We start from the raw sequence: 65,015 nt of genomic DNA on the forward strand, positions 1-65,015 counted from the left end.
GCAGTAAGATTTGTGACCTGTTGCCACAAGAAAAGGGCAACCAGTGAAGAACAAACACCATTGTAAATACAACCCATATTTATGCTAATTTATTTTATCCTTTAACCATTTACACATACATACATACATACACACACACACACACACACATGACATTTGTAATGTCTTTATTGTTTTAAAACTTCTGTATGTGTAATGTTTACTGTTAATTTGTATTGTTTATTTCACTTTTGTATATTATCTAGCTCACTTGCTTTGGCAATGTTAACATGTTTCCCATGCCAATAAAGCCCCTTGAACTGATTATTATGTTTATTTATGTTCCCTTTTGTATTTGAACTACTTGCACATCGTTACAACACTGTGTATATACACACATATGACATGTCTTTATTCTTTGGGAACTTCTGTGAGTGTAATAATTACAGTTCATTGTTTTTGTTTATTATCTACTTCACCTGCTTTGGCAATGTTAACATATGTTAATAAAGCCCTTCGAATGAAATTGAAGAGAGACACCTATTGTACTAAAGGTTTACTTGTTCAATGAAAATAAATAATATATGCTGTGTGACTCCAACCTAAGTGTACGTAAACTTCCGACTTCAACTGTGTGTAAATTATATATATATATATATACACACAAACACAAGTCGGAAGTTTACGTACACTTAGGTTGGAGTCATTAAAACTCGTTTTTCAACCACTCCACATATTTCTTGTTAAAAGACAATAGTTCTGGTAAGAGCATCTACTTTGTGCATGACACAAGTGAGTTTTCCAACAATTGTTTGGACTAGTAACCGGAAGGTTGAGAGTTCAAACCCCCGAGCTGACATGGTACAAATCTGTCTGAGTTTAGAGCGATGAAAAGTAGCTAACTGCTAACTGATCTCATGTCTCCTCATTGAGCAGCCCAAGTGGAGCCGTTGCTATGGTTACTCAGACTCCAAACCCCCATGAGCAGAAACCATGCAGCGCGATCTGCCTGCGCAGAGATCAAGTGACGGAGATTTACTAACGGTGCCTTAAATTTGACAAAAGCAAATCGGGGTAGGGCCTGAACGTCGCAGGCATGAGGTAGGGCTTAAAATGAATGCCTGTGCAGGGCTTTACTTTTGACCAGGGCCCATAGGGGAACAGGATGCCTTTTCGGAGAGGGCCCTGGTTGGTTGGTATCTGGTATAGAGGCTACAGGTTGACCCCAACACCGGGCTGGTTGGTGTCGAGGCTACAGGTTGACCCCAACACCGGGCTGGTTGGTGTCGAGTCTACAGGTTGACCCCAACACCGGGCTGGTTGGTATCTGGTATAGAGGCTACAGGTTGACCCCAACACCGGGCTGGTTGGTATCTGGTATAGAAACTACAGGTTGACCACAACACCGGGCTGGTTGGTGTCGAGGCTACAGGTTGACCCCAACACCGGGCTGGTTGGTATCTGGTATAGAAACTACAGGTTGACCCCAACACCGGGCTGGTTGGTATCTGGTATAGAAACTACAGGTTGACCCCAACACCGGGCTGGTTGGTGTCGAGGCTACAGGTTGACCCCAACACCGGGCTGGTTGGTGTCGAGTCTACAGGTTGACCCCAACACCGGGCTGGTTGGTATCTGGTATAGAGGCTACAGGTTGACCCCAACACCGGGCTGGTTGGTATCTGGTATAGAAACTACAGGTTGACCACAACACCGGGCTGGTTGGTGTCGAGGCTACAGGTTGACCCCAACACCGGGCTGGTTGGTATCTGGTATAGAAACTACAGGTTGACCACAACACCGGGCTGGTTGGTGTCGAGGCTACAGGTTGACCCCAACACCGGGCTGGTTGGTATCTGGTATAGAGGCTGCAGGTTGACCCCAACACCGGGCTGGTTGGTATCTGGTATAGAGGCTACAGGTTGACCCCAAAACCGGGCTGGTTGGTATCTGGTAGAGGCTACAGGTTGACACCAACACCGGGCTGGTTGGTATCTGGTATAGAGGCTACAGGTTGACCCCAACACCGGGCTGGTTGGTATCTGGTATAGAGGCTACAGGTTGACCCCAACACCGGGCTGGTTGGTATCTGGTATAGAGGCTACAGGTTGACCCCAACACCGGGCTGGTTGGTATCTGGTATAGAGGCTACAGGTTGACCCCAACACCGGGCTGGTTGGTATCCGGGATGCATCCAGACGGTGACTGAGGCAGAGAGAGTATGTGTGTACAATGTATTGTGGTTAGACCTTCATAGCGGAGGATGGATGACCCAGCTAAAATCTAGCTAGACCCTCATAGCATTCAATTCAGAGAGCTGAGAGGCAGACACTACATTTTAAAGCATGGACGCACGTTCACAAACACACACACACACACACACACACACACACACACACACACACAGAGAGAGAGATTAAAGGCATGCTGCTTCCTTTGTTGCAGTTGGCTTATCAAGCAGACTGGTCATGGCTCCAGATTGACAGCCTGTCAAAACCACACTGGAACTGACAACCATTAAACACTATTATCATAGATCCCTGCTATGCACTTAACACACTGATCTAGATTGTTGTCCTTCTATTTCACCATCTGACCACCAACACGTCTCTCTGAATAATATAATACAGGCCATTTAGCTTTTCATCCAAAGAGAAGTATCGATGTTAGCCCACTGTGACCAGCAGGAATACACACTGTAAACAGAGAGCCCACTGTGACCAGCAGGAATACACACTGTAAACAGAGAGCCCACTGTGACCAGCAGGAATACACACTGTAAAACTCAAAGATACTGCTTAAAACTTCTTCGGGATAGGGTCCTCCTTTCTCCACTTCCTGTCTGAATGATGTGCCCAAAGTAAACTGCCTTTTACTCAGGCCCAGAAGCCAGGAAATGCATATAATTGGTAGCATTGGACACACTATTGGAAATTCATGTTTGGGTGTGCGAGGAAGACAATACGCACCTGCTAATATCACTTTCCCATTGAACACACTTCTTTCCGTATGAAATATTATAGTTTGATTACATTTCAGGGTATCTGTGCAGTTCGACTAACAATAATTTAAGCTTTCAACCGGTACTAGACACTTGTATGTACCTCAATGTTTAATATCCATCATTTTATGATTATTTATTTGAATTGTGCGCCCTCCAGTTCCACAGAAAGTTGCCCCGCTGGCGGGACGCCTAGACTGAAGACACGTTCTATTGCCTTATAACAACGTTTATCAAACCAAATCACATTTTATTGGCCGCATAAGATGTTATTGCGGGAGTAGTGAAATTGTGTTTTTAGCTCTAGCAGTGCAGTAATATATAACAATACACAACCATTTAAAAAGTTAAATTATGGAATTAAGAAATATACAAATATTAGGATGAGCAATATTTTATTCCGTGGTATAAATATATACAGCACCAGTCAAAGGTTTGAACACATCTACTCCTTCGAGGTTCTCTTTATTTTTACTATTTCCTACTTTGTAGAATAATATTGAAGACATCCAAATTATGAAATAACACATATGGAATCACGTACAGTCTTGAAGTAGTTCCCACATATGCTGAGCACTTGTTGGCTGCTTTTCCTACACTCTGCGGTCTGACTCATTCCAAACCATCTCAATTGGGTTGAGGTCGGGGGATTGTGGTGGCCAGGTCATCTGATGAAGCACTACATCACTCTCCTTCTTGATCAAATAGCCCTTACACAACCTGGAGGTGTGTTGTCATTGTCCTGTTGAAAAACAAATGATAGTCCCACTAAGCCCAAACCAGATGGGATGGCGTATCGCTGCAGAATGCTGTGGTAGCCATGCTGGTTAAGTGTGTGTGATTTATTTAGAATTCAAGGCCGTGTCAACAGGAAAGCACCCCCACACCTCCTCCTCTATGCTTCACGGTGGGAACCACACATGGGGAGATCCATTCAACTACTCTGCGTCTCACAAAGATACCGCGGTTGGAACCAAAAATCTCAAATTTGGACTCATCAGAACAAAGGACAGATTTCCACCGGTCTAATGTCCATTGCTCATGTTTCTTGACCAAGCAAGTCTCTTCTTATTGGTGTCCTTTAGTAGTGGTTTCTTTGCAGCAATTCGACCACACAGTCTCCTCTGAACAGTTGATGTTGAAATGCGTCTGTTACAGCAGAGGTAACTCTGGATCTTTCCTTCCTGTGACGCCTCATGAGACAGTTTCATCAGAACGCTTGATGGTTTTTGTGATTACACTTAAAGAAACTTTCAAAGTTCTTAACATTTTATGGATTGACGGACCTTCATGTGTTAAAGTAATGAAGGACTGTCATTTCTCTTTGCTTATTTGAGCTGTTCTTGCCATAATATGGACTTGGTCTTTTACCAATTAGGGCTATCTTCTGTATACCAGCCCTACCTTGTCACAACACAACTGATTGGCTCAAACGCATTAGCAAGGAAAGAAATTCCACAAATTAACTTAACAAGGCACACCTGATAATTGAAATGCATTCCAGGTGACTACCTCATGAAGCTGGTTGAGAGAATGCCAAGAGTGTGCAATGCAGTCATCAAGGCAAAGGGTGGCTAATTTGAAGAATCTCAAATATAAATTATATTTGGATTTGTTCACCTCATGATTCCATATGTGTTATTTCAAAGTTTTGATGTCTTCACTATTATTCTACAATGTAGAAAATAGTAAAAATAAAGAAAACCCCTGGAATGAGTAGGTGTGTCCAAACTTTTGACTGGTACAATAAGTATTCCTCGTCTAGACGGGATAGGGCAGTGTGATGGTGATTCCGTGGATCTATTGAGGCAGTGTGCAAACTGCAGTGGAAGTAGGATGTGGGGTAAGGTGGAGGCGTTATGATCTTCTCTCAAAGCACTTCATGATAACAGAAGTGAGTGCTACGGGGTGATAGTTACCTTTGCTTTCTTGGGTAAAGGATGGTAAACGACATCTTGAAGCAAGTGGCGACAAAAGACTCCCTTTCCCAGAGAGTCTGTTTTGGAGAAACAACAGCTCAGCCACAAAGTGGTAGGCCACACAAGCTCACAGAACGGGACCGGCGAGTGCTGAAGAGCGCAGAGCGTAAGAAGCCTCTGTCCTTGGTAAAACTCACCACCGAGTTCCAAACTGCCTCTGGAAGCAAAATCAGCACAATAACTGTTTGTTGGTAGATTAATTAAATGGGTTTCCATGGCCGAGCAGCCGCACACAAGCCTAAGATCACCAGGCTCAATGCCAAACGTCAGCTGGAGTGATGTAAAGCTCACCACCATTGGACTCTGGAGCAGTGGAAATGCGTTCTCTGGAGTGATGAACCACGCTTCACCTTCTGGCAGTCTGACGGACTACCTGCCCGAATACATAGTACCAACTGTAAAGTTTGGTGGAGAAGGAATTATGGTCTAGGACGGTTTTTCATGGTTCGGGCCCCTTAGTTCCAGTGAAGGGAAATCTTAACGCTAGAGCTTGACGATTCTGTCCGTCCAACTGAGGCAAAGGTTTGGGGAAAGGCCCTTTCCTGTTTCAGCATGATAATGTCCCCGTGCATAAAGCAAGGTCCATTTATTTTATGAGGCAAGTCAGTTAAGAACAAATTATTATTTTCAGTGACGGCCTAGGAACAGTGGGTTAACTGCCTGTTCAGGGGCAGAACGACAGATTTGTACCTTGTCAGCTCGGGGGTTTGAACTTGCAACCTTCCGGTTACTAGTCCACCGCTCTAACCACTAGGCTACCCTGCCGCCCCGTCCATACAGAACGGGCCTACACAGCATGTCTCTCCCGTAGGTTACATGTAGATGTATAAAAAGGATCCTCATTCATCCTTCAACACTCAGTTGCTAACTCCTTTAAAACCCAAGGAGAGTGGAGACGCACACACACACACACACACATACACACACACACACACCGCGATATGTGTAGAGGAGAAGTCCTTCACCAGAAGGATCTCTACGGTTTCAAGGTATCGTGGATAGAGTAGCCGACAGATCTGGGCCTGCCTTCAAAAATCATGCTGCTGATCTAGGATGCCTAAGGCAGGGACCCTGGGTATCTTTCTTTTAGTGTTTTTCCAGAGTCAGTAGAAAGGCCTCTTTAGTGTCCTCAGTTTTCATAACTGTGACCTTAATTGCCTACCGTCTGTAAGCTGTTAGTGTCTTAACGACCGTTCCACAGGTGCATGTTCATTAATTGTTTATGGTTCATTGAACAAGCATGGGGAACAGTGTTTAAACCCTTTACAATGAAGATCTGTGAAGTTATTTGGATTTTTACGAATTACCTTAGGGGAAGGGGATACTGGAGTGATGGAGGTAGATATGTCTTACTTACCCGTCAGTGCGCCTGGGGCCCCGTCAGTGCGCCTGGGGCCCCGTCAGTGCGCATACAGATAAAATGAAAAGGACAATGAGGATACAAGGTTAGTCAGACAGTCAGTATCTATTTTGTCAGCCATTCATTTGTCTTATGGCTTGGGGATAGAAGCTGTTCAGGAGCCTGTTGGTGCCAGACTTCATCCACCGGCACTGCTTGCCATGCAGAAGCAGAGAGAACAGTCTATGACTTGGGTGGTTGGAGTGGAACAATTTTCCGGGCCTTTCATTTCACACCCTCTGATATAGAGGTCCTGGATGCAGGGAGCTGGGCCCCAGTGATGTCCTGGGCTGTCCTCACCACCCTCTGATATAGAGGTCCTGTATGGCAGGGAGCTGGGCCCCAGTGATGTACTGGGCTGTCCTCACTACCCTCTGATATAGAGGTCCTGGATGGTAGGGAGCTGGGCCCCAGTGATGTACTGGGCTGTCATCACCACCCTCTGATATAGAGGTCCTGGATGGCAGGGAGCTGGGCCCCAGTGATGTACTGGGCTGTCCTCACTACCCTCTGATATAGAGGTCCTGGATGGCAGGGAGCTGGGCCCCAGTGATGTACTGGGCTGTCCTCACCACCCTCTGATATAGAGGTCCTGGATGGCAGGGAGCTGGGCCCCAGTGATGTACTGGGCTGTCCTCACTACCCTCTGATATAGAGGTCCTGGATGGCAGGGAGCTGGGCCCCAGTGATGTCCTGGCCTGTCCTCACCACCCTCTGATATAGAGGTCCTGGATGGCAGGGAGCTGGGCCCCAGTGATGTACTGGGCTGTCCTCACCACCCTCTGATATAGAGGTCCTGGATGGCAGGGAGCTGGGCCCCAGTGATGTACTGGGCTGTCATCACCACCCTCTGATATAGAGGTCCTGGATGGCAGGGAGCTGGGCCCCAGTGATGTACTGGGCTGTCCTCACCACCCTCTGATATAGAGGTCCTGGATGGCAGGGAGCTGGGCCCCAGTGATGTACTGGGCTGTCCTCACCACCCTCTGATATAGAGGTCCTGGATGGCAGGGAGCTGGGCCCCAGTGATGTACTGGGCTGTCCTCACCACCCTCTGATATAGAGGTCCTGGATGGCAGGGAGCTGGGCCCCAGTGATGTACTGGGCTGTCCTCACTACCCTCTGATATAGAGGTCATGGATGGCAGGGAGCTGGGCCCCAGTGATGTACTGGGCTGTCATCACCACCCTCTGATATAGAGGTCATGGGTGGCAGGGAGCTGGGCCCCAGTGATGTACTGGGCTGTCCTCTCCACCTTCTGTCGCACCATGTGATCGAGGGCGGCCCTGTTGTCATACCAAGCAGTGATACAGCCAATCAAGACCGTCTCAGAGGAGTAGCTGGAGAAATTTGAGGATTTGAGGGCCGATGCCAAACTCTTCAGCCTCCTGAGGGGGAAGAGACGCTTTTGTTTTTTTAAGTTAAACTTTCTACCTCGATAACTTATCTTGTTTTGTTGGTATCTGTATAGTGGAGCATTTAGAAACTGCAGCGCCTGGTGAAACTAATCAGCTGGTGATGAATGTGGAAAAACCGGTTCGAACGCACCATTATGGGAAGGCAGAGTCGACAGAACGCACCATTATGGGAAGGCAGAGTCGACAGAACGCACCATTATGGGAAGGCAGAGTCGACAGAACGCACCATTATGGGAAGGCAGAGTCGACAGAACGCACCATTATGGGAAGGCACTGTCACCTCAGAAAACTGTCTGAAACCCTAGAGACATGCAAACTAAATATAGAGCACTACCCTGGCCCACGGCAGAGCACTACCCTGGCCCACGGCAGAGCACAACCCTGGCCCACGGCAGAGCACTACCCTGGCCCACGGCAGAGCACTACCCTGGCCCACGGCAGAGCACTACCCTGGCCCACGGCAGAGCACTACCCTGGCCCACGGCAGAGCACTACCCTGGCCCACGGCAGAGCACTACCCTGGCCTCCTCAACCGTCCAAAACACACACAGGCTGATGTTTGGTTAATAGAGGCCTTTACAAGAGAACAGTTTACAAACGAGTGGAATACAACAAGCTAAATGACAGTGTGTGTGTGAGCATGTGCCTGTGCCTGTGTGTGAGCATATGCCTGTGTGTGTGTGTGTGTGTGTGTGTAGGCCTATATAGGGAAACACATTGAAACAGATGCCGCTGTCTTTGAGACAGCTGTGTAACACAGGCACCAATTACACTGCCACACCCCTCTCTCTCTCTGGCACCCATTATTACACCCCTTAAAACACCTCTCTCTCTCAGTCTCACACAGCCTATAATCTTCACAGACACACACTGGGAGAGAGAGACAGAGAGGGACGAGGGAGGGGAGGAACAGAGGAAGGAAGGAAAGGAAAGTTAAGGAGGAAGGAAGTAAGGGGGAGCAGTGACAACACCAGCCAAAGCAAGGGGGGGTTAGCAAAAGAGAGAAAAGGGGGAGAGAGAGAAAGTGAATCGAACACCCTTTACAGACAGAATACCCCTGCAATAACAACTTCCAGACAATTTAAAAAAGGTGTCGCATCAACAAACAAAAAAACCCTGCCTTTTCAGATAGTAGAATGTTGGGTATGGTTTCCCTGACGAGAACAAACGGTGCTGATTGGTCTGCTGCTGTGTTGTTTCTGGTAGGGTAGCTACAATGCAGTCGGTAGGTATTAGGACCCCTTGACTTGTTCAACATTTTTATAAGTTAGGTGCATCCTGTTTCCATTGATCATCCTTGAGATGTTTTGACAACTTGATTGGAGTCCACCTGTGGTAAATTGAATAGATTGGACATGATTTGGAAAGGCACACACCTGTCTATATAAAAAGGTCCCACAGTTGACAGAGCAAAAACCAAGCCATGAAGTCGAAGGAATTGTCCATAGAGCTCCGAAACACAATTTGGTCGAGGCACAGATCTGGGGAAGTGTATCAAATAATGTCATTGCAGGTATCGAAGAACACAGTGACCTCCATAATTCTTAAATGGAAGAAGTTTGGAACCACCAAGACTCTTCCTAGAGCTGGCCGAACGGCCAAACTGAGCAATCGGGGGAGAAGGGCCTTGGTCAGGGAGATGACCAAGAACCGGATGGTCACTCTGACAGAGCTCCAGAATTCCTCTGTGGAGATGGGAGAACCTTCCACAAGGACAACCATCTTTGCAGCACTCCACCAAAAATCAGGCATTTAATCACAAAACAAAGACCATCACCGAAACAAAGACTTGTTCTTAGCAGAGAGAAAGAAGAAAGCACCACGCCACTCTTTAGTTCCCTAGCGAGCCATTTTCAGATCTTATGTTGCTCTTTTTGTAGCTTTGACAACCACGTGTGTGTGTTTTATATACCGGTTCTCTCCCTGTAGACTTTAGAGATTACACTGCGTGTGTAATTCCTGGTCTCTGGCAGGGTTTGGAACTGCCCGAATTGCAGTCCAGGATCAAAGAGTTCACATCTCAAACTATTCTGCCCTTCGGTCTCTTGACGTTTTGGCCCTGACTGAGATACGGATCACCCCAGAGAACACTGCTACTCTCTCTTCATCTGACTACGTTTCCTCTCATAGTCCGACAGCATCTGGTAGCACAGGTCATCTCATTTCTCCTAAGTGGAGTTTGTCTAGAGAACAAAGACATTCTTCTTGCCAAAACTCCTAATCCATCAAATTGGAGAATTAAACAATATTTCTATTTTTGAGAATGAGAGAATGGTCCGTGGACACTTAAGGGACAGTCATATCGATATTTTTTTCATGTGATCTCATGAAGGACAGGACACACACATTACTGTGGTTTTGGTTGTGTACACTTCTCAATTATGGAGTTTTTCATCTGATGGTTGTATAAAATATTAATGAATATTAACCTACTTGTGAGAAGATGTAATGTGATGGCGGCCTTCGAAACGAGATACTTGTTTAGATATAAAGTTTAACTAGTCAGTAGCCACGCCCCTGTGAGCACAGACATTACATCAGGCATCATGGAACTTCCACAGAGTATAAAACCACTCGTGACAATTTACATTTTATACCAAAGAGACCCACGGTAAGCTGGACGTCAAGAACGATTAATTAAGAAATCTACAAACTAGAGTCCAGATAATGCCGGGCTGCTACTCTAGACCAAAACATGCCGGGTGACGTACGTCGCGTGTGAAGTGGTTCAAACTACTCTAGAGACCAGAAAACACGGAAGCTGTCCTGACATGTTGAAATGGTTGGCAACTCTACCAACGGAAGAGACCAGAGAACGTGGAGATCATTCCCACGTTGAAATGGCTAAGAAATCTACAAACTAAAAAAAAAAACATTTATTCAGGCTGCAACTGTTTAACTACTTTATTCTGGTAAAACGCATGATACTGAAGTATCCATTATAACAACCTACAACTCCGACAGGCTTTGATCTCCGGTGGACAAACCAGAGGCTTTCTGTTGACTGACTATGCAGCAGACAGGCCGGCGATCGGAGAGGGACAACAAAGACACTCGTAAATATGTCAATTGCTATTTATTTTTCAAAATAGTGGCTGTTCGTGTTAAAAGTGTCGGCATTTCATGAGTGTAGTTATCGACTGTATTACAGTGAATCATCGGCCCCACCCCTTTCCTTTGTCTACCAAGCCGTCATACCGGCTTAGTCCACTAGGGACTTTTCAGTGTATCATGTCAGTAACCAATATATGACCTAATTGGGTGTGTTTATGTAATTCTGTGATTAAGTTAAAAGAGGGTGAGCAAAGAGAGAAACGAGATGTGGTTCAGAAGAGGGTGAGCAAAGAGAGAAACGTGACGGGAGGTGGTTCAGAAGAGGGTGACCAAAGAGAGAAACGTGACGGGAGGTGGTTCAGAAGAGCAAAGAGAAACGAGACGGGAGGTGGTTCAGAAGAGGGCGAGCAATTTTTGGGGGGTGTAAAATAAATTTTTAAAAATGTCCAGAACGTGATCTGGATCAGTAGCTTTGAGAAAGAAAATCCATATTTGGTCGGGCGGGGTCGGAAACTCTGTATTCACAGCCACAGCCAAAAATGAAAGTGTCCTCCCTAGACAGACAGAGCGAGATGGAGACAGACAGAGGGAGATGGAGACAGACAGAGGGAGATGAGCCCTGCAGAGCTAGCTCCTGAGGGGGAACTGTGCATCATACATTAAAAAGACCCCATACATATTTAATGACACCTTGAGCGCATCAACACTGGAGCTCCCCCCCCCATCTTTATGTGTGGGACAGGGTAGGGTGAATCTGACAAGTGATGGAGAGGGGGGGGGGCTCAGCAGTTGGCATGATCAAGGGCTCTCTCTCTCTCTCTCTCTCTCTCTCTCTCTCTCTCTCTCTCTCTCTCTCTCTCTCTCACACACACACACACACACACACACACACACACAGCGTCAGCACAATTTACACAGCCAGAAACAGACAATGATGTTTTGATGTAATGTTAGCACAACAAAGGAAAAGCATATAGCCTATATTACCGTGTACTGGAATTTTGGGCTGAGAGAAATGAGGGATGCACTGCAACCTGCCACAGACCCAAAACAACACTACACTTGCTACTGGTAGAGATCATACCACGCTCAGTCACTAAGGTCACTCGTTTTGCCCATTCTAACGTTAGGGTTAACTAACAGGACCGCCAGGGTTAACTAACAGGACCGCCAGGGTTAACTAACAGGACCACCAGGGTTAACTAACAGGACCACCAGGGTTAACTAACAGGACCACCAGGGTTAACTAACAGGACCACCAGGGTTAACTAACAGGACCACCAGGGATAGCTAACAGGACCACCAGGGTAAACTAACAGGACCACCAGGGTTAACTAACAGGACCACCAGGGTTAACTAACAGAACCACCAGGGATAGCTAACAGGACCACCAGGGTTAACTAACAGGACCACCAGGGTTAACTAACAGGACCACCAGGGTTAACTAACAGGACCACCAGGGTTAACTAACAGGACCACCAGGGATAGCTAACAGGACCACCAGAGAAAGCTAACAGGACCACCAGGGTTAACTAACAGAACCACCAGGGTTAGCTAACAGGACCACCAGGGTTAGCTAACAGGACCACCAGGGATAGGGTTAGCTAACAGGACCACCAGGGATAGGGTTAGCTAACAGGACCACCAGGGATAGGGTTAGCTAACAGGACCACCAGGGATAGGGTTAGCTAACAGGACCACCAGGGATAGGGTTGGGTAACAGGACCACCAGGGTTGGCTAACAGGGCCGCCAGGGTTGGCTAACAGGGCCGCCAGGGTTAGCCAACAGGGCCGCCAGGGTTAGCCAACAGGGCCGCCAGGGTTAGCCAACAGGGCCGCCAGGGTTAGCCAACAGGGCCGCCAGGGTTAGCTAACAGGACCACCAGGGTTGGCTAACAGGACCACCAGGGTTGGCTAACAGGACCACCAGGGTTGGCTAACAGGACCACCAGGGTTAACTAACAGAACCACCAGGGATAGCTAACAGGACCACCAGGGTTAACTAACAGGACCACCAGGGTTAACTAACAGGACCACCAGGGTTAACTAACAGGACCACCAGGGTTAACTAACAGGACCACCAGGGATAGCTAACAGGACCACCAGGGATAGCTAACAGGACCACCAGGGATAGCTAACAGGACCACCAGGGATAGCTAACAGGACCACCAGAGAAAGCTAACAGAATCACCAGGGTTAGCTAACAGAACCACCAGGGTTAACTAACAGAACCACCAGGGTTAGCTAACAGGACCACCAGGGTTAGCTAACAGGACCACCAGGGATAGGGTTAGCTAACAGGACCACCAGGGATAGGGTTAGCTAACAGGACCACCAGGGATAGGGTTAGCTAACAGGACCACCAGGGATAGGGTTGGGTAACAGGACCACCAGGGTTGGCTAACAGGGCCGCCAGGGTTGGCTAACAGGGCCGCCAGGGTTAGCCAACAGGGCCGTCAGGGTTAGCCAACAGGGCCGCCAGGGTTAGCCAACAGGGCCGCCAGGGTTAGCCAACAGGGCCGCCAGGGTTAGCCAACAGGGCCACCAGGGATAGGGTTAGCTAACAGGACCACCAGGGTTGGGTAACAGGACCACCAGGGTTGGCTAACAGGACCACCAGGGTTGGCTAACAGGACCACCAGGGTTGGCTAACAGGACCACCAGGGTTGGCTAACAGGGCCACCAGGGTTAGCTAACAGGATGCCCAGGGTTAGCCAACAGGGCCGCCAGGGTTAGCCAACAGGGCCGCCAGGGTTAGCCAACAGGGCCGCCAGGGTTAGCCAACAGGGCCGCCAGGGTTAGCCAACAGGGCCGCCAGGGTTAGCCAACAGGGCCGCCAGGGTTAGCCAACAGGGCCGCCAGGGTTAGCCAACAGGGCCGCCAGGGTTAGCCAACAGGGCCGCCAGGGTTAGCCAACAGGGCCGCCAGGGTTAGCCAACAGGGCCGCCAGGGTTAGCCAACAGGGCCGCCAGGGTTAGCCAACAGGGCCGCCAGGGTTAGCCAACAGGGCCGCCAGGGTTAGCCAACAGGGCCGCCAGGGTTAGCCAACAGGACCACCCGGGTTAGCCAACAGGACCACCCGGGTTAGATAAGAGGACCACCCGGGTTAGATAAGAGGACCACCCGGGTTAACTAACAGAACCACCAGGGTTAACTAACAGAACCACCAGGGTTAGCTAACAGGACCACCAGGGTTAGCTAACAGGACCACCAGGGTTAGCTAACAGGACCACCAGGGTTAGGGTTAGCTAACAGGACCACCAGGGTTAGGGTTAGCTAACAGGACCACCAGGGTTAGGGTTAGCTAACAGGGCCAGCAGGGTTAACTAACAGGGCCACCAGGGTTAGGGTTAGCTAACAGGACCACCAGGGATAGGGTTAACTAACAGGACCACCAGGGTTAAGACCACCAGGGTTAGCTAACAGGACCAGCAGGGTTGGGTAACAGGACCACCAGGGTTAGCTAACAGGGCCACCAGGGTTAGCTAACAGGGCCACCAGGGTAAGCTAACAGGACCAACAGAGTTAGCTAACAGGACCAACAGAGTTAGCTAACAGGACCACTAGAGTTGGCTAACAGGACCACCAGGGTTGGCTAACAGGACCACCAGGGTTGGCTAACAGGACCACCAGGGTTAGGGTTAGCTAACAGGACCACCAGGGTTAGGGTTAGCTAACAGGACCACCAGGGTTAGGGTTAGCTAACAGGACCACAAGGGTTAGGGTTAGCTAACAGGACCACCAGGGTTAGCTAACAGGACCACCAGGGTTAGCTATCAGGACCACCAGGGTTAGGGTTAGCTAACAGGACCACCAGGGTTAGGGTTAACTAACAGGACCACCAGGGTTAAGACCACCAGGGTTAGCTAACAGGACCAGCAGGGTTGGGTAACAGGACCACCAGGGTTAGCTAACAGGGCCACCAGGGTTAGCTAACAGGGCCACCAGGGTAAGCTAACAGGACCAACAGAGTTAGCTAACAGGACCAACAGGGTTAGCTAACAGGACCACTAGAGTTGGCTAACAGGACCACCAGGGTTGGCTAACAGGACCACCAGGGTTGGCTAACAGGACCACCAGGGTTAGGGTTAGCTAACAGGACCACCAGGGTTAGGGTTAGCTAACAGGACCACCAGGGTTAGGGTTAGCTAACAGGACCACCAGGGTTAGGGTTAGCTAACAGGACCACCAGGGTTAGGGTTAGCTAACAGGACCACCAGGGTTAGCTAACAGGACCACCAGGGTTAGCTATCAGGACCACCAGGGTTAGGGTTAGCTAACAGGACCACCAGGGTTAGGGTTAACTAACAGGACCACCAGGGTTAAGACCACCAGGGTTAGCTAACAGGACCACCAGGGTTGGGTAACAGGACCACCAGGGTTGGGTAACAGGGCCAACAGGGTTAACTAACAGGGCCACCAGGGTTAACTAACAGGGCCACCAGGGTTAGGGTTAGCTTACAGGACCACCAGGGTTAGGGTTAGCTTACAGGACCACCAGGGTTAGCTAACAGGGCCACCAGGGTTAACTAACAGGGCCACCAGGGTTAACTAACAGGGCCACCAGGGTTAGCTAACAGGGTTAGCTAACAGGACCAACAGGGTTAGCTAACAGGACCAACAGGGTTAGCTAACAGGACCACTAGAGTTGGCTAACAGGACCACCAGGGTTGGCTAACAGGACCACCAGGGTTGGGTAACAGGACCACCAGGATTAGCTAACAGGGCCACCAGGGTTAGCTAACAGGGCCACTAGGGTTAACTAACAGGGCCACCAGGGTTAACTAACAGGGCCACCAGGGTTAACTAACAGGGCCACCAGGGTTAACTAACAGGGCCACCAGGGTTAGGGTTAGCTTACAGGACCACCAGGGTTAGGGTTAGCTTACAGGACCACCAGGGTTAGCTAACAGGACAACCAGGGTTAACTAACAGGGCCACCAGGGTTAGCTAACAGGACCACCATGGTTAGGGTTAGCTAACAGGACCACCATGGTTAGGGTTAGCTAACAGGACCACCAGGGTTAACTAACAGGGCCAGCAGGGTTAACTAACAGGGCCAGCAGGGTTAACTAACAGGGCCGGTTAGGGTTAGCTTACAGGACCACCAGGGTTAGCTAACAGGACAACCAGGGTTAACTAACAGGGCCACCAGGGTTAGCTAACAGGACCACCATGGTTAGGGTTAGCTAACAGGACCACCAGGGATAGGGTTAACTAACAGGACCACCAGGGTTAAGACCACCAGGGTTAGCTAACAGGACCAGCAGGGTTGGGTAACAGGACCACCAGGATTAGCTAACAGGGCCACCAGGGTTAGCTAACAGGGCCACCAGGGTTAGCTAACAGGGCCACCAGGGTTAGCTAACAGGACCACCAGGGTTAGCTAACAGGACCACCAGGGTTAGCTAACAGGACCACCAGGGTTAGCTAACAGGACCACCAGGGTTAGCTATCAGGACCACCAGGGTTAGCTAACAGGGCCAACAGGGCTAGCTAACAGGGCCAACAGGGTTAGGGTTAGCTTACAGGACCACCAGGGTTAGCTTACAGGACCACCAGGGTTAGCTAACAGGACGCCCAGGGTTAGCTAACAGGACCGCCAGGGTAAGCTAACTAACCCTAACCCACCGTTCCCCTGAGCAAGGCAGTTAACCCACCGTTCCCCTGAGCAAGGCAGTTAACCCACCGTTCCCCTGAGCAAGGCAGTTAACCCACCGTTCCCCTGAGCAAGGCAGTTAACCCACCGTTCCCCTGAGCAAGGCAGTTAACCCACCGTTCCCCTGAGCAAGGCAGTTAACCCACCGTTCCCCTGAGCAAGGCAGTTAACCCACCGTTCCCCTGAGCAAGGCAGTTAACCCACCGTTCCCTGAGCAAGGCAGTTAACCCACCGTTCCCTGAGCAAGGCAGTTAACCCACCGTACCCCTGAGCAAGGCAGTTAACCCACCGTACCCCTGAGCAAGGCAGTTAACCCACCGTTCCCCTGAGCAAGGCAGTTAACCCACCGTTCCCCTGAGCAAGGCAGTTAACCCACCGTTCCCCTGAGCAAGGCAGTTAACCCACCGTTCCCCTGAGCAAGGCAGTTAACCCACCGTTCCCCTGAGCAAGGCAGTTAACCCACCGTTCCCCTGAGCAAGGCAGTTAACCCACCGTTCCCTGAGCAAGGCAGTTAACCCACCGTTCCCTGAGCAAGGCAGTTAACCCACCGTTCCCCTGAGCAAGGCAGTTAACCCACCGTTCCCCTGAGCAAGGCAGTTAACCCACCGTTCCCCTGAGCAAGGCAGTTAACCCACCGTTCCCCTGAGCAAGGCAGTTAACCCACCGTTCCCTGAGCAAGGCAGTTAACCCACCGTTCCCCTGAGCAAGGCAGTTAACCCACCGTTCCCCTGAGCAAGGCAGTTAACCCACCGTTCCCCTGAGCAAGGCAGTTAACCCACCGTTCCCTGAGCAAGGCAGTTAACCCACCGTACCCCTGAGCAAGGCAGTTAACCCACCGTACCCCTGAGCAAGGCAGTTAACCCACCGTTCCCTGAGCAAGGCAGTTAACCCACCGTTCCCCTGAGCAAGGCAGTTAACCCACCGTTCCCCTGAGCAAGGCAGTTAACCCACCGTTCCCTGAGCAAGGCAGTTAACCCACCGTTCCCCTGAGCAAGGCAGTTAACCCACCGTTCCCTGAGCAAGGCAGTTAACCCACCGTTCCCTGAGCAAGGCAGTTAACCCACCGTTCCCCTGAGCAAGGCAGTTAACCCACCGTTCCCTGAGCAAGGCAGTTAACCCACCGTTCCCCTGAGCAAGGCAGTTAACCCACCGTTCCCTGAGCAAGGCAGTTAACCCACCGTTCCCCTGAGCAAGGCAGTTAACCCACCGTTCCCCTGAGCAAGGCAGTTAACCCACCGTTCCCCTGAGCAAGGCAGTTAACCCACCGTTCCCCTGAGCAAGGCAGTTAACCCACCGTTCCCCTGAGCAAGGCAGTTAACCCACCGTTCCCCTGAGCAAGGCAGTTAACCCACTGTTCTCTGTGCACAGAAGACGTGGATGTTGATTAAGGCAGCCCCCCACACCTCTTTGATTCAGAGAGGTTGGGTTAAATGAGGAAGACACATTTCAGGTGGACAACTGACTATGTATCTCCATTTCACTAATAATAATAATAATAATAATAATAGCCAACAAATACGGTAATAATGAAGCAGAAGAAATAGAATAGGGTTTCATCAACTTGGTTCATTATTAGGGGTTCAGCAACTAACTTAGCTGCTGAACCCCTAATGAAGTCTTCAGCTTTACCACAACAACAGAAGCACTGACAGGTGGGCAGGCGGAGTAAAACAAACTGGTACCATTCACACACACAAAGTTAGCTTTGAACTAACTAGTTGACCACTTTATACTAGCTACGTAGCATTAAAACACACCAGAGCTGGTCTTTGGTGCTAGTTAGTTCAGTTTGATGTGTATGGGGTGTGAGTTAGCCAATTTCCCTGTGCAAACACCTGGAAGAATGTGAACTATTTTGTGTGCGGCATAGCAGCAAGTGCCGACATATCAATGTAAACTTCGCCAAACACGTCCAAAGAAACACTTTTTCACACGTCAACACAAGCTTTTACTTCCGACCGTTTTAGTAATTCCCTGTAATGTTATGACTACAGGTGTCATGCTACAGGTGCCCAGCATGAACACGTTAGTGGAACCGGGCAACACACGAACTAAACGCACATCAATGTCCCACAGCCGGTAAACAGAAAACACCTACCTCTCATAGACTGACACTTCTCTTTGTTAACCAGCCGCTTGAAGAAATACAACTCATCCACATAGATGGTCCGTGTGGTGTTTACATAGGATGAATGACCGCCAGCGGGTCGAGTCGACCCCCTGCCCACAAAACACCGTAGCTCCGTGGGTAGCTGTGCTTTCAGCTGCCGGGGTTGAGCTCCTGTAGGAAAAGTTTCCTTGGGTGAGTTGAGGTTGGACAGGACCCACAATGCAACACGTGGTAGAGGACAGGGGTGTTTTTAAAAGGGTCCGTGCTATACTGGATCCTTGGGACGTCCCTAAACATTGAAGTTGACCTTTTACAATTGTTAAGGTGGGGGTTGTGTTTATGGTTAACGTTATGGTTATGGTAGGGATGTGTCTAACCATTGAAGTTGACCCTTTACAATTGTTCAGGTGGGGGTTGTGTTTATGGTTAACGTTATGGTTATGGTAGGGATGTGTCTAACCATTGAAGTTGACCCTTTACAATTGTTAAGGTGGGGGTTGTGTTTATGGTTAACGTTATGGTTATGGTAGGGATGTGTCTAACCATTGAAGTTGACCCTTTACAATTGTTAAGGTGAGGGTTGTGTTTATGGTTAACGTTATGGTTAGTGTAGGGATGACTCCAGGATTCCAGTTCGGTGCAGTGAGGAGGAACTCATCAATTCTTGTGCCAGAAAGATGGGTTGGGATGTAAAGTAACAACACAGATGTGTGTGGGGCAAAATACAGACAGGGTTGGTTTATGATGTTGACAACAGCGGAAAATGAGTCCACCAGACTGGCACACATTCAACAAGGATATTCGTTAAAATCCGTCATGATTTATGTATTGTAACAGGCGGTCACTTAAGTCCGTTTAGGATATAATTGGCTGTTTTCGCTGCATATAACATGTGGAAGTTGTCCCTTTTCAGGTTTAGAAGAAGTGACTGCTAAATGTTTACTCCCGTTTTGTATGAGCTGGTTAGCATAGCCATAAATCAGTGGTGGTATTCAGTCGTTTTTAGCTGTAAAGCAGTTGATTGGTAACTCTAACATTAATTAAGGATCGTAGCCTTTTTTTTCTTTAAATTTTCGCCTAAAATGACATATCTAAATCTAACTGTCTGTATCTCAGGACCCAAATCTAACTGCCTGTAGCTCAGGACCCAAATCTAACTGCCTGTAGCTCAGGACCCAAATCTAACTGCCTGTATCTCAGGACCCAAATCTAACTGCCTGTAGCTCAGGACCCAAATCTAACTGCCTGTATCTCAGGACCCAAATCTAACTGTCTGTAGCTCAGGACCCAAATCTAACTGCCTGTATCTCAGGACCCAAATCTAACTGCCTGTAGCTCAGGACCCAAATCTAACTGCCTGTAGCTCAGGACCCAAATCTAACTGCCTGTAGCTCAGGACCCAAATCTAACTGCCTGTAGCTCAGGACCCAAATCTAACTGCCTGTAGCTCAGGACCCAAATCTAACTGCCTGTATCTCAGGACCCAAATCTAACTGCCTGTATCTCAGGACCCAAATCTAACTGCCTGTAGCTCAGGACCCAAATCTAACTGCCTGTAGCCCAGGACCTAAATCTATCTGCCTGTAGCTCAGGACCCAAATCTAACTGCCTGTATCTCAGGACCCAAATCTAACTGCCTGTAGCTCAGGACCCAAATCTAACTGCCTGTATCTCAGGACCCAAATCTAACTGCCTGTAGCTCAGGACCCAAATCTAACTGCCTGTAGCTCAGGACCCACATCTAACTGTCTGTAGCTCAGGACCCAAATCTAACTGCCTGTAGCTCAGGACCCAAATCTAACTGCCTGTAGCTCAGGACCCAAATCTAACTGTCTGTAGCTCAGGACCCAAATCTAACTGCCTGTAGCTCAGGACCCAAATCTAACTGCCTGTAGCTCAGGACCCAAATCTAACTGCCTGTAGCTCAGGACCCAAATCTAACTGTCTGTAGCTCAGGACCCAAATCTAACTGCCTGTAGCTCAGGACCCAAATCTAACTGCCTGTAGCTCAGGACCCAAATCTAACTGTCTGTAGCTCAGGACCCAAATCTAACTGCCTGTAGCTCAGGACCTGAAATAAGGATATGCATATTATTGATACCATTTGAAAGGAAACACTTTGAAGTTTGTGGAAATGTGACATGAATGTAGCAGAATATAACGCATTAGCTCTGGTAAAATATAATCCAAACCATAAAACATGTGTGTGTTTTTTTCATCTTTGAAATATGAGAGCTGAAGGATCATTAGCTTATACACAAACTTTCACACATCTAGATGTCTAGGCAGGGTGGGTGTGGAGCCATAGACAGCAGTGGGGTCAAACTGTAGACCCCAGTTCCTACATTTTAACATAAAAATGGATTCCATTTAACAACAGTCTAAATGTTGGCTCATTTTGCTGGGGGGCAATGGGGAGATTCGGGATCTTTCCCCCCTCGTGTTTCCATGGCAATTCCATTGTTTTGGTCAAGTTCAATGGACCTCTTTACAGCATCTATAGGCCATGTGGTATACCATCAACTAGAATGTGTTCTAACAGTGTTGGGGAAGTTCTCTTTGAAACACTGAGGCATTGTGTTCTGGCTCGTCTCCCTCGGCAACCATGGAATGTAGATCCGGGCTCCTCCGTCTAAACTAGCCAAGACCAACAACACAAATAAACAGACTATACAGCTACAAGTTGTGAGTGGAGTTACTGAGTGAATGGACTATACTAAACCGGTTAAATGTCTTATCTGTGATTAAATGTTTAGTCTACTTGGACACCGTTTTAAAAATGTTGATATGTTACAGCCTTATTTTACAACCGATTAGTTTTTCCCCCCCTCATCAATCTACACACAATACCCCATAATGACAAAGACAAAATAGGGTTTTAATTTTTTTTGCAAATGTATAAAATAAAAAAAACAGAAATATCACATTTACATAATCTTTCAGACCTTTTCAGACAGAAGCACGTTTGGCAGCGATTACAGCCTCGATTATTCTTGGGTACGACGCTACAAGCTTGCCACACCTGTATTTGGGGAGTTTCTCCCATTCTTCTCTGTAGATCCTCTCAAGCTCTGTCAGGTTGGATGAGGAGCGTCACTGCACAGCTATTTTCAGATCTTTCCAGAGATGTTCGATCAGGTTCAAGTCCGGGCTCTGGCTGGGCAACTCAAGGACATTCAGAGACTTGTCCTGAAGCCACACCTGCATTGTCTTGGCTGTGTGCTTGGGGTCGTTGTCCTGTTGGAAGGTGAACCTTTGCCCCAATTTGAGGTCCTGAGCACTCTGGAGCAGGTTTTCATCAAGGATCTCTCTTTGATCCGTTCATCTTTCCCTAAATCCTGACTAGTCTCCCAGTCCCTGCTGCTGAAAAACATCCCCACAACATGATGCTGCCACCACCATGCTTCACCGTAGGGATGGTGCCAGGTTTCCTCCAGACGTGACGCTTGGTATTCAGGCCAAAGAGTTCAATCTTGGTTTCATCAGACCAGAGAATCTTGTTTTGCTCTGACACTCAAAAGTGATACCGGGATACACCTTCAAATCAAATAAAGGTTTATTGGTTGTGTACACAGATTTGCAGATGTTATCGCAGTTCAGTAATATATAATGCTTGTGTTTCTAGCTCCAACAGTACAGTAATATATAATGCTTGTGTTTCTTGCTCCATCAGTACAGTAATAACTAATTCTTGTGTTTCTAGCTCCAACAGTACAGTAATATATAATGCTTGTGTTTCTTGCTCCAACAGTACAGTAATATCTAATGCTTGTGTTTCTAGTTAACAGTACAGTAATATCTAACGCTTGTGTTTCTAGCTCCATCAGTTCAGTAATATATAATGCTTGTATTTCTAGCTCCATCAGTTCAGTAATATCTAATGCTTGTGTTTCTAGCTCCAACAGTACAGTAATAACTAATTCTTGTGTTTCTAGCTCCATCAGTACAGTAATATATAATGCTTGTGTTTCTTGCTCCATCAGTACAGTAATAACTAATTCTTGTGTTTCTAGCTCCAACAGTACAGTAATATATAATGCTTGTGTTTCTTGCTCCATCAGTACAGTAATAACTAATTATTGTGTTTCTAGCTCCATCAGTACAGTAATAACTAATGCTTGTGTTTCTAGCTCCATCAGTACAGTAATACCTAATGCTTGTGTTTCTAGTTAACAGTACAGTAATATATAATACTTGTGTTTCTAGCTCCAACAGTACAGTAATATCTAATGCTTGTGTTTCTAGCTCCAACAGTACAGTAATATCTAATGCTTGTGTTTCTAGCTCCAACAGTACAGTAATATCTAACGCCTGGTGGAAAGCAGACTGTACCAGGTTTTCCTCTAGGATTGTGGGTAGGGCTTAGCTCCAGTACGTTTCTTCTTTATCCTGAAAAACTCCCCAGTCCTTAATGATGACAAGCATACCCATAACATGATACATATGATGGTGTGTATGGACAGTATATGAATTGAAAAGATGTATACAGCAGTAGTTATAGCAAATCAAATTGTATTTGTCACATGCACCAAATACAACAGGTAACCTTACTGTGAAATGCTTACTTACAAGCCCTTAACCAATTAATGCAGTTCAAGAAATAGAGTTAAGAAATTATTGACTAAATAAACTGAATTTAAAAAATGTAATTAAAAGTCACACAATAAAACAACAACAAGGCTATATACAGGGGGTAGGGGTAAAGTGACTATGCATAGATAATAAACAGTGAGTGGGCAGCAGTGTACATGTAGGTAGGGGTAAAGTGACTATGCATAGATAATAAACAGCGAGTAGCAGCAGTGTACATGTAGGTAGGGGTAAAGTGACTATGCATAGATAATAAACAGAGTAGCAGCAGTGTACATGTAGGTAGGGGTAAAGTGACTATGCATAGATAATAAACAGCGAGTAGCAGCAGTGTACATGTAGGTAGGGGTAAAGTGACTATGCATAGATAATAAACAGAGAGTAGCAGCAGTGTACATGTAGGTAGGGGTAAAGTGACTGCATAGATAATAAACAGCGAGTAGCAGCAGTGTAAAAACAAAGGGGGGGGGTCAATGTAAATAGTTCGGTGGCCATCTGATTGGTTGTTCAGCAGTCTTATGGCTTGGGAGTAGAAGCTGTGAAGGAGCCTTTTGGACCTAGACTTGGCTCTCTGGTACCGCTTGCCGTGCGGTACCGAAATCTATGACTTAGGTGACTGGAGTCTTTGACAATTTTCTGGGCCTTCCTCTGACACGCCTAGTATATAGATCCTGAAGCTTGGTCCCAAGCTCTTAACCAACAATGCAGTTGAAGAAATAGAGTTAAGAAAATATTTACTAAATAAACTGATCAACAAGTAACACAATAAAATAACAATAATGAGGCTATATACAGTGGGTACCAGTATGAGTCAATGTGCGGGGGTACAAGGTTGGTCAAGGTCATTTGTAAAGTGACTATGTATAGATAATAAACAGCGAGTAGCAGCAGTGTACATGTAGGTAGGGGTAAAGTGACTATGTATAGATAATAAACAGAGTAGCAGCAGTGTAAAAACAAAGTGGGAGGGGGGGTCAATGTAAATAGTTCGGTGGCCATTTGATTGATTGTTCAGCAGTCTTATGGCTTGGGAGTAGAAGCTGTTGAGGAGCCTTTTGGTCCTAGACTTGGTGCTCCGGTACCACTTGTCGTGCAGTAGGAGAGAAAACAGTCTATGACTTGGGTGACTGGAGTCTTTGACAATTTTTGGAGCCTTCCTGTGACACCACCGATTATATAGGTCCTGGATGTCAGGAAGCTTGGCCTCAGTGATGTACTGGGCTGTACGCACTACCCTCTAGTGCCTTACGGTTGGATACCGAGCAGTTGACATACCAGGCGGTGATGCAACCGATCAGGATGCTCTCAATGGTACAGCTGTAGAACGATTTGAGGATCTGGGGACCCATGTCAAACTTTTCAGTCTCCTGAGGGGGAAAAGGTGTTGTCTTGCCCTCTTCACAACTGTCTTGGTGTGCTTGGACCATGATAGTTTGTTGGTGATGTGGACACCGAGGAACTTGAAACTCTCTACCTGCTCCACTACAGCCCCGTTGATGTTAATGGGGGCCTGTTCAGCCCTCCTTTTCCTGTAGTCCATGATCAGCTTTTTTGTCTTGCTCACATTGAGGGAGAGGTTGTGTTCCTGGTACCACACTGCCAGGTCTCTGACCTCCGACCTATAGGCTGTTTTATCATTGTCGGTGATCAGGCTGTTGTGTCGTGAGCAAACTTAATGATGGTGTTGGAGTCGTGCCTGGCCATGCAGTTGTAGGTGAACAGGGAGTACAGGGAGTACAGGAGTGGACTAAGCACGTACCCCTGAGGAGCCCCTGTGTTGAGGATCAGCGTGGCAGATGTGTTGTTGCCTACCCCTTACCACCTGGGGGCGGCCCATCAGGAAGTCCAGGATCCAGTTGCAGAGGGAGGTGTTTAGAACCAGGGTCCTTAGCTTAATGATGAGCTTCGTGGGCACTATGGTGTTGAACGCTGAGCTGTAGCTAATGAATAGCATTCTCACATAGGTGTTCCTTTTGTCCAGGTGGGAAGGCGCAGTGTGGAGAGTGATCGAGATTGCATCATCTGTGGATCTGTTAGTGCAGTATGCACATTGGAGTGGGTTTAGAGTTTCCGACATGATGGTGTTGATATGAGCCATGACCAGCCTTTCAAAGCACTTCATGGCGACCGACGTGAGTGCTACGGGGCGGTAATCATTTAGGCAGGTTACCTTGGCGTTCTTGGGCACAGGGACGATGGTGGTCTGTTGGAAACATGTAGACATTACAGACAGCGTTGATCTTGTGAAGCCAGCTAGCTTTATATTATCTAGCTCTATATTATCTAGCTCTATATTATCCAGCTCTATATTATCCATCTTGTCGTTCGGCCACAACTCGGTGAAACATAAGATACTACAGTTTTTAATGTCCCGTTGGTAGGATAGTCTTAATCGTAGATCGTTCAGTTTGTTTTCCAATGATTGAACGTTGGCCAATAATACGGAGGCAAGTGGTGGTCTACTCGTCTGGGAATTCTTACAAGGCACCCCGCCCTCCCGCCCCTTTTCCTCCATCTTTTCTTCATGCTGATGACGGGGATTTGGGCCTTGGTCTTGACTAAGCAGTATATCCTTCGCGTCGGACTCAATAAAGAAAAATCCTTCATCCAATTCGAAGTGATTAATCGCTGTTCTGACGTCCAGAAGCTCTTTACGGTCATAAGAGACAGTAGCAGCAACATTATGTACAAAATAAGTTACAACAAATCTGAAAAAACTAACAAAATAGCACAGTTGTTTAGGAAAAAAACAGCAGCCATCCCATCCGGAGTCATTATATATTTGTGATCTTTGTCACGGGCAGGTCTACTCTCAGTCTTTCTGCTACAGAGCAAAGTTTCCACTAGGTACAGATCTGGGATCAGCTTCCCTTTCCATAATCCTTAGCGGAGAAAAATGCAAAACTGACCCAAGATCAGCATCTATGGGAAATTCACCCTACATCCAGGCCGCGTTCCAAAATTCAAACTTGTGTTCTGTTTAGAGCGTATAGCGAGTCTGGAAGACAACTGCTTTTTGTTACGTTGCGAATCCAAACCTACGAACGCGAAAAGACAAGTATACTGGACGTTCTATAAGCGCACTTTATGAAGTCTGGAAAACAAAGCGTGGATGTATACTTTCTGTTCCCTTCGACGGGGAGGCGTTCCCAGAACACCTTGCAACGCAGCAAAAATTCCCAAAATTTCAGAGTTAATGGAGGACTGAACAACAACAAAAACTATTGTAAAATCAGTGTTGTCAATTGTGAAGACCTAGACAGTTTCTAAATCCTGAATAGGTGAACTTGCTAGCCAGCTAATGACAAATTCAGCAAATCATTGTTTTTAAAAGTGTGTTTTCAGGGACAGATGGCAACTGATGTGTTAATTTCACTCCATGACATTGGCAAGACAAAACAGTCGTGTCAGACTGGTTTGGAGGTAAGACATTTTAAAACAACATGGCCGCTCGCTGTTCAATCTGGCTAATTATTTGTGAATTCTCACATGATCCGTCAATACATGCATGCAGTGCCTGTTTACTTAAAGTTAATTATCAATTAAAAGTAAATTGCTGACCACTTGATCAAGCCTATGAATATGCAAATCTGTTTACAAAACCATTGCACATTAACAAAGGTAGTTGTCGTTCTCAACAACTTGAACCAGCACTGAAATTTGAGCAGTGAGGTTCATTTCTCCTCCCCCTTTGGCCTTGTGTTTCTGCTCTGAACTCCTCAGATTGAAGCACATCCCACCCCATCACCCAGACAGATGTAAACTGCTTGGGAACCTCCCGCCCACCAGAGAAATCACCCTATCACAGGGGTTTGTCAGGGAAATCACCCTATCCGAGGGGTTGTCAGGAAAATCATCCTATTCTATGAGGTTAGTCAGGGAAATCACCCTATCCTAGGGGTTTAGTCAGGGAAATCACCCTATCACAGAAGGTTTGTCAGGGAAATCACCCTATCCTAGGGGTTTAGCCAGGAAAATCACCCTATCCTAGGGGTTTAGCCAGGAAAATCACCCTATCCTGCTTGGGAACCTCCCGCCCACCAGGGAAATCACCCTATCACAGCTTTGTCAGGAAAATCAACCTATCACAGGAGGTTTGTCAGGGAAATCACCCTATCCTAGGGGTTTAGTCAGGGAAATCACCCTATCACGGAAGGTTTGTCAGGGAAATCACCCTATCCTAGGGGTTTAGTCAGGGAAATCACCCTATCCTAGGGGTTTAGTCAGGAAAATCACCCTATCCTAGGAGTTGTCAGTTTGTCCAGCAGTGTGTAGCATCACTATGTTAGAAGTGGACTGTGATCCAATGGACTGTGTTCTAATGGACTGTGATCCAATGGACTGTGATCCAATGGACTGTGATCCAATGGACTGTGTTCTAATGGACTGTGTTCTAATGAGCTGTGATCCAATGGACTGTGTTCCAATGGACTGTGTTCCAATGGACTGTGTTCCAATGGACTGTGTTCCAATGGAGTGTGTTCCAATGGAGTGTGTTCCAATGGACTGTGATCCAATAGACTGTGATCCAATGGACTGTGTTCCAATGGACTGTGTTCCAATGGACTGTGTTCCAATGGACTGTGATCTAATGGACTGTGATCCAATGGACTGTGTTGTAATGGACTGTGTTCCAATGGACTGTGTTCCAATGGACTGTGTTCTAATGGACTGTGTTCTAATGGACTGTGTTCCAATGGACTGTGATCTAATGGACTGTGATCTAATGGACTGTGATCTAATGGACTGTGTTCTAATGGACTGTGATCTAATGGACTGTGTTCTAATGGAGTGTGTTCCAATGGACTGTGTTCCAATGGACTGTGTTCCAATGGACTGTGTTCTAATGGACTGTGATCCAATGGACTGTGTTCCAATGGACTGCGATCTAATGGACTGTGTTCCAATGGACTGTGTTCCAATGGACTGTGTTCTAATGGACTGCGTTCTAATGGACTGCGTTCTAATGGACTGCGATCTAATGGACTGTGTTCCAATGGAGTGTGTTCCAATGGAGTGTGTTCTAATGGACTGTGTTCCAATGGACTGTGTTCCAATAGAGTGTGTTCCAATGGACTGTGTTCTAATGGACTGTGTTCTAATGGACTGTGATCTAATGGACTGTGTTCTAATGGACTGTGATCTAATGGACTGTGTTCTACTGGACTGTGTTCCAATGGACTGTGTTCTAATGGACTGTGTTCTAATGGACTGTGTTCTAATGGAGTGTGTTCCAATGGGCTGTGATCCAATGGACTGTGTTCCAATGGACTGCGTTCCAATGGACTGCGTTCCAATGGACTGCGTTCTAATGGACTGCGATCTAATGGACTGCGTTCTAATGGACTGTGTTCTAATGGACTGTGTTCTAATGGACTGTGTTCCAATGGACTGTGATCTAATGGAGTGTGTTCCAATGGAGTGTGTTCCAATGGACTGTGTTCTAATGGACTGTGTTCTAATGGACTGTGTTCCAATGGAGTGTGTTCCAATGGAGTGTGTTCCAATGGACTGTGTTCTAATGGACTGTGTTCTAATGGACTGTGTTCCAATGGACTGTGATCTAATGGACTGTGATCTAATGGACTGTGATCTAATGGACTGTGTTCTAATGGACTGTGTTCCAATGGACTGTGTTCTAATGGACTGCGTTCTAATGGACTGCGTTCTAATGGACTGCGATCTAATGGACTGTGTTCCAATGGAGTGTGTTCCAATGGAGTGTGTTCTAATGGACTGTGTTCCAATGGACTGTGTTCCAATAGAGTGTGTTCCAATGGACTGTGTTCTAATGGAGTGTGTTCTAATGGACTGTGTTCTAATGGACTGTGTTCCAATGGACTGTGATCTAATGGAGTGTGTTCCAATGGAGTGTGTTCCAATGGACTGTGTTCTAATGGACTGTGTTCTAATGGACTGTGTTCCAATGGAGTGTGTTCCAATGGAGTGTGTTCCAATGGACTGTGATCCAATGGACTGTGATCCAATGGACTGCGTTCTAATGGACTGCGATCTAATGGACTGTGTTCCAATGGACTGTGTTCCAATGGACTGTGTTCCAATGGACTGTGATCTAATGGACTGTGATCCAATGGACTGTGTTCTAATGGACTGTGTTCTAATGGACTGTGTTCTAATGGACTGTGATCTAATGGACTGTGTTCCAATGGAGTGTGTTCCAATGGAGTGTGTTCCAATGGAGTGTGTTCCAATGGACTGTGATCCAATAGACTGTGTTCCAATGGACTGTGTTCCAATGGACTGTGTTCCAATGGACTGTGATCTAATGGACTGTGATCCAATGGACTGTGATCCAATGGACTGTGTTCTAATGGGCTGTGATCTAATGGACTGTGTTCCAATGGAGTGTGTTCCAATGGAGTGTGTTCCAATGGACTGCGATCCAATGGACTGCGTTCTAATGGACTGCGTTCTAATGGACTGCGTTCTAATGGACTGTGATCTAATGGACTGTGTTCCAATGGAGTGTGTTCCAATGGAGTGTGTTCCAATGGACTGTGATCCAATAGACTGTGATCCAATAGACTGTGTTCCAATGGACTGTGTTCCAATGGACTGTGTTCCAATGGACTGTGTTCTAATGGACTGTGTTCCAATGGACTGTGATCTAATGGACTGTGATCCAATGGACTGTGTTCTAATGGACTGTGTTCTAATGGACTGTGTTCCAATGGACTGTGTTCCAATGGACTGTGTTCCAATGGACTGTGTTCCAATGGACTGTGATCCAATGGACTGTGTTCCAATGGACTGTGATCTAATGGACTGTGATCTAATGGACTGTGTTCTAATGGACTGTGATCTAATGGACTGTGTTCTAATGGACTGTGTTCCAATAGAGTGTGTTCCAATGGACTGTGTTCTAATGGACTGTGTTCTAATGGACTGTGATCTAATGGACTGTGTTCTAATGGACTGTGTTCCAATGGACTGTGTTCTAATGGACTGTGTTCTAATGGACTGTGTTCCAATGGGCTGTGTTCTAATGGACTGTGTTCCAATGGGCTGTGATCCAATGGACTGTGTTCCAATGGACTGTGTTCCAATGGACTGTGTTCTAAGGATCCATGCAGATACAGGAAAACCAATAAATGAGTTAATATTTATTCAAAATTAGTGTTGACGTTTCCACACGGTTCTGGTTCTGAGGCTTGGTCATCTGGGGTCTGTAGTTCATCTGTCCAATCCCCTGCAAGGAGAGAGAAAGGCATTAATAACATTACTATACTGTACTCATTTAATTTAAAATATTACTGTTTGATATGCATGCATATAATTATATTGTTCTCCTTAAATCACATGCCAGTGTTGGTTTTGTATCCAATGCATTGAGGTAGTCTAGGCCTTCTAATCTAGTTGTATTGTAATCATATCGCCTATTTGTTATCGATGCATAAAGTGAATATAAAAACAAGCCATCGTGAACGCCAGTGTCATTTAATAATATACATGGGTGTTATTATGTATCTCAAGCCTTCTCATTGGAAATAAAAACACAAGCCGTCCTAATGCAGTATTAGCTTCACAGTGACAAGTGGAAACCTGGGCAGTCTATCTGTATCAGTCTGTCTGTATCTGTATCAGTCTGTCTGTATCAGTCTGTCTGTATCTGTATCAGTCTGTCTGTATCAGTCTGTCTGTATCTGTATCAGTCTGTCTGTATCAGTCTATCTGTATCTGTATCAGTCTGTATCTGTATCAGTCTGTCTGTATCAGTCTGTCTGTATCAGTCTGTATCTGTATCAGTCTGTCTGTATCAGTCTGTCTGTATCAGTCTATCTGTATCTGTATCAGTCTGTCTGTATCTGTATCAGTCTGTCTGTATCAGTCTGTCTGTATCTGTATCAGTCTGTCTGTATCAGTCTGTCTGTATCAGTCTGTATCTGTATCAGTCTGTCTGTATCTGTATCAGTCTGTCTGTATCTGTATCAGTCTGTCTGTATCAGTCTGTCTGTATCTGTATCAGTCTGTCTGTATCAGTCTGTCTGTATCAGTCTATTTGTATCTGTATCAGTCTATCTGTATCTGTATCAGTCTGTCTGTATCTGTATCAGTCTATCTGTATCTGTATCAGTCTGTCTGTATCTGTATCAGTCTGTCTGTATCAGTCTGTCTGTATCAGTCTATTTGTATCTGTATCAGTCTGTCTGTATCTGTCTGTCTGTATCAGTCTGTCTGTATCTGTATCAGTCTATCTGTATCTGTAGCAGTCTGTCTGTATCTGTCAATCTGTATCAGTCTGTCAATCTGTATCAGTCTGTCTGTATCTGTATCTGTCAATCTGTATCAGTCTGTCTGTATCTGTATCAGTCTGTCTGTATCTGTATCAGTCTATCTGTATCTGTATCAGTCTATCTGTATCAGTCTGTCTGTATCTGTATCAGTCTGTCTGTATCTGTATCAGTCTGTATGTATCAGTCTGTCTGTATCTGTATCAGTCTGTCTGTATCAGTCTGTCTGTATCAGTCTGTCTGTATCTGTATCAGTCCCAGTCTATCTGTATCAGTCTGTCTGTATCAGTCTATCTGTATCAGTCTGTCTGTATCTGTATCAGTCTGTCTGTATCTGTATCAGTCTATCTGTATCTGTAGCAGTCTGTCTGTATCTGTCAATCTGTATCAGTCTGTCAATCTGTATCAGTCTGTCTGTATCTGTATCAGTCTGTCTGTATCTGTATCAGTCTGTCTGTATCAGTCTGTCTGTATCAGTCTATTTGTATCTGTATCAGTCTGTCTGTATCTGTCTGTCTGTATCAGTCTGTCTGTATCTGTATCAGTCTATCTGTATCTGTAGCAGTCTGTCTGTATCTGTCAATCTGTATCAGTCTGTCAATCTGTATCAGTCTGTCTGTATCTGTATCAGTCTATCTGTATCTGTATCAGTCTATCTGTATCAGTCTGTCTGTATCTGTATCAGTCTGTCTGTATCTGTATCAGTCTATCTGTATCTGTAGCAGTCTGTCTGTATCTGTCAATCTGTATCAGTCTGTCAATCTGTATCAGTCTGTCAATCTGTATCAGTCTGTCTGTATCTGTATCAGTCTGTCTGTATCAGTGTCTGTCTTTTTGCATCTGCCTCTGTGCATCTGCCCTTGGAGGTGCTGAGGTCCAGGTTACCGGGTCGTGGTGACAGGTTGTCATGGTGACAGGGTCTTGGTGGTCAAGGTGTAGTCATGGTAACGGCTTGGTTCAATCTGTCCTTGAAGGTGGGTTCGGAGGTCGGCATTGTGGTGACTGGGCCACCGCCAGGGTCGTGGTGTTGAGGGTCTTGTGGGGGGGGGGGGTGTCTATCTGTCCTGAGGAGATGCAGAGGTTCGTGATCGGGGGGGGGGGGTGGTCCTCTACATATCCTTGGCGGTACGTAAGTCAGTAGTAACCATAGGAGGTCCGTGGTCAGGGGATAGTTCAAGGGTCATGGGCAGGAGGATTGGGGGTCTACCTATCCTTGGCGGTGCGGAGGTCGGTGGTAACAGGGTCGTGCTGGATGGTCTGGTGCAGCATGAGGGCCAGGAGACCTGCTCTATTGGTCATGGCTGTTCGGACGTTCCTCTCCTGCTCAAAGAGCTCGTCCAGCTTGTACCACTGGACAAGAGGAGAGGGGACGAAGGAGAGGACAAGAGGAGAGGGGACGAAGGAGAGGACAAGAGGAGAAGGGACGAAGGAGAGGACAAAAGGAGAGGACAAGAGGAGGGGGGACGAAGGAGAGGACAAGAGGAGAGGGGACGAAGGAGAGGACAAGAGGAGGGGGGACGAAGGAGAGGACAAGAGGAGGGGGGACGAAGGAGAGGACAAGAGGAGGGGGACGAAGGAGAGGACAAGAGGAGGGGGACGAAGGAGAGGACAAGAGGAGGGGGGACGAAGGAGATGACAAGAGGAGAGGGGACGAAGGAGAGGACAAGAGGAGAGGGGACGAAGGAGAGGACAAGAGGAGAGGGGACGAAGGAGAGGACAAGAGGAGAGGGGACGAAGGAGAGGACAAGAGGAGAGGGGACGAAGGAGAGGACAAGAGGAGAGGGGACGAAGGAGAGGACAAGAGGAGAGGGGACGCAGGAGAGGGGATGAAGGAGAGGACAAGAGGAGAGGGGACGAAGGAGAGGGAACGAAGGAGAGGACAAGTCATATGAGAGAATGGCTACTTACTTAAACAGTTAACATGTACGAGTAAAATGTTCCACGTGATGACTAAAAAGGGCCTGAAACGTGGACTACATATGAGAGACTGACTTAACGTAACCTATATGATTATTATAACACTTTCCCTTTCCACTGACCACTCTGACTCTCTCCAGGTCCACCTCAGCCCTCCTCAGTTTCTCCCAGCAGTAATGCTTGTTACACTTGCGCTTCGACACCCGGCAGTACTCTCCTGTGGGCTGGAAGACGTCTCTCACCAGGGGACAGCCACACACCTCGTCCACAGTAACCTGGAGAGAGACAGGGCTCAGGTGGGAGGGACCACTGAAACATAACGGTCGTGGAGTCATGTGCTATTGAACGGAATAAAAGTGCTAAATGGTGTATATTGTTCTGAAGATTATGTGTAGGAGGCTTATAAATAGATGAGAAGGTGAGAGAAACCTACCTTGGGTTCTATACCTACCTTGGGTTCTATACCTACCTTGGGTTCTATACCTACCTTGGGTTCTAAACCTACCTTGGGTTCTAAACCTACCTTGGGTTCTATACCTACAAACCTACCTTGGGTTCTATACCTACCTTGGGTTCTATACCTACCTTGGGTTCTATACCTACCTTGGGTTCTAAACCTACCTTGGGTTCTATACCTACCTTGGGTTCTATACCTACCTTGGGTTCTATACCTACAAACCTACCTTGGGTTCTATACCTACCTTGGGTTCTAAACCTACCTTGGGTTCTAAACCTACCTTGGGTTCTATACCTACCTTGGGTTCTATACCTACCTTGGGTACTATACCTACCTTGGGTTCTATACCTACAAACCTACCTTGGGTTCTATACCTACCTTGGGTTCTATACCTACCTTGGGTTCTAAACCTACCTTGGGTTCTATACCTACAAACCTACCTTGGGTTCTATACCTACCTTGGGTTCTAAACCTACCTTGGGTTCTATACCCACCTTGGGTTCTATACCTACCTTGGGTTCTATACCTACCTTGGGTTCTATACCTACCTTGGGTTCTAAACCTACCTTGGGTTCTATACCTACCTTGGGTTCTATACCTACAAACCTACCTTGGGTTCTATACCTACCTTGGGTTCTATACCTACAAACCTACCTTGGGTTCTAAACCTACCTTGGGTTCTATACCTACCTTGGGTTCTATACCTACCTTGGGTTCTATACCTACAAACCTACCTTGGGTTCTAAACCTACCTTGGGTTCTATACCTACCTTGGGTTCTATACCTACAAACCTACCTTGGGTTCTAAACCTACCTTGGGTTCTAAACCTACCTTGGGTTCTAAACCTACCTTGGGGTCTAAACCTACCTTGGGGTCTCTAGAGTGTTCAGGACACAACACCTGCAGTCTCTTACAGTAGGTTTTACTCTGAGGGTTGTATACGTCACAGAACAGTCTGGTTGCACTGCGGAGAGAGACAAGACAGAAAATAAACAACTAACTAACTCAAGTAAATAACACTCTCCTTTCCTACAAACTACTTTATTGAATGGCAAATGAACTGAATCCCGAAAAAAACATTTCCACTGCAATTCAGCCCTGCAACAAAAGGACCAGCTGACATCATGTCAGTGATTCTCTCGTTAACACAGGTGTGAGTGTTGACGAGGACAAGGCTGGAGATCACTCTGTCATGCTGATTGAGTTTGAATAACAGACTGGAAGCTTCAAAAGGAGGGTGGTGCTTGGAATCATTGTTCTTCCTCTGTCAACCATGGTTACCTGCAAGGAAACACGTGCCGTCATCATTGCTTTGCGCAAAAAGGGCTTCACAGGCAAGGATATTGCTGCCAGTAAGATTGCACCTAAATCAACCATTTATCGGATCATCAAGAACTTCAAGGAAAGCGGTTCAATTGTTGTGAAGAAGGCTTCAGGGCGCCCAAGAAAGTCCAGCAAGCGCCAAGACCGTCTCCTTAAGTTGATTCAGCTGCGGGATCAGGGCATCACCAGTACAGAGCTTGCTCAAGAATGGCCAAAGGCAGGTGTGAGTGCATCTGCACGCACAGTGAGGCAAAGACTTTTGGCCTGGTGTCAAGAAGGGCAGCAAAGAAGCCACTTCTCTCCAGGAAAAACATCAGGGACAGACTGATATTCTGCTAAATGTACAGTGATTGATTGGACTGCTGAGGACTGGGGTAAAGTCATGTTCTCTGATGAATCCCATTTCCCATTGTTTGGGGCATCTGGAAAAAAGCTTGTCCGGAGAAGACAAGGTGAGCGCTACCATCAGTCCTGTGTCATGCCAACAGTAAAGCATCCTGAAACTATTCATGTGTGGGGTTGCTTCTCAGCCAAAGGACTGGGCTCACTCACAATTTTGCCTAAGAACACAGCCATAAATAAAGAATGGTACCAACACATCCTCCGAGAGCAACTTCTCCCAACCATCCAGGAACAGTTTGGTGATGAACAATGCCTTTTCCAGCATGATGGAGCACCTTGCAATAACCAAGTGGCTCGGGGAACAAAACACTGAACTTGTGGTCAATCCTCAAGAGGCGGGTGGACAAACAAAACCTCACAAATTCTGACAAACTCCAAGCATTGATTATGCAAGAATGGGCTGCCATCAGTCAGGATGTGGCCCAGAAGTTAATTGACAGCATGAGAGGGCGGATTGCAGAGGTCTTGAAAAAGAAGGGTCAACACTGCAAATATTGACTCTTTGCATCAACTTCATGTAATTGTCAATAAAAGCCTTTGACTCTTATGAAATGCTTGTAATTATACTTCAGTATCCATAGTAACATCTGACAAAAATATCTAAAGACACTGAAGCAGCAAACTTTGTGGAAACTAATATTTGTGTCATTCTCAAGACTTTTGGCCACGACTGTACTACAACTAGTTTGATGGTTGTAGTATTAACATTCATGGTTGTTCCCATTAACAATCACCCATATTAGCATCTTACCTATTTCCTTTCAAACGTCACATTTCTTTAGTACTGATCTTAATGAACGATATCAGTAAAATACCTGTGGTAGGTGTAGATCACGTCCCAGCTCTCCTGTGATATGTGGTTGTCCCACCTAGCTATCTGAATATACTAACAACTGTGATATGTGGTTGTCCCACCTAGCTATCTGAATATACTAACTACTGTGATATGTGGTTGTCTCACCTAGCTATCTGAATATACTAACTACTGTGATATGTGGTTGTCTCACCTAGCTATCTGAATATACTAACAACTGTGATATGTGGTTGTCCCACCTAGCTATCTGAAGATGAATATACTAACTACTATGATATGTGGTTGTCCACCTAGCTATCTGAATATACTAACTACTGTGATATGTGGTTGTCCACCTAGCTATCTGAATATACTAACTACTGTGATATGTGGTTGTCTCACCTAGCTATCTGAATATACTAACTACTGTGATATGTGGTTGTCCACCTAGCTATCTGAATATACTAACTACTGTGATACTTGGTTGTCCCACCTAGCTATCTGAATATACTAACTACTGTGATATGTGGTTGTCCCACCTAGCTATCTGAAGATGAATATACTAACTACTGTGATATGTGGTTGTCCACCTAGCTATCTGAATATACTAACTACTGTGATATGTGGTTGTCCACCTAGCTATCTGAATATACTAACTACTGTGATACTTGGTTGTCCCACCTAGCTATCTGAATATACTAACTACTGTGATATGTGGTTGTCTCACCGAGCTATCTGAAGATGAATATACTAACTACTGTGATATGTGGTTGTCTCACCTTGCTATCTGAATATACTAACTACTGTGATATGTGGTTGTCTCACCTAGCTATCTGAATATACTAACTACTGTGATATGTGGTTGTCTCACCTAGCTATCTGAATATACTAACTACTGTGATATGTGGTTGTCCACCTAGATATCTGAAGATGAATATACTAAATGTATGTCGCTGTGGATAAATGACTACAATGTAAATGTAAAGCTATAACAATTTTCCATCAATTTCATTGACATTTGGTGTCAGTCGTAGGTATGTGATGTTGACGGTGGGATTGGTCCTTACCCTTCGATGCGTGTGGGGTACATGGAGCCGAAGGAGGTCTGGCTCTCATACTGCACAAGGAAAACAACACATTTAATACAACACAGTTGTATTATAACACATTGCTGCTCAAATGTTTTTGACCTACTGACCTTAGCGTAGCATCTCTCCATGTGTCTTAGCGCCACCTTGGGGTTGACGGGGTGACTGCAGGACACGCAGAATATCTGCAGGTCTGTATCTGTGTCCCCTTCTGCCTCATTCACCTAAAAGAGAGCAACAAATAAATAAAACAAAGTGAAACAATGGGCGGGCTTTTGAACTGTGTTTGAGGATGTGTTTGGGGCTGTCTATGAGGCTGTGTTTGAGGCTGTGTATGAGGCTGTGTATGAGGCTGTGTTTGGGGCTGTGTTTGGGGATGTGTTTGAGGCTGTGTTTGAGGATGTGTTTGAGGCTGTGTTTGAGGCTGTGTGTATGAGGCTGTGTTTGGGGATGTGTTTGAAGGTGTGTTTGAGGCTGTGTTTGAGGATGTGTTTGAGGCTGTGTATGAGGCTGTGTTTGAGGCTGTGTGTATGAGGCTGTGTTTGAGGATGTGTTTGGGGCTGTCTATGAGGCTGTGTTTGAGGCTGTCTATGAGGCTGTGTATGAGGCTGTGTTTGAGGCTGTCTATGAGGCTGTGTTTGAGGCTGTGTGTGAGGCTGTGTTTGAGGCTGTGTTTGAGGCTGTGTGTATGAGGCTGTGTTTGAGGATGTGTTTGAGGATGTCTATGAGTCTGTGTTTGAGGCTGTGTTTGAGGCTGTGTGTTTGAGGCTGTGTTTGAGGCTGTGTGTTTGAGGCTGTGTTTGAGGCTGTGTTTGAGGCTGTGTGTTTGAGGCTGTGTTTGAGTCTGTGTTTGAGGCTGTGTGTATGAGGCTGTGTTTGGGGCTGTGTTTGAGGCTGTGTATGAGGCTGTGTTTGGGGCTGTGTTTGAGGCTGTGTTTGGGGCTGTGTTTGAGGCTGTGCATGAGACTGTATGAGTCTCTCTCTCTCTCACCTCTTCGTCCTGTTGCACCACCTGTTGCTTAGCCTTGGCAATGATCCCCTCCAGCTCGTGGAAGCGTTTCTCCATGTCCGTGAGTCTCAGGCGGGCTGACTGCTGATCTCTCCTGATTCGCTCCAGCAGCTTCTTGCCCTGCTCCTCGGCTATACAGGGAGATTGCTGCCACTGCTGTATCCTCTGAGGCAAAATCTCATAGATACGACTGGTGGGGACAGAGAGAGAGACAGAGAGAGAGACAGAGAGAGAGAGAGACAGAGAGAGAGACAGAGAGAGAGACAGAGAGAGAGACAGAGAGAGAGACAGAGAGAGATATATAGAGAGAGATATAGAGTTCGAGAGAGAAAGAGAACGCGAAAGAGATGGAGAGAGAGAGAGAAAGATAGAGAAAGGGAGATAGAGAGATAGAGAGTGAAAGATATAGAGATATATATATATAGAGAGAAAGAGAGAGAATAGACAAAACAGATCCTGGGGTAAGATCTCATAGATACGACTGGTGGGAGGGGGACAGAGACAATTTCTTGGACAAATTGTTTCACTGTAATAGTGAAGGTGTAAACTTGGCAGTAGAAAACCTAAACAGTATATTTGACCTCTCAGCTTCCCAATCAAATCTAAAAAATGTCAAGCAGACAACGTAAGAAAATTAACAACAATGACAAATGGTTTGATGAAGAATGCAAAAACCTACGAAATAAATTAAGAAACCTGTCCCACCCAAAACATAGCGACCCAGAAAACCACGCCTTCACTATGGTGAATCACTGAAACACTACGGAAATACACTACGGAAAAAGAAGGAACAGCATGTCAGAAATCAGCTCAATGTAACTGAAGAATCCATGGAATCTAACCACTTCTGGGAAAATTGGAAAACACTAAACAAACAACAACACGAAGAGTTATCTATCCAAAATAGAGATGGGCGCTGTCCTACCAAGCAAAAAGGCAGTAACTGCTCACAGCGTGGAACTTTATCTACCTTGGTTTTACAGTAACCTTATGCAGTTACTGCTCACATGACCCCCCATTTTCTCCTAAACACAACACAATAGAGGCAGGATACTTGTCCACATGAATAAGCATGCATTTAATGCAGCAAAAATGACATTAACTAATTTTCGACCAAATGAGCAGTTGCTGCCTTTTTGCTTGCGAGGGCAGTATGGAAACCGCTTCTCCAATCTGTTTTGGCTCTATAACAAAGAACAAAGAACAAACAGCAAAAACATATACATGATAAATTACAAATCTTAGAATCAACTATTAAAGACCAGAACCCTCTGGATTCTCCAATTATATTGAATGAACTACAGGACAAAATACAAACCCTCCAACCCAAAAGGCCGTGGTTTTGATGGTTTCCTAAATTAAATGATAAAATATACAGACAACAAATTCCAATTGGCTATACTTAAACTCTTTAACATCATTCTTAGCTCTGGCATCTTCCCCAATATTTGGAACCAAGGACTGATCACCACAAATTTGACCCCAATAACTACCGTGGCATATGCATCAACAGCAACCGTGGGTAAATCCTCTGCATTACCATGAACAGCAGACACCTACACTTCCTCTGGGAAAACAATGTTTTTTTGTTTGTTTGTGTTTTAACCAAATTACCATATGACAGACCACGTATTCACCCTGCACACCCGAATTGACAAAAAGGGAAGAAAAAAAAAGTCTTCTCATGCTTTGTTGATTTCAAAAAGGTTACTGACTCAATTTGGTACAGGGGTCTGCTTTATAAATAGATGGAAAGTGGTGTTGGGTAAAAAAAAAAACTACATTATAAAATCCAACTGTTTAAAATTGGCAAAAAACATAGATTTCTTTCCACAGGGCTGTGGGGCAGCTTGAGCCCCACAGCTAGTACCCCAAGGCTCGATCCTAAGCCCCACAGCTAGAGAGCTTCCTACTGCTTGAGCTATGTTGTTGATGTAAATTGAGAAGAGCGTGGGGCCTAGGATCGAGCCTTGGGGTACCCCCTTGGTGAAAGGCAGAGGCTGAGACAGCAGATGTTCTGACTTTATACACTGCACACTTTGAGAGAGGTAGTTAGCAAACCAGCCCAAAGACCCCTCAGAGACACCAATACTCCTTAGCCGGCCCACAAGAATGGAATGGTCTACTGTATCAAAAGCTTTGGCCAAGTCAATAAAAATAGCAGTACAATATTGCTTAGAATCAAGGGCAAACCAGGCCAAGGACCCTGGGGTAGCAGGTGGCCTAGTGGTTAGAGCGTTGGACTAATAACCGGAAGGTTGCAAGATCGAATCCCCTGAGCTGACAAGGTAAAAATCTGTTGTTCTACCCCTGAACAAGGCAGTTAACCCACTGTTCCTAGGCCATCATTGAAAATAAGAATTTGCTCTTAACTGACTTGCTTAGTTAAATAAAAGGTTAAAAAAAAATCAAGGGCAATAATGACATAATTTAGGACATTTAAGGTTGCAGTGACATAACCTGAGCAGAAACCATATTGCATACCAGAGAGAATACTATAGACATCAAGAAAGCCAGTCAGTTGATCATTGACAAGTATTCCCAATACTTTTGATAAACAGGGCAAAATAGAAATGGGCCTATAACAGTTAGGATCAGCTTGATCTCCCCTTTAAAATAAAGGATGAACTGTGGCTGCCTTCCAAGCAAAGGGAATCCTCCCCAGAAAGGAGAGACAGGTTAAAAAGGTCAGAGATGGGCTTGGTGATGATAGGGGCAGCAACCTCGAAAGAAGAAAGGGTCTAAACCATCTGACCCAGATGTTTTAGGTTTAACACCTCGGACTCAGTGATGCTTAAAACCAGCAAATCAAATTGTTTGGGGACAGACTTGGTAGAGACAACCGAGCGCTGAAGGTGATCCTTGGTAAAGATTTGCCACTCCTCCACCTTTGGAAGATGTCTTACCGAAAAAAGATGTTCAAAGCACTCTTTCTTAACTACGTCTCAGTAATGACCAACACATCTGGATTGGAGCTGTGAACCCACACTTTCAATTGGTCCATTTTAGGTAATACTGCCATAGGCTAGGTCACGGACCTGCCATAGGCTAGGTCATGGAACTACCATAGACTAGGTCATGGAACTACCATAGGCTAGGTCATGGAACTACCATAGGCTAGGTCCTGGAACTACCATAGGCTAGGTCCTGGAACTACCATAGGCTAGGACATGGAACTACCATAGGCTAGGTCATGGAACTACCATAGGCTAGGTCATGGAACTACCATAGGCTAGGTCCTGGAACTACCATAGGCTAGGTCCTGGAACTACCATAGGCTAGGACATGGAACTACCATAGGCTAGGACATGGAACTACCATAGGCTAGGCATGGAACCACCATAGGCTAGGCATGGAACTACCATAGGCTAGGACATGGAACTACCATAGGCTAGGTCATGGAACTACCATAGGCTAGGACATGGAACTACCATAGGCTAGGACATGGAACTACCATAGGCTAGGACATGGAACTACCATAGGCTAGGACATGGAACTACCATAGGCTAGGTCATGGAACTACCATAGGCTAGGACATGGAACTACCATAGGCTAGGACATGGAACTACCATAGGCTAGGACATGGAACTACCATAGGCTAGGACATGGAACTACCATAGGCTAGGACATGGAACTACCATAGGCTAGGACATGGAACTACCATAGGCTAGGACATGGAACTACCATAGGCTAGGACATGGAACTACCATAGGCTAGGACATGGAACTACCATAGGCTAGGACATGGAACTACCATAGGCTAGGACATGGAACTACCATAGGCTAGGACATGGTACTACCATAGGCTAGGACATGGTACTACCATAGGCTAGGACATGGAACTACCATAGCCTAGGACATGGAACTACCATAGCCTAGGACATGGAACTACCATAGGCTAGGACATGGAACTACCATAGGCTAGGACATGGAACTACCATAGGCTAGGACATGGAACTACCATAGGCTAGGACATGGAACTACCATAGGCTAGGACATGGAACTACCATAGGCTAGGACATGGAACTACCATAGGCTAGGACATGGAACTACCATAGGCTAGGTCAGGCAATAAAGATACGATGTGCTCTGAAAAAGGAAAAAGCAGACATTGAGCTATTACAAGAGACACACCTCTGTGATGCCGAACATGCAGAACTTGGGTGGGACAGGTGTATGTCTCATCTTTCAAATCAAACAGAGGTACAGCCATACTTATCCATAAAAATGTTCCATTCATAATTGACAAAAAGATATCTGATCCGGAGGGGAGATTTGTTTTGAAAACTGGGTCACTGTACATATGCCCAGAACACAGGTACCTCTGCTTTCATGTCCATAACACCTACTCTCGTATAGTATCGTACATTTTTATCCCAAAGATTTTCAGCAATTCTGCCACTTGTACAATCGGACCCATAGCACTTTCAGATCACGCACTTTGTCCACCTCCGCTTGGACCTCTGTAAAAACATCACGAGGTCAAAGAGCTGAAAATTCAACACCTCCATGCTATCAAACGAAGCGTTCCATACATTGGTAACTACATGGATAGACAACTACACACAAGACAACAAAGTGTCTCCTGTTTCTCCGGCCACAATGTGGGACGCTGCTAAAGCCACACTAAGAGGTTGTCTAAATGCATATGCTTCCTCTGAGGAAAAAGCGTTCCAGCTCCCAACGCTGTGAAAAGTACATAAACAATCCCCAGACAGCGCCTCCTGGAGGCAACTTAAAGCAGCCAAAGCCAGACTACACTTGGACTATACTCGGGATGTAACAGTTGTCTTCGGTGGAAGGAGATGAGGCGCAAGGCGCAGCGTGGTAAGTGTTTATATTTTTTATAAAATAACAACACGGAACAAAACAATAAACGACAAAACAAACAGTGCCGTAAGGTGAATGAAAAAACACTAAACAGGAAATAATCACCCACAAAACACAGGTGGGAAAAGGCTACCTAAGTATGATTCTCAATCAGAGACAACGAACGACACCTGCCTCTGATTGAGAACCATACCAGGCCAAACACATAGAAAAAAGAACAGACGACCCACCCCAACTCACACCCTGACCAACCTAAAACAAAGACATAACAAAGGAACTAAGGTCAGAACGTGACACGGGAGATAAAAAAAGTTGTCTTCACTAATCAGAAACACCATGAGTACAGCAATAGGCCTAGCAGATTGCTTGCTTAGCAATTTAAAAAAGGACACAATCATCCGAACCATTGATGACGAGTTGACATATGATCCAGATAAGATACATTTGAACTTTCCACCATTTTTACTTGAAAGTATATACTTCTGAGAGAAAACATACAGATGCAGAACTCCATTCCTTCCTAGAGGGAATCTCGCTACCTAAACTATCAGAGACCGACCAAGAAGATCTCATCTGCCCCTTCACTCCTGAGGAGGTCCTAGAGGCAATTACCTCCATGCCACCTAACAAGTGCCCAGGCCCAGACGTGTTTCCCAGAAAGCTTTTTGGCCCCAGCTTAGCCCTATTTTCATGCCAATGCTGGATGATATTGTTTTGCAAATACTGAGCTCTCCCAGACTATGTACACAGCCCACATTAAAGTGTTGCTCAAAAAAGGACAAGGACCCTCTATCCTGCTCGTCCTTCTGGTCCACTCTTCTTCCCAAAATAATAAAAGCGGACCAAACTGGATTTATTAGAGACAGGTACTCTTCTGATAACATTCTCCGACTTTTTGATATGATTGATCAAGTAAACGCACAGAAGACTCCTGTCCTGCTGGAGGCTGAGAAAGTGTTCCACACGCCTGTCCTGCTGGCTTCCCTGGAGGCTGAGAAGGTGTTCCACACGCCTGTCCTGCTGGCTTCCCTGGAGGCTGAGAAGGTGTTCCACACACCTGTACTGCTGGCTTCCCTGGAGGCTGAGAAGGTGTTCCACACCACTGTCCTGCTGGCTTCCCTGGAGGCTGAGAAGGTGTTCCACACCACTGTCCTGCTGGCTTCCCTGGAGGCTGAGAAGGTGTTCCACACGCCTGTCCTGCTGGCTTCCCTGGAGGCTGGGAAGGTGTTCCACACCACTGTCCTGCTGGCTTCCCTGGAGGCTGAGAAGGTGTTCCACACCACTGTCCTGCTGGCTTCCCTGGAGGCTGAGAAGGTGTTCCACACCACTGTCCTGCTGGCTTCCCTGGAGGCTGAGAAGGTGTTCCACACCCCTGTCCTGCTGGCTTCCCTGGAGGCTGAGAAGGTGTTCCACACGCCTGTCCTGCTGGCGTCCCTGGAGGCTGAGAAGGTGTTCCACACCACTGTCCTGCTGGCTTCACTGGAGGCTGAGAAGGTGTTCCACACCACTGTCCTGCTGGCTTCCCTGGAGGCTGAGAAGGTGTTCCACACCACTGTCCTGCTGGCTTCCCTGGAGGCTGGGAGGCATTCGACAGGATGGAGTGGAGCTTTCTGTTATAAAAGTTCAATATGGGCCCAAACTTTATTAAATGGATTTTGTCCCTATACTGTCATCCAAATGCCATGGTGACTACTAACTTTCTGAATTCTGACAGATTCCCTTTGGGATGTGGCAGAAGACAAGGATGCTCTCTGTCCCCCTGCTTTACTTGTTAGGGGCGGAGCCTTTGGCAGAGTTCATATGAAGAGCAATCTAACAATTATGGGTGTTTCTGCAGACGGCCTTCAGCACAAGATTTCTCTCTACGCGGATGATGTCTTGCTCTACGTATCCAACCCTGAGAAATCCCTCCCTCTCATTTTAGACACATTTGCTCAGTAGGGCAAGTTTTCAGGCCATAAGATACATTTGAACAAGTCCATTGTTTGTCCTCTCAATCTTCCACTCACCAGCTCAATGAAGACAATATGTCTGTTCCAATGGAAGACTGTCTGTATCTGTCAGTTCCAATGGAAGACTGTCTGTCAGTTCCAATGGAAGACTGTCTGTTCCAATGGAAGACTGTCTATCTGTCAGTTCCAATGGAAGACTGTCTCTATCTGTCAGTTCCAATGGAAGACTGTCTCTACCTGTCAGTTCCAATGGAAGACTGTCTCTATCTGTCAGTTCCAATGGAAGACTGTCTCTATCTGTCGGTTCCTAATGGAAGACTGTCTCTATCTGCCAGTTCCAATGGAAGACTGTCTCTATCTGTCAGTTCCAATGGAAGACTGTCTCTATCTGTCGGTTCCTAATGGAAGACTGTCTCTATCTGCCAGTTCCAATGGAAGACTGTCTGGGGTTTCAATACCTTGGGATCTTTGTAACACCAGATCTGTAGTATTGATTCCAGTATTGATGGAATTATTGAGGCTCCCATCTACAGGTGAAGTTAGAAGTTTACCTGCACTTAGGTCATTTAAAACTTTTCTTTCAACCACTCCAGTACTTCTTGTTAACCAACTATGGTTTTGGGAAGTCTGTTAGGACATCTACTATGTGCATGACACAAGTAATCTTTCCAACAATTGTTTCCAGACAGATTATTTCACTTATAATTCACCGTATCACAATTCCAGTGGGTCAGAAGTTTACATACACTAAGTTGACTGTGGCTTTAAACAGCTTGGCAAATTCCAGAAAATGATGTCATGGCTTTAGAAGCTTCTGATAGGCTAATTGACATAATTTGAGTCAATTGGAGGTTTACCTGTGGCTGTATTTCAAGGCCGACCTTCAAACTCAGTGCCTCTTTGCTTGACATGATGGGAAAATCAAAAGACATCAGCAAAGACCTCAGAAAACAAATAGTAGACCTCCACAGGTCTGGTTCATCCTTGGGAGCAATTTCCAAATGCCTGAAGGTACCACATTCATCTGAACAAACAATAGTACGCAAGTATAAACACCATGGGACCACACAGCCGTCATACCACTCAGGAAGGCGACGCGTTCTGTCTCCTGGAGATGAACGTACTTTGGTGCGAAAAGTTAAAATCAATCCCAGAACAACAGCAAAGGACCTTGTGAAGATGCTGGAGGAAACAGGCACACAATTATCTATATCCACAGTAAAACGAGTCCTATAATCGACATAACAATATCTGATATGCAATGTCTCCAAACCCCCTCTGATTTTAAATCAAGATCTGGTTTTGGTATTTTTAATTTAAATGTATGCAGCCTGTTATGAAAAGTTGATGGGTTTAGGATTTGGGCTAAATCAACTGATGCTGATGTAGTTGTGTTTTCTGAAACCTGGCTCAGCAAGTCTGTTTTTGAGAAGGATATTTGTATAAGTGGTTACAATGTACAGTGAGGCAAAAAAGTATTTAGTCAGCCACCAATTGTGCAAGTTCTCCCACTTGAAAAGATGAGAGAGGCCTGTAATTTTCATCATAGAGACACTTTGACAGACAAAATGAGGGAAAAAAATCCAGAAAATCACATTGTAGGATTTTTAATGAATTTATTTGCAAATTATGGTGAGTCGGCAAGTAGCCTAGTGGTTAGAGTGTAGAGGTGGCAGGTAGCCTAGTGGTTAGAGTGTAGAGGTGGCAGGTAGCCTAGTGGTTAGAGTGTAGAGGTGGCAGGTAGTCTAGTGGTTAGAGTGTAGAGGTGGCAGGTAGTCTAGTGGTTAGAGTGTAGAGGTGGCAGGTAGTTTAGTGGTTAGAGTGTAGAGGTGGCAGGTAGCCTAGTGGTTAGAGTGTAGAGGTGGCAGGTAGCCTAGTGGTTAGAGTGTAGAGGTGGCAGGTAGCCTAGTGGTTAGAGTGTAGAGGTGGCAGGTAGCCTAGTGGTTAGAGTGTAGAGGTGGCAGGTAGCCTAGTGGTTAGAGTGTAGAGGTGGCAGGTAGCCTAGTGGTTAGAGTGTAGAGGCGACAGGGTAGCCTAGTGGTTAGAGTGTAGAGGTGGCAGGTAGCCTAGTGGTTAGAGTGTAATTAAGAATTTGTTCTTAACTGACTTGTCTAATTAAATAAAGGTTAAATAAAACATTTAAAAATAATAATTTGATTAAGAATCTGGGAAAAGGACCTTTGACCTCTGACTATCAGTGATGAGTTATGGGCGGATGTTTGCGACAGGGTATACGGCTCCTCTACTAATATAAAAAGGAATCTGATTTTAAAATGCAATACACATTTTATTACACCCCAGTGAGACTCCATAGAATGAATAGACATTTAACCTGATTGTAAAAGATGTCCCTATGAAGGCGGAACCTATACGCATGTGTTTTGGTGTTTTGGTGTTTTGGCAAACTATACATACTGCTGCACAGAACATACTAGATGAACAGTTTGATATTATCCCATGTCTCTATCTCCCTAATGTCCAGCAGGACTTTGTTCTTGATCCAGACAGAGAAAATGTGTTTATGAATATCACATATTTTGCTAAGACATCTATTTTCCAGCTGTGGGCTTCTAATTCTTCTCTCACATTTAAAATGTGGATTGACCAGATTTTTGACTTTCTCCCTCTTGAAAAGCTCACTTATGACCTCCTTGCAAGAGACAGCCCAGGTTCGGTAGACTCTGGTCTCCACTACTCCACTATATTTCCAACTGGACAGAGTGAATGCAGTGATTAAGGAACTGTACATGTTGTGGAAGGTGCTGTAAAACACAATTATTTGTTCGCCGTCTCAGCTAAAGCTGGAAATATGTTTGTTTTGTTAGATATTCTATTTTGATTCTATTATTTATTATTTATGTGTTTTGTTTAAATTTTTTGATTGAAAAACAAGAAAAACAGATTTTTAAAAAATACAAAAATACAACAAAAACACTTTGTCATTACGGGGGTATTGTGTGTAGATGGCTGTATCGTGGTAAAATGTGTAATAAGTCCAGGGGTATGAATACTTTCTGAAGGCAGGGAGCCTGCTGTCGCTGCTGTATTCTCATAGATACGGCTGGTTGGGGGGGGACATAAGGACGGGCAGAGAGACAGATGGAAACAGATACATGTCCAAAAGGTATCCTTCAAGTTTCCTTAGTTTCCTTCAAGTTTCCTTAGTTTCCTACAAGTTTCCTACAAGTTTCCTACAAGTTTCTTTCAAATTTCATACAAGTTTCCTTCAAGTTTCCTTCAAGTTTCCTTCAAGTTTCCTACAAGTTTCCTACAAGTTTCCTACAAGTTTCCTACAAGTTTCCTACAAGTTTCCTTCAAGTTTCCTTCAAGTTTCCTACAATTTTCCTTCAAGTTTCCTACAAGTTTCCTACAATTTTCATACAAGTTTCCTACAAGTTTCCTTCAAGTTTCCTACAATTTTCCTACAAGTTTCCTTCAAGTTTCCTACTGTCATCAGACAAACAGGCCCAGTCAATGCATTTAAAGACTATATTATGTTTTGGATAAAACATTTAAAAAAAATGTTTTAACATAACTTTAAGTGATTCAGACAATAAATATTTTACATTGATTAAGGGTTTGCTACTTAATTGACAGTACATTGTTTTCATAAATGATTGTGTTGTGTGTTTAATAAGTAATTCCTCTTACTTGGTAGCCAGTTTCATGCCGCAGTCCTCTGAGCAGTATTTGGAGCCGGCCCTGGCGACCTCCACACACCCTGGTCCCAAACACTGTCTCATCCCCCCTCCTCCTCCACCACTGTCCCCCCGAGCCTCGCCGCCGCCCCCGCCACCCCTCTCACTGTGCTTCAGTCGCTCACGGTGCTTCTGCTTCTGCTTGTGGCGACGCACCTCTTTCTGGAGGGGAAACAAGGGACAATATAGGAGGTGGTTGGATTAACTGGACTTCAGTCAAGTGAGCAGTACAGAAATAGTCAACCGTTTATCATATATCTATAATATCTCTCTCTATAATATCTCTATAGTATATCTCTATGATATATCTCTCTATATCTCCATAATATATCTCTATAGTATATCTCTTTAATATATCTCTCTATATCTCTATAATATATCTCTCTATATCTCCATAATATATCTCTCTATAGTATATCTCTCTATATCTCCATAATATATCTCTATAATATATATCTCTAGAGTATATCTCTATAATATATCTCTCTATATCTCTCTATATCTCCATAATATATCTCTCTATAGTATATCTCTATAATATATCTCTCTATATCTCCATAATATATCTCTGTAATATCTCTCTCTATATCTCCATAATATATCTCTATAATATATCTCTCTATAGTATATCTCTATAATATATCTCTCTAGAATATATCTCTCTATAATATATATCTCTATAATATATCTTTCTATAATATATCTCTCTATAATATATCTCCATAATATATCTCTCTATAATATATATCTCTTTATAATATATCTCTCTATAGTATATCTCTACAATATATCTCTATAATATATCTCTATATCTCCATAATATATCTCTCTATAATATATCTCTCTATATCTCTATAATATATCTCTCTATAGTATATCTTTCTATAATATATATCTCCATAATATATCTCTCTATAATATATATCTCTATAATATATCTCTATAATATATCTCTCTATATCTACATAATATATCTCTCTATAATATATATATATATATCTCTTTATATCTCTATAATATATCTCTATAATATATGACATGATGTCCCAGATGTGCTCTCTATAAATCTCTCTATAATATATCTCTATAATATATATCTTTATAATATATCTCTCTATAATATATCTCTCTATTATATATCTCTCTATAATATATATCTCTATAATATATCTCTCTATAACATATCTCTTTATAATATATCTCTCTTATATATCTCTTTATAATATATCTCTATTATATATCTCTCTATAATATATCTCTCTATAATATATCTCTTTATAATATACCTCTCTATATCTCCATAATATATCTCTCTATAATATATCTCTATAATATATCTCTCTATTATATCTCTCTATATAATATATCTCTCTATAATATATCTCTCTATAATATATCTCTCTATTATATATCTCTCTATAATATATCTCTTTATAATATATCTCTCTATAATATATCTCTCTATTATATATATCTCTATAATATCTCTCTATAATATCTCTCTCTATTATATATATATCTATAATATCTCTCTATAATATATCTCTATTATATATATCTCTATAATATCTCTCTATAATATATCTCTTTATAATATATCTCTCTATAATATATTTCTTTATAATATATCTCTCTATTATATATCTCTCTATATCTCTATAATATATCTCTCTATAATATATCTCTATAATATATCTCTCTATAATATCTCTCTATAATATATCTCTCTATAATATCTCTCTAATATATCTATCTATAATATCTCTATAATATCTCTCTAATATATCTCTCTATAATATATCTATCTATAATATATCTCTCTATAATATCTCTCTCTATAATATCTCTCTTATATATCTCTCCATAATATATCTCTCTATAATATATCTCTTTATAATATCTCTATAATATATATATAATATATCTCTCTATATCTCTATAATATATCTATAACATATCTCTCTATAATATATCTATAATATATATCTTTATAATATATCTATAATATATCTCTCTATATCTCTATAATATATCTATAATATATCTCTCTATAATATATCTATAATATATCTCTTTATAATATATCTATAATATATCTCTATAATATATCTATAATATATCTCTTTATAATATATCTATAATATATCTCTCTATATCTCTATAATATATCTATAATATATCTCTCTATAATATATCTATAATATCTCTTTATAATATATCTATAATATATCTCTATAATATATCTATAATATATATATAATATATCTCTATAATATATCTATAATATATCTCTTTATAATATATCTATAATATAACTCTCTATAATATATATATAATATATCTCTATAATATATCTATAATATATCTCTTTATAATATATCTATAATATATCTCTCTATAATATATCTATAATATATCTCTCTATAATATATATCTCTATAATATATTTCTCTATAATATATCTATAATATATCTCTCTCTAAAATCTCTATAATATATTTCTCTATAATATATTTCTCTATAATATCTTTCTAATATATCTCTCTAAATATATTACGCTTTGTTGAAGAAAAGTTTGAAATTAAATCACACTGCCAGATTACAATTAGGTTTATGGTCAATTCGACTGTTTTTCCCCCACATTGCTTTTGCAACACAAAACACGTCCCATGGCGTTATGGAGAAAGGTCTAGTGCCTTCTGTACCTTGTCCTTCTTGTCCCATCTCTTCTCTCGTCTCTTGACGTGCTTGACCTTCACAGCCCTCTTCCGCTGCACGGGGTCAAAGGCCGCTTCCTCATCATCACTATGCCATGGCTGCATAGATACCACAGGAGATAATCAATCAATAAATGAATCGATCAATCAGTCAATAAAAAATGTATTCATGTATCACGTTTAACTAACAAAGCTAACAAAGCTAGTATACTGTACGTGTGTGTGTGTGTGTCTGTCTGTCCGTGTGTGAGCGGGTGTCCGTGTGTGTGTGTGTGTGTGTGTATACCATATTGTTATCCTCGTAGCCTGCAGCCTTGTACTGCTGGTAGAGCTCCATCTCATTCTCACTGTAGTCATCAAACAGAGGCCCTCCTCTTCTCAGACTCCCTCTGGCTCCCCGACCAGACAGGGCAAACTCCTCATCTTTTACACGGAGCATTTTCTACAGCGAGAGAGAGAGAGCGAGAGAGAGAGAGAGACAGAGAGAGAGAGACAGAGAGCGAGAGAGAGAGAGAGAGAGAGAGACAGAGAGAGAGAGAGCGACAGAGAGAGAGAGAGAGACAGAATGTCAACCCAACATCTTTTAGGTAAAGAAATCCAAACCTCCTTGCCGAGTTTGCTAGGTGTTTGGGTTAGATGTCGCTACAACAGCTTCATTAGTGGTAAATGAATAAAGAATGCACCCCCATTTTGTCAAGGTTTGGTGGTTTCTTGGGGGAGGCATAAATCAAATGCCCAATACTAAAATAGTCTACTGTCCAAATGCACCACCTATCTACCTTTATGGACTCACCCGAGCTCGAACGTCACACTGCCGGAGCCTGCACTTCTGTCTGATCTTATTGGGTCCTCCAAACTTCTTCATGTCTTTACAGAAATCACACTGAGCACAGTCCTCAGTCCTCCTGCACGGCTCACACTCTCCACACATACGGGCCGAACGCTTCACCTGCACACAAGGGAATCACACTGGAATCACATTGGAATCACACTGGAATCACATTGGAATCACACTGGAATCACATTGGAATCACACTGGAATCACACTGGAATCACACTGGAATCACACTGGAATCACACTGGAATCACACTTTGCCTGTGTACAATTTACATTTTAGTCATTTAGCACACACTTTTATCCAGAGCGATTTGCAGTTAGTATATTCATATTCAGATATCTAGGTGGACAACCACATATCACAGTAGTTAGTATATTCAGAGAGCTAGGTGAGACAACCACATATCACAGTAGTTAGTATATTCATCTTCAGATAGCTAGGTGAGACAACCACATATCACAGTAGTTAGTATATTCAGATAGCTAGGTGAGACAACCACATATCACAGTAGTTAGTATATTCAGATAGCTAGGTGGGACAACCACTTATCACAGTAGTTAGTATGTTCAGATAGCTAGGTGGACAACCACATATCACAGTAGTTAGTATATTCAGATAGCAAGGTGAGACAACCACATATCACAGTAGTTAGTATATTCAGATAGCTAGGTGGGACAACCACATATCACAGTAGTTAGTATATTCAGATAGCTAGGTGGGACAACCACTTATCACAGTAGTTAGTATGTTCAGATAGCTAGGTGGACAACCACATATCACAGTAGTTAGTATATTCAGATAGCAAGGTGAGACAACCACATATCACAGTAGTTAGTATATTCAGATAGCTAGGTGGGACAACCACATATCACAGTAGTTAGTATATTCAGATAGCTAGGTGAGACAACCACATATCACAGTAGTTAGTATATTCAGATAGCTAGGTGAGACAACCACATATCACAGTAGTTAGTATATTCAGATAGCTAGGTGAGACAACCACATATCACAGTAGTTAGTATATTCAGATAGCTAGGTGAGACAACCACATATAACAGTAGTTAGTATATTCAGATAGCTAGGTGAGACAACCACATATAACAGTAGTTAGTATATTCAGATAGCTAAGTGAGACAACCACATATCACAGTAGTTAGTATATTCAGATAGCTAGGTGCTACTCTACGGATGTTCCTCTTCCTGTGTGAGGTAGGGTCGTACTCTACGGATGTTCCTCTTCCTGTGTGAGGTAGGGTCGTACTCTACAGATGTTCCACTTCCTGTCTGAGGTAGGGTCGTACTCTACGGATGTTCCTCTTCCTGTGTGAGGTAGGGTCGTACTCTACGGATGTTCCTCTTCCTGTGTGAGGTAGGGTCGTACTCTATGGATGTTCCTCTTCCTGTGTGAGGTAGGGTCGTACTCTACGGATGTTCCTCTTCCTGTGTGAGGTAGGGTCGTACTCTACGGATGTTCCTCTTCCTGTGTGAGGTAGGGTCGTACTCTACGGATGTTCCTCTTCCTGTGTGAGGTAGGGTCGTACTCTACGGATGTTCCTCTTCCTGTGTGAGGTAGGGTCGTACTCTACTGATGTTCCTCTTCCTGTGTGAGGTAGGGTCGTACTCTATGGATGTTCCTCTTCCTGTGTGAGGTAGGGTCGTACTCTACGGATGTTGAGCATGAACCTGCAGGAGCGAGTCACTTCTTTTTTTAAATGTTTGCAGAAAACGACAGGGTGTTGTCCAGTGGTCACACCAAGGTTATTTGCACTCTGGGAGGGGGAACAAGTTTAGTTTTCTACCATTGTCGCTCAGCTGCCCGCAGCCCTGTTCTGTAGTGAGTCTCTTAGCCACGGAAGTTCGAGCCGACCAGGAGTTAAGTGGGAGTCAAAGGAGGTGGAAAGGGAGGAGAGTAGGGCCAAATAGACTGAGTCATGAGACAGAAGGGAGAGATGATATGATAGAAGAGGAAACAGTAGTGGGAGAGAGAGCGAATATTGTGATGACGCATGACCATCTGAGTAGGGGCTGAGTGGGTGGGAGGAGTATGTCCATCTGAGTAGGGATCAGTCCCTACTCAGATGGACATACTCACTCCTCCTACCCTAGGGGCTGAGTGGATAGGGGCTGAGTGGGTAGGAGGAGTGAGTATGACCATCTGGGTAGGGGCTGAGTGGGTAGGAGGAGTGAGTATGACCATCTGGGTAGGGGCTGAGTGGGTAGGGGCTGAGTGGGTAGGAGGAGTGAGTATGACCATCTGGGTAGGGCCTGAGTGGGTAGGGTAGAAGGAGTAAGTATGACCATCTGGGTGTTGGCTGAGTAGGTAGGGTAGAAGGAGAGATGGAGATACAAGGAGACAAAGTAGTGATCAGAATCATGTAGGTTGCAGTGAGATTAGCAGAGGAACAGCTTCTTGAGTCCAAGCGTATTGCCTGGGACTGGGAAAGGGTGAGGTCAAAAGAGACAAACAGGTGGAAGAGGTGGAAAGAAAAGAGTCAATGTCGGGAGGTTGAAGTCTCCCAGTACGATGAGCAGTCAGCCATCATCTGGAAATGAGCTAATCAAGGTGTCAAGTTCATTGAGGAACTCTTCTTCAACGGCACCTGGTGGGTGATAGCCCAGCAACAATGTCAAGCTTGAGTGGACAAACGACAGTGACGGAACGGAATTCAAATGAGGAGATGAGAGAAAAGAGAACATCTAAAATCAGGAGAAATAAGTAGCCCTGTGCCGTCACCATGACGACCAGATGCTCTCAGACTATGAGACATCCCATAGTCAGATGACTAGAGAGCAGCTGGAGTAGCCGTGTTCTCTGGGGAAGTCCTTGTCTCCGTCAGGGCCAAAAGGTCTAGGGATTTTAGTGTAACAAAGTTTATTCACTTCATACTAACTAGGCTACTTTTGCAGTAAAGGTTTAAATTCGCTAGTCTGTCAAGCCCTCTCCCTCTAGAATGAACTACAGTATATGCATCTTCTAGCAATCTATTTATAGGATAGGTCCTTGTCAGTCACAAAGTGAGCAACGCAGTCTGCTGACTGTCCCGCCGAACCGGTATAATTTGTGTGCTGTGGTTGGTTGGATTTTAATTTCTTTAGACGGAGGGAGGAAGAGGATGTATGTCTCATTATTGTTTTCTGTATTTTTTTATATATTTTCTTTCTTTCATGTGTGTCAAATAGCAGAGTCGTGGCGCCATAGGCCATCTACTGTGATTTGATTGAAAACGGAACAGCAAGTGTTGAATAGTTTATAAAAAAGTGTTGAACTGACTGAATAAAGTAGATTCTCCTATATCCCTTTACCGTTCATAAATCATACAACCTGGTTATATGTCCATGGTATCGCATCAAGGACAAGCAAACCAAAATATTTCCTTGGTTTCATTTCCTAGGATGTCTGGGTTTGCCAGACAGTGAAGCTGAAGTGAGGGACTCTCCTCTCATCAGATAAACCTTGTTCACACTGCAGGCCTTAACGCTCAAATCAGTTTTGTTTTTCAAATCCATTTTGGAAAACTGACTGTTCAAACAGCAAGTTATAAGTGACCAAATCAGTGTATTCAGATACCAGTCATTAGCTGTCATAGTAATGACAGGTGTGTGCGCAGTGGTGTATGCCAGTGGTACCCAGCCAGGGGAACTAGGACCCCTGGAGTTACCTGGTCTATCCACAGGGGGAACAAGGACCCTGGGGGTACCTGGCGTATCCACAGGGGGAACTAGGACCCCTGGAGGTACCTGGTCTATCCACAGGGGGTACCTGGCCTATCCACCGGGGGAACTAGGATCCCTGGGGGTACCTGGCCTATACACATGGGGAACTAGGATCCCTGGGGGTACCTGGTCTATCCACAGGGGGTACTAGGACCCAGGGGGTACCTGGCCTATCCACAGGGGGTACTAGGATCCCTGGGGGTACCTGGTCTATCCACAGGGGGTACTAGGACCCTGGAGGTACCTGGCCTATCCACAGGGGGAACTAGGATCCCTGGAGGTACCTGGCCTATCCACAGGGGGAACTAGGACCCCTGGAGGTACCTGGTCTATCCACAGGGGGTACCTGGTCTATCCACAGGGGGTACTAGGACCCCTGGGGGTACCTGGTCTATCCACAGGGGGTACAAGGACACCTGGAGGTACCTGCCCTATCCACAGGGGGAACTAGGACCCCTGGGGGTACCTGGTCTATCCACAGGGGGTACCTGGCCTATCCACAGGGGGTACTAGGACCCCTGGGGTTACCTGGTCTATCCACAGGGGGAACTAGGACCCCTGGAGGTACCTTGTCTATCCACAGGGGGTACTAGGACCCCTGGAGGTACCTGATATATATACAGGGGGTACTAGGACCCTGGGGGTACCTGGTCTATCCACAGGGGGTGCTAGGACCCTGGGGGTACCTGGCCTATCCACAGGGGGTACTAGGATCCCTGGGGGTACCTGGTCTATCCACAGGGGGTACCTGGCCTATCCACAGGGGGTACTAGGACCCCTGGGGGTACCTGGTCTATCCACAGGGGGTACTAGGATCCCTGGGGGTACCTGGTCTATCCACAGGGGGAACTAGGACCCCTGGGGGTACCCTGGTCTATCCACAGGGGGTACTAGGACCCTGGGGGTACCTGGTCTATCCACAGGGGGTACTAGGACCCTGGGGGTACCTGGCCTATCCACAGGGGGAACTAGGACCCTGGAGGTACCTGGCCTATCCACAGGGGGTACTTGAGAAGCCTCATGAGACCATAGACTTACTGGTAAAATGGACATGAGGGGGTACATCAGTTGGTGGTACAGTAACCGGAAAAGGTTGCTTAACCACTGGTGTAGGCTGATTGGCGGTGGTGCTCGTGTTTCCTATCACTCAAAAGTTATAAATCAAGATAAGGTGACAATAATTCCTACCATGGATGTTTCCCAATTGCTTTGAACGTTAAAAGCTATAGTGTCAGAAGACTTTTAAAGCCTCAAAGGATAAGATGATCCAACTTTCAAAACAAGTCCTTTTTGGCTAGCCACAACAGTCGACTAGCTAGCTAGCCACAACAGTCGACCTGCTAGCTAGCCACAACAGTCGACCTGCTAGCTAGCCACAACAGTCGACTAGCTAGCTAGCCACAACAGTCGACTAGCTAGCTAGCCACAACAGTCGACTAGCTAGCTAGCCACAACAGTCGACTAGCTAGCTAGCCACAACAGTCGACTAGTTAGCTAGCCACAACTGTCGACTAGCTAGCTAGCCACAACAGTCGACTAGCTAGCTAGCCACAACAGTCGACTAGCTAGCTAGCCACAACAGTCGACTAGCTAGCTAGGTAGCTGTTTAGATTTTAACACATTCACTCATTTGTTTGTAAATAATGAACAAGCTACCAAATGTTGTTGTCAAACTGTCAACAGAGCAGCAAACAAGCAATAAGATATGTCAAATAACAGTCGAAAAACCACTTGAGGGCAAATTTCAGATTAGACCGTTCAGACACAAGGTGCATGGCCAGGAATCAGATTAGACCGTTCAGACACAAGGTGCATGGCCAGGAATCAGATTAGACCGTTCAGACACAAGGTGCATGGCCAGGAATCAGATTAGACCATTCAGACACAAGGTGCATGGCCAGGAATCAGATTAGACCGTTCAGACACAAGGTGAATGGCCAGGAATCAGATTAGACCATTCAGACACAAGGCGCATGGCCAGGAATCAGATTTGTATACGAGTGAGTCCACAGAGTGAGTATACAGAGTGAGTCCACAGAGGGAGTCCACAGAGTGAGTCCACAGAGGGAGTCCACAGAGGGAGTCCACAGAGGGAGTCCACAGAGGGAGTATACAGAGTGAGTCCACAGAGGGAGTCCACAGAGGGAGTCCACAGAGGGAGTCCACAGAGTTTGTCATGAAACTTATTATGTGACTTGTTTAAGCACATTTTTACTCCTGAACTTATGTTGCCATAGAAAAAGGGTGAAATACTTATTTGACTCAAGACATTTCAGTAATTAATTTGTAAAAAAAATTAAAAAATAAAGTTTAAAAAAATATTCCACTTTGTCATTATGGGGTATTGTGATGTCATTATGGGGTATTGTGATGTCATTATGGGGTATTGTGATGTCATCATAGGGTATTGTGATGCCATTATGGGGTATTGTGATGTCATTATGGGGTATTGTGATGTCATCATAGGGTATTGTGATGCCATTATGGGGTATTGTGATGCCATTATGGGGTATTGTGATGTCATTATGGGGTATTGTGTGTAGGCCAGTGACCAAAACAAATCTACATTTAATCCATTTTAATTTCAGGCTGTAACACAACAACATGTGGAAAATGTCAAGGGGTGTGAATACTTTCTGAAGGCACTGTATATATTCAGTGAATTATTGGTTGTTACCCGTGAACCTCGGCGGTGTTCTATATTCAGGTCTGGAGTGTGATGCTGCTTCTCCGTCTTCTCCTGGTCTCCCGTCTCTTTCTCCGTCTTCTCCTGGTCTCCTGTCTCCTTCTCCGTCTTCTCCTGGTCTCCCGTCTCCTTCTTCCCCTGGTCTCCCGTCTCCTTCTTCCCCTGGTCTCCCGTCTCCTTCTTCCCCTGGTCTCCCGTCTCCTTCTTCCCCTGGTCTCCCGTCTCCTTCTTCCCCTGGTCTCCCGGCTCCTTTTTCTCCTGGTTTCCCGTCTCCTTCTTGCCCTGGTCTCCCGGCTCCTTCTTCCCCTGGTCTCCCGTCTCCTTCTTCCCCTGGTCTCCCGTCTCCTTCTCCGTCTTCTCCTTGGTCTTCTTGGGACGATACTTTATCTCCAGGGTCCCGTCTTTGGCTAGATAACAACACAAGAATCAGTGGGTTTAATTCATTTAAATGATTGGATGTACATATCCTGCTTCATTGGCCGTTTCATTTTAGATCACAAAAGGAGTGCCATGGTTTTCGTGTTTGTCTCTTTTTCTCGACAGGTCTGCATTGTTTGGTTATCATCATTACTAAAACAGAGGACAGACTTACCACGACATTTCTCACAGTACCACACCCGGATGACTTTAGCTGCCTTCTCTGATATGCCGATGCAGTCACCATGAAACCACTCGTTACAGCAGTCACAACCACTGCAGAGACAGAGACAGCGGAAACACATTTATGAGAGGCCTGTTTCACCGTCCATCTGTCGTTTGTCATCTATGTTCATTCGTTCGTTTGTTCAGACACAGACAGACAGACGGACTGACAGACAGACAGACAGATAGTTACATCATGAAGCAGTTGATGTCAGGTCTGCGACAGATACAGTAGACAGGTGCGTTTCCCCCCTCCATCATGGGTCCTATAGGTCTGTCAGGGCCAGGGGCTGGGTCGTGGTCTGATACCTCACTGTGACTGTCCTGAGGGGTAGAGGAGCAGAAGCAACATTTGATACATTCGGAGTGTGTGTGTGTGTGTGTGTGTGTGTGTGTGTGTGTGTGTGTGTGTGTGTGTGTGTGTGTGTGTGTGTGTGTGTGTGTGCGTGTGTGTGTGTGTACGTGTGTGTGTGTACGTGTGTGTGTGTGTGTATTTGCCCATGGTGATGATAGCCTAAATTAGCTCAAATCTTATCATGTCAACAAAGATGAGAGGAAGAATCAATATTTAGTAAAGAAAAAACGATAATAGATTGACTAAGGCAATTGGAATTTGGCTTTAGGTATCCATATTAAAAAGTATATGATTAAAATCTGTATTCATCTTGTTGCTCGGTGGTAACACTGGCAGCCCAATTCTGATCTTCCACTAAAATAATATTTAGACCAATCAAATCAGCTCTTTGCCAATATTTCGACAAATGTTGGCAATAATTGGGAAAAATGTTGGCAATATTTAATTGGGCTGCTTGTGTAAACTTTGATTTGTTTTTGATTTGACTTTGAACGAATGAATTAATGAATTAATGTATATCAGAATTTTTAACATGAAACGACCATGACTAGAAAAACGAATATAAACCTGGTTTGCGATGCAGAATCACATACACACATCACCGTATCATCCCGCTTTGTGAAGATGGACAATGCCCTATGACTAGGTGCTGAAATGATGAGATGCTCTTTCACTTACCATGATGACTGGGGATCGCGTTGGGCGAGACACTTACAGAAAAACCGGGTAGAGTAGAGAAATAATGTCCAACCGCTGTATGAGAAAATAAAACATTTGATTTCAAATTTAGATGTTTTGATTTAGCACGATTTTGGTTTAAAACATCTGCAGAAAATGGTTGCTTCCGGTTCTTCCTTCTTCGGTTATTTTCAAAGCGAGCCACAAGTAGCCTTTTGAAGTAGCGCGCCACCCGCTGTTTGTTAGGAGATAATGCAAGTCCAATTTCTACAACTCTGATCTGAAAAGTATTGCGTACCACCCCAACATGAAACAATACAAAAAATATATATTTTTCCCGGACGTTGAATCAGGTGCATTTAGGTGCTCAAAAATACATATTTTACCTATCTTTCAGGACGTTTAAAATACATATTTTTATTCATTGGGGATATCAACTAATATCAACTTCACATACATTTTCAATGATGTAATTATTATATCGCAACACTTTTTTTAAACCTCTTAGTATTGGAAAGAGGAGCCAACTGGAGGTCGCAACAGAACATTTTATTATTGTTCCCTTCTGCCTCTACCAGCTATCTTAGCTTTTTACAAAAGGCTTAAAAACTGTCAGCAATGATGTTGAAAGCAACTCAGGCAACTGAATAAACCAACAGACGAATTCAACTACAATAACATTCTCAGTAAGTCCGGACAAAGTTGAATTACTGTTTAATTAACGGATACCACGCCTCACTTTTCTCCACACCCCGAAAAGAAACAACAATATACCAGATGTGTTCTTTTGGGGCCAATATATGCGGCTCTTTGTTGATAAACGCACTGTCCGCTCTCCCTTGAGGCTTTCCCAAGTTGATACCCAAGAGGCCAGACCGACTCAGATCATGTCCGAGCCTCGGATTGGACAGTGAAACACACGCTCCTACCTACAGGTGACGGGCAGATGTTTCATTTCTCTCTCATGCCGTCATGGCTGAATTCAGCACAAATTCATACTATTATGTGTCCAGGTTAACCGTGGGACGTCCCTCATTAATAAACAAACCGTCGGTTAAAGTCATGGTTATTGCATCATTTTCAGATCTATTAGAAGCGATTAATATACGAAACAACAATGTAATTTAACCAATTGACTGGCCAGAGATCAGAGTACATTACATTTACATTTACATTTACATTTAAGTCATTTAGCAGACGCTCTTATCCAGAGCGACTTACAAATTGGTGAATTCACCTTCTGACATCCAGTGGAACAGTATTCATCAGCAAAGACGCAGTGAAAACTGATAATATTTTAGACAACTAAAGTGAAGTGAAAATGATTGATGAAATCGAAGTGTGTCAGCTGTATGGGGATTTGCGATTCATAACTTACATTTTACCGGTACTACCAGTAGTAGTAGGCCAACCCGTAACCAGGAAGGAATGCATCTGAAGAGATGACGCGCCGCCGAGAACAGTCAACAGAGGAACACACACATTTCGAGCAGGTCGGGGAGGCTTTTCGTGGCAGCCGGACGAGACAATCGAAGAAGGATGCGGTGAGCAAAGTTACTGGGCTCGAATTTAGTCCAGTTTGCTCAATATAGATTGATGCTTCTAATTGTGCATGTTATAAAAAAAAGTTTTTTTAATGATGATGATGAATAAAGGTTATACTCTATGGTTGGATTTATGTAATTCTTTTGTTGGCAGACCTAACTTGATTGACCCTCTTTCTAAAAGGCCTTTGTATGAGTATTTTGTTAACGCCTATAAGCTTTAGAGATGCATTCAGTTAATGAACTCATTATTTTAGTTTAATTACAATTATGTATTTTCAATCATTGTTGAATTTTTAGACTTTACAATTAAGTAGAACTGATAATACATGACTTTTTTTCTATAATTTTTGAATTTGACAGAAATTCTATTATATTATGCTGGGCTGGGCTGATTATACATTATATGTGAATTATGCTTATTAATGTTCATTCGTATATTAATAATGATAATCGTGAAAATCCGTCTGACAGTGAATGTTTCTCCTATTGTTCATGTCCATATAGCCGAGGACAATGTAATAAAGTACTGTTATTCCTCATCCACTTAATTATTTTCTTTATTTGTTCTTTCTTTTTTTCGCTCGCTCGCCTCACTTTTTCTGGGGGGAAAATCCATTAAACAGTGAATCAATTTTGTCTGGCCGAATGCGGTTACATAAATTATTTTCTTGCTATGACTGTAATGTGTTTCTGTAATGTCATCTTTTTTTTAAATTGTGAAAACAAAACTTGCAAAGTATGTTGGGTATTATTCTAATGAGCTCCGCCCCCCAAACCAGTACACATTTGCAGGGTGCAGACCAGATCCGAATCTGAACGAATTATAGACATCTAGGCTACGTTTCACAAGTTTGAACATCACAGTACAGTGGGACACAGTTTAGTACAGTTGAGCACAATAGAGTACAGTACGGTACAGTACATTACAGTACAATAGACTTTAATTCAGTACAGCCCAGTACAGTACATTACAGTGCAGTACAGTTTAATTCAGTAGAGTACAGTATAGTCCAGTAGAGTACAGTATAGTTCAGTAGAGTACAGTATAGTTCAGTAGAGTACAGTATAGTTCAGTAGAGTACAGTACAGTATAGTTCAGTAGAGTACAGTACAGTATAGTTCAGTACAGTACAGTACAGTATAGTTCAGTAGAGTATAGTACAGTATAGTTCAGTAGAGTACAGTACAGTATAGTTCAGTAGAGTACAGTACAGTATAGTTCAGTATAGTACAGTATAGTTCAGTAGAGTACAGTACAGTATAGTTCAGTATAGTACAGTATAGTATAGTTCAGTAGAGTATAGTACAGTATAGTTCAGTAGAGTACAGTACAGTACAGTATAGTTCAGTAGAGTAGAGTACAGTACAGTATAGTTCAGTAGAGTACAGTAGAGTACAGTATAGTTCAGTAGAGTACAGTACAGTATAGTTCAGTAGAGTATAGTACAGTATAGTTCAGTAGAGTACACTACAGTACAGTATAGTTCAGTAGAGTAGAGTACAGTATAGTTCAGTAGAGTAGAGTACAGTATAGTTCAGTAGAGTACACTACAGTACAGTATAGTTCAGTAGAGTACAGTACAGTATAGTTCAGTATAGTACAGTATAGTTCAGTAGAGTACAGTACAGTATAGTTCAGTATAGTACAGTATAGTTCAGTAGAGTACAGTACAGTTAAGTTCAGTAGAGTACAGTATAGTATAGTTCAGTAGAGTATAGTACAGTATAGTTCAGTAGAGTACAGTACAGTATAGTTCAGTAGAGTAGAGTACAGTATAGTTCAGTAGAGTACAGTATAGTCCAGTAGAGTACAGTATAGTTCAGTAGAGTACAGTATAGTTCAGTAGAGTACAGTATAGTTCAGTAGAGTACAGTACAGTATAGTTCAGTAGAGTACAGTACAGTATAGTTCAGTACAGTACAGTACAGTATAGTTCAGTAGAGTATAGTACAGTATAGTTCAGTAGAGTACAGTACAGTATAGTTCAGTAGAGTACAGTACAGTATAGTTCAGTATAGTACAGTATAGTTCAGTAGAGTACAGTACAGTATAGTTCAGTATAGTACAGTATAGTATAGTTCAGTAGAGTATAGTACAGTATAGTTCAGTAGAGTACAGTACAGTACAGTATAGTTCAGTAGAGTAGAGTACAGTACAGTATAGTTCAGTAGAGTACAGTAGAGTACAGTATAGTTCAGTAGAGTAGAGTACAGTACAGTATAGTTCAGTAGAGTAGAGTACAGTACAGTATAGTTCAGTAGAGTACAGTATAGTTCATTAGAGTACAGTACAGTATAGTTCAGTAGAGTACAGTACAGTATAGTTCAGTACAGTACAGTATAGTTCAGTAGAGTATAGTACAGTATAGTTCAGTAGAGTACAGTACAGTATAGTTCAGTAGAGTACAGTACAGTATAGTTCAGTAGAGTATAGTACAGTACAGTATAGTTCAGTAGAGTACAGTACAGTATAGTTCAGTAGAGTACAGTACAGTATAGTTCAGTAGAGTACAGTACAGTACAGTATAGTTCAGTAGAGTACACTACAGTACAGTATAGTTCAGTAGAGTACAGTACAGTATATTTCAGTAGAGTACACTACAGTACAGTATAGTTCAGTAGAGTATAGTACAGTATAGTTCAGTAGAGTACACTACAGTACAGTATAGTTCAGTAGAGTAGAGTACAGTATAGTTCAGTAGAGTGCACTACAGTACAGTATATTTCAGTAGAGTACAGTATAGTTCAGTAGAGTATAGTACAGTATAGTTCAGTAGAGTACACTACAGTACAGTATATTTCAGTAGAGTACAGTATAGTTCAGTAGAGTATAGTGCAGTATAGTTCAGTAGAGTACACTACAGTACAGTATATTTCAGTAGAGTACAGTACATTCAAGTAAAGTAGGGTACAATGCTGTCCACTAT

At 44.4% G+C, this 65,015-nt stretch overlaps 2 protein-coding genes across 2 annotated transcripts in view; both read right to left on the minus strand.

Moving 5' to 3' along the window:
* The window catches only part of LOC135527678 (plexin-B3-like), a 194,238-nt gene extending 175,464 nt beyond the window's left edge, over positions 1-18,774 (minus strand). Inside the window, 1 exon segment of the mRNA XM_064956165.1 lies at positions 18,588-18,774. The gene's annotated coding sequence lies outside the window, so the exon portion shown is untranslated.
* An 11,519-nt stretch (positions 18,775-30,293) lies between these two features.
* On the minus strand, positions 30,294-60,718 carry LOC135527499 (CXXC-type zinc finger protein 1-like). The gene is made up of 15 exons (XM_064956004.1): positions 60,542-60,718; positions 59,702-59,832; positions 59,459-59,559; positions 58,858-59,273; positions 52,421-52,576; positions 51,914-52,069; positions 51,616-51,726; positions 48,864-49,072; positions 38,414-38,621; positions 37,533-37,646; positions 37,402-37,451; positions 34,684-34,780; positions 33,481-33,633; positions 32,649-32,791; positions 30,294-30,399 (listed from the first exon to the last, which is right to left on the minus strand). Exons 1-15 carry the CDS (start codon positions 60,542-60,544, stop codon positions 30,384-30,386), a joined length of 2,064 nt encoding a protein of 687 aa, XP_064812076.1. The 5' UTR covers positions 60,545-60,718; the 3' UTR covers positions 30,294-30,383.
* Between the last annotated feature and the right edge of the window lie 4,297 nt (positions 60,719-65,015).

Source organism: Oncorhynchus masou, chromosome 33 (assembly GCF_036934945.1).
Source record: "Oncorhynchus masou masou isolate Uvic2021 chromosome 33, UVic_Omas_1.1, whole genome shotgun sequence".
NCBI lineage: Eukaryota > Metazoa > Chordata > Actinopteri > Salmoniformes > Salmonidae > Oncorhynchus > Oncorhynchus masou.

Bases quoted from the DNA above. Each gene is read 5' to 3' on its own strand.
- LOC135527499 (XM_064956004.1), bottom strand. The intron at 38,622-48,863 runs GTAAGAGGAATT...TGTCCCCACCAG, and splicing joins GGCATGAAACTGGCTACCAA to TCGTATCTATGAGATTTTGC. The intron at 33,634-34,683 runs GTAGGTTTAGAC...GTCTCTCTCCAG, and splicing joins AACACTCTAGAGACCCCAAG to GTTACTGTGGACGAGGTGTG.